The sequence below is a fragment of the Amblyomma maculatum genome, chromosome 11, assembly GCF_055883805.1.
Source record: "Amblyomma maculatum isolate TAMU_Amacu chromosome 11, ASM5588380v1, whole genome shotgun sequence".
Classification (NCBI taxonomy): Eukaryota; Metazoa; Arthropoda; class Arachnida; order Ixodida; family Ixodidae; genus Amblyomma; species Amblyomma maculatum.
In genome coordinates, this window is record NC_139354.1 from 35,824,308 (window position 1) to 35,895,498 (window position 71,191).

Below are 71,191 nucleotides of genomic sequence, written 5' to 3' on the forward strand. Positions count from 1 at the left end.
TCGCGTTTTTTCCCCTCTCGTTCCCACCGATTCTCTCTGGTTCATTGACGCACATGGCTTGCAAACGTCACGTCACGTGCTGATGCGCGGGAAACGATAACCGCTGATGCGCGCGCCCTTGGGGAATGGGCGCGGCGCTGCCCTAGACCAGCCGTCGCCGAACTGTCCCCTCTCATTCCTTCCGCGCGTGGCTTGAAAACGTCACGTGGCAAACGGCCGAGGGTGATGCGATCGTCTTTGGGGAAGGCACACTTTCCTGTGCTTGGTGCGGAGTTCGATATATCGAACGACCGGTGAAACTGAGTTCGATATATGACGCGGCTTTCCTATACTTCTACATGGGATTTTCAAGGGGATATTCCGTGAGTTCGATATAACCAAAATTCGATATATCCGGGTTCGACTTATAAGTTTTTTAAACGAAGAAGTACTAATTTTCAAGAGATCTGGAGCATGAAGAAATAAGACGTTTTATTGCGAAAGCAATACTACGTCAGATCTAACCGCTCGTCGCTGTGTGCCGTGTCTGAGACCTCGAGCCGGCATTGCGCCTAACAGAAGAAAGCTCAGTCACCACCGCAGCTTTCGCAACATATTCATTACAGCAGCGTTAAACCCTTCTAATTTTTTTTCTTTTACTTATGAAACAAGGACTTACACCAGAGACGCTCAGGACGCTCTGTAAAGAAACGTCAGGTGATCATGTAATGCAGTGGCAAAAGCGCCAAATTCGAACTGCCTACTCTACTGTGAAGTCTCATGAACTTTATTGCGCTCCGTCGCTCTTAAAAACGACCATGCAGCTGGCTTGGACCAAGTTGCGAGCCAAAAGAAAAAAAAAATACATGGCGTGGCACAATACCGCTTGCAGTTCCCACTGAGCGCCGTTGCCACTGCCCACGTCATCACCGGACGTCGCTTCAGCCCCGACCTTCCTGCACATCTGTAGCAGTCAGTTTCGGTTTCGTACACAAAAAGAAGCGTCCGATTTCCTCTAAAGAATTTTTTTTTCGTTTCAAAAAGTGATATGGGATTATCTTGTTAATCGTTTCGAACTTCCCGTTGGGACTAATCACAAGTGAGTGAATCAACTTTATTGTCCGACAGAAAAGGCTTTCTACTCCAGGTCCTCCCCTCTAGAGGAATGAATTGCTATAATTAGTTAATTGGTGTGTCTGTTAATTAGCTAAATAACAACAGATGAGCTTTCTAGCAATGTGTTCGCTGCGGCAGAGAGCTTGTGAATTCTTGCAAATATTCTCCGTTCTCTGCGACAGCATTAGGCCCCACTCACCAAAAATCCGGCGTCGGCGCTGCACTGGCAGACGGTAGTTGCAGCTTACAGGCCACGCAATGACTGGACGTAAAGCTTCCTACGTTTAGCAGGAGTTGCCAACTCGGACCTCTCCGTTTATGTGGGAGGGTGATATAAGAATCATTCTACCAGGACCCATGCATTTACGTTACCCATAGGCCACGCAGGCACGTTTATACGGCTTGGTTAGCCCACGATATCACACCCTTAAAGGCGGAGCTGAAGTTTAAGTGTCACCATAATTTTTAGAGCACACGCTCTATATCTCCGGGCTGCAACTACAGAGTTCGCCGTATGTAGGCGAATGACCTTGAGATCTTCACGGAGTCCCACCTCGTATTCTTCTCCTTCCTCTGGGGATAACGATAATTTCTTCACGAGACTCCACCTCGGCTTAATGATATCCAAGGCCCAACTCGCGAAGTCAAACAGGCTTAGTCGCTTTGGTGGTGATTTAGCCAGTTCGCATGTAGTGCCTTCGCATTATAAGGTACATCCGCGGAGCTGATTCGAACTGGTGGGTTCGAGCATGGATAGCAGCCGAGCGTCCTTACTAAGCCACCCTGGTGGGTGCTTTCGATCGCTTGTTATAACCAGGTTTAAGCCTCTGCTATTTTTTAATTAATCTTCCTTGAAACACACATGTATGTTGGCCACGTGTATTCTGCTCCAGATAGCTAATTGATCAGCTTTATAGCACGCAATCGCAGGCAAAAATCTTGCATTTTTTATGCAGACTAGAGTGCTAGGGCCTTTTACCTGAATAGTACAAAACGTTCCTCCAATGATTAAAATGCATATGTAAGTAAACCCATCTGCGGCGTTTTTGAAAATAATTGTTTTCAAAGTTTCATGAGAAAACAAAGTTCTGTAGGGCAGTATATGCACTGACTCACAGCCACGCAGAGGCGCTGCAGACGAGGTTACATTTGCGGTGCACTCACAAGACGAACTTTTCCTTGCAAGCGTATTTTCCTCGTGTATCGCAAACAGATTTCCGCTTGGAATGTGCGAACATTAAACATTCGGCCGGTAGCCACCACGCGCGACAGCTGAAAAAATCTTCGTCCTAAATAAACGCCACTTTGGATGGATGCTGCTCGAGCTGAGGTCGAGAAGCGGACCCATTTTAACTTGTTGTGGTCTGGAATCCTTTCTGTTCTGGTATCGAAGCTCGGATAGTGGCCAGTGTCGTCACGAAACGCAAGTGGCAGAGTTCGCTGCCACATTTAATAAAGCGCTGCTCACAACCGCGCGCTCACAGTCACGCACGCACTCGTGACTACTCACTCCTAATTTCATTCACTCACTCACACTCATACCGAGTCACTCTCATGCATTCATATCCGCTTACAGTAAGTGCACTTATGAGTGAGTGCATGCCGACTTATATGATGCCATTAGGAGTGAAAGAAAAAGTAGAATCGTACAGGGAACAAATGAGTGTTGATATCCTAGCAGAAACAAAGAGATGTGTTCGGACAGTGCATATAGTCCTACAAAAAGATTATCGATGGTCGTTAATGGCAATGGGTTGGACTCTGGCAAAAAAGAGGCAAGCGTAGAAGGCAACAGGAGCAAGTGGGTGGACAAAATTAGGAATGGGAGAAATTACTCATTGGCATGCACCTGAGGCCAGCCACACAGCTACAAAGGATCTCAGAAATTCGTAGCTTGAGAAACATTCATCCTGGTAAGGAGCTAGTGCCTTGGACCATCACCTAGCTGTCTGGGCAGCCGCTCTAACTCAGCTAATAGTAGACCGGACCTGCTTCGAAGTGGGAAAAATGCTAGCCCAAATATTTTATGGGAATCTCCCAAGGTGGAGACTTGATCAAGAAGTAATTACTCATTAGCAACTGCACTAATCACTTCGAGTTGTGGATGATTCTTCTGCCCACGAGGCCCTTCGTCCTGGCCGCGCAGGAGAGGGAAGCAATAACAGAGAGTGTGAAAAATGGCGCGAAATTTGGTTACCTTTGATATGGGCCCCACATCAACCCCCGCCCCCCCCCCCCTTCCCCCCCCACTTAATGTCCATCCCAGGATCCATAAAAGCCGGGTCAGTGTCCGAGGCCGGGTCGGCATCTAATGGTACTTGTACGCTCTGCGGAAAGACCGGTTCTCCCTATCCGCGCGGAAGAGAGAGGGAAAAGGTAGCAGGGGGCCACGATGGGAAGCTTGGGAAAAGGCGCGGAATTTGAATACCCTTGAAGACGACTCCACCTGATCAATCCATTCTCGCCCTACCATATGATTAGTGGCCGCCCTGGTTAGCTCAAATGGTAGAGTGACTCCATGGATAGGCGATCGTCCCAGGTCCGAAACCGGACCAAGATGAATTTTTATTTAACTACAAAGTTCCTCAGAAAGCTGCATATATATATATATATATATATATATATATATATATATATATATATATATATATATATATACTGATGTGCTTTGAGCATGTGAAACTGTTATCGCAGGTCCCGAGTGGGAAACGGAGTATTTTTATTTTTTTGTAGCCACATAGCAGCATTCATGTGGCATAAATATTCCCTTATACCAAATCTATTCTATCTTGTGGTATTTCCCTAAATCACTTGGATGAAATCAGTAGCTTTCTTGGGATATGGCGGCCACAGTTGACACAGGTAAGGGTTAACTGAAAGGTTATGGCAAATGCATTTATCTTTCAGTGTGCATAGCCAGACAGGCAATGACGACTTTATACGAGGCAGTATTTCTTTCAGCACGTTCCCATCTTCTTGAGAATCGGCATAAGTCGCTGTCTGGAGGTAAGTAAGTGCACCTTTTTTGCCAACGCGCACACATGACATTGACGGGCCTTGTTAAGCACCCCAGAATTCCTCCCACATTGTTGAAAATAAATGGCCAGCAGTTCCTGTTCTTTCTTTAGTTTTTCTTTCATACACATATACTCTGTAATCGACGAACAACCCCTTCCATTAAAGGTGAATGTGCGAGCTCCTACTCCCCTGTCACTCATTGATGTCCTGCAGGTTAACCTCCCTACATTGCTTCCACGTGCGTTTCCTTGCTCTAAGCATTGTTTCAATGGGCGACTTAGACTCAGATCTTGAGTTCTTGTTCATCCACTACAGCCTGGTTCGTAGGCTCGCAAACCGTCTTGCTCCTTTGCAGATTCGGTGAACGCTTCGGATCAGTGACTCGAATTCACCATAAGATAGACAGTCTTCCTTGGTCATGCTTCTGATGTAGTGTGGTCACTGCAAAGGGGGCTGAAGCTGTAGGCCATGTACCCTGCTCTCATGCCGCCTCAGGTGGCCACTCCCCAGGAACCCCTTGCCGCAGCGAGAACAGGTGTAGGGCTTCTCACCAGTGTGGCTGGGCAAGTGGTTGTCAAGGTTACTCCGCAGGGAGAACACTTTGCCGCAGTGAGGACATGGGTGCGAGTCCTCATATGCGACAGTGTAAACCGTCCTGCTGGGTTGCATCACATTTGCGGCACTGTTGAAGTAAGTACCACTGTCAGCGCCCTCTCCAGTGTGTGTCCTCTCATGCCTGCAGACGTTGGACCTTGGTGGGCAGGGAGAAAAGAGAGAGAGGGCACATTAGAGGAGGGGATAAAGAGTGGAGAGGCTGTTGCACTAACCCTATGCACCGCCATCACGGCACCATCAAGACCAATTGAGGAAAGGAAATGTGAAATTAACGACTCAATGCCTCAACAAAACCTGCACTTTGTTTACAAATAGAACGTTTCTGTACTTTAGCAAGCTCTGATAATAAAGGAACACTGAACTGAAAAATAAAACTAAGCAAAGTGAAGTTTATTCCCAGGAACATTATCAGCGTTTTTACTGCACAGAAAGATGGCTGTATTACTGAGAAAATCACACATGAATGCCCAGAAAATCTTCAACATTGAAGACACCCAATAAAAATTAACTGCGGTGATGTCATATGCATATCAACCAATAAGAAAAGCCATTTCCAAAGAACAGCATAGCGGATTGAAAAAAAACCTAGTTTGCCAGTCACATAAATGACGGAGCCAGCTGCTACATCAACAGGATGTGGCTTCTGTTTCCTCGCTATGCTATGTTCTCTGCTGCCGTCGCATTTTAACCAAGAGCAAGGTTAAAATATGTTCTTGTTAGAAAAGGGAAAATAAATGCATTAAAAATCTACAGTATGCTTAGAAAGTCCCCTTCTCATTAAAAACAAAAAACATGTGTTCAGTCTGCAATTCTGTCTCTTTCTCCTAAAAGTAAGCTAGAGTCCACTGGAATGGGATGGTGCGATTGTAAAAAAAAAAGTGAAATGCTTTCTTCGCAGTGTCTCGAGTTTTGGACATGAAATTAGGAGGTGGTTGACTGTGAGCCCCTCTCTGCGTTCTTCACACATAGGTTTATCATAGGTTTATCATGGGTTTGTATTTCATTAGCAAAAGGTTGTGTGTGAGATGTGTGTGCCCAATGCGGAGACGGCACACTGTCACTTCCATGATGCGTTCTAGATAAGTGCTTGTTTTACATTCTCCTATTATGGACTTTACGAGGTGCAATTTATTACTTGCTTGGTTTTCCTACATAAACTGCCATTTGCCTTTTTGTTTGTGTTGAATTAACTTTATGCAGCCTTTATATGGCAAGTTTACTTTCTCAATTTTGTTTCTGCAAGCTTGAGCAGCACACATGTCCGCTCTTTCATAGCCGTCAACGCCTACGTGACTTGGAACTGATCCATGTTATATTGTGTATTATGTTACGAAGTAATGGCATGGCAGTACTTTTGGAGTTTACAGCTGTGAGTACACTTAGCGAATCTATGTAAACAACACTGTTCTCAGAGCTCTTGTGCATAATTTTTTCTACAGCTACCAACAGAGCATAACAGTCAGCTGTAAAAAATGATGCACGTTCATGAAGTCTAATTATTTTTCAGAGCTCCCCTCCACTTCTGTGCAACCGACATAAGAGGCAGTTTTCGAACCGTTCGTGTAAAACTCTGTACATTTGTTGTATTTCTCTTTTAGGATGCGATATTCTTGTAAAGTACTTTCAGTGTGTTTATTTATTTATTTATTTATTTATTTATTTATTTATTTATTTATTTATTTATTTATTTATGATTACCCTCAAGGCCAGGGGCATTGAGGGTAATCATAAATAAATAAATAAATAAATTTGGTGTTAAAAGATTTGGAGGCTTTCTCTTTTAGTATGTTTATGTGCGGAAGAAATGCGAGTTTTGTCAAAAATGCTTAGGCATTTGCGTTCATTTTTTACCAGTAATTCTGCTCTATTTAAGGGCAGGACAGGGTTGTTCTGAATACCTCATATGAATGAAAACATAACAATCTTCTGTAGGGAAAAACTGAAATCAATTTTTGTCAGCCCATGTCACTAGTTTATTAATCTAGAGTAGAACGAGAGAAAGAAGATGGCTGCACAGTATGAAGAGAGCACTGAACAAGGGTTGAGGGAGAGCCTCAGTTCGCAAGCCAAATTTATCAATTGTTATTTGTATCTTCTCTGACATGTTGGCATATTGGAGAATGTGCAGGCTTTCTGAGGATCATCTACATAGAGCGAATACATAATGGGATTTGAGATTTTGTTTGTAATGGAATCGACTTTTACAAAAAAAATCTTTATGCTTAGAATGCACCCCTGAGGTACTCCATTCTCCTGAACAAAGCTTCTTGACAAGATGGTACCAAGACGCACTTGGAATGAACAATTTGAAAGAAAGTCATCCAAAACACTGAGCATTCAGCCGCGGATGCCTAAAGCTGCTAGGTCACGTAGGATCCCAAACCTCCAAGTTGTATCACATGGCCTTCCTAGATAGAAGAAAACAGCGAGACAATGCAGCAGTTTACCTAGTCCCAAAATTTTGTTAAAAAATTTCAGAAGCGCCTCTACAGCGGCTCCAGATAGATGGGCAACCTCTCATAATGAATTTCATTGGGACCCGGTGCAGCTTTTTACTGGCAGTGAGGTAATTTTTTATATCTTGCAGTGTAATTAAACTATTGCATGTGCTGCCGCTCATAGGAAGCCTTTTTTTCAGCCGTGTTCTTGTATTTTAAGAATGTTTCTGTTTAGTGTGAAGAACTTTAAACTTTGTGGAAATGTTCCTAGTATGCCAGCCTGTTCTTCCAAGCCTGTTTGTGTACCAGGGGCTGTGAGAATTGAAACTGTGAAAGGGGAGAAGCTGTCATTCAGTTTGTGGACTCATGAACTTGTTCCCACGTTTCTGTTATATTGTTATAGACATTAGACGTTGGATGTTAGGCATCAAATAATTATGCTACGATTGTTTTTTGGCGTTATGACGAATATGTCGAGCTTTAGCTCTCGCTTTTTTTAAAAACTGTCCATTGATTTCATTGATTTCGTCTATGCCACGGCTATTTAAGACTATTTCCTTTAAACTGGCTTCCTATCTACACAGAGACCAGTCAGCTAAATGCAGCTTCCACCAACAGTCACCACCATTGTTTCATTGGATGACTGATGGTTAGGATGATAGGCTGATCATGACAGGGTGATGGTAGCTTCTATCTGGATTATTTGAAGCTTCCCATTTCAAATCGGTAAAGATAGATGAACTTAAAGACAAATCTAAACAGGTCACTTTGCCTGTTGTTGAGTAGTAGTAAGTTGGCTTGCCTGAGTTCAACAGACACACGCTGCTGCATAAAATAAAATGTTCTAAAAGCTGACCACAAGTATTTGTTTTCTAATTAACACAAAGACATGAATGAGCATTAAAATCAGCAACTACCAGTTACGGCTTGGGAAGCTGCTGTAAAAGGTCTTCTAAGTCGTCGAGGGTTATATGAGATGTGGTTGGAGGTCGAGATGTGGTGAACATACTATGAGAGTTTTATGTTAGTAATGTGGCTGCTACAGCTTCAATCAGTTTCAGTTCCTGAGCAGCGACGCCAGTTTTCCCAGTGACGGCTACACCACCTGGGAGTCTGCAAACCAGCTCCCAGTCCCAGTGGAAGATCTTATAATTCTCACTGTAGTTTGTGTTCTCAGGACCGAAATTGGTTTCTTGGAGACATAAAGCAAATACAGAGAATGTGGCCAGAATGTCTTTTATGTCACTATAATTATCTAGTACTCCTCTACAATTCCAATGTGTTATGTATGTCATCCTATTTTATGAAAATGTGAAAACTAAGTGTTCTGCAGTTAGCACACTGCAATACGATTTCGGTGCAGTCATTAGTAGGGTGTTCTTTTGAGGCACATTTCGCACACATTCGGCGGCCACAACAACTGTATGAGCCATGGCCGAATTTCTGACAGAGCGTCTAGGACTAGGTATGTAATGCTTAACACTTCAGGTAGCCTACTTCAATGGAGTCGGAGGGAGTACTAGAGGCAAATGTAAAGAAAATATACTTCGTCAAGACTTCTTTGTTTTCTTTTCTTATCTTAATCGTCTGGACATTTACAATATTTTGATCGGTAAGTCCTTCTAACATTTCTTTTCCAGTAAAATGCATGAAATCATTTTCTGAAATCACACATCGGACAGTGTTCAGATATCGGTGTGCAGTGATCGAGACAGGTATGTCCCCGATAGACACAATATTGAACAGTTTTGAATATTGTGCACAATCTTTCAGTTCTAGAAACGGATCTCCACTTGCCACTTGTGTCACCTTGTAATCTGCACCCAATGCACTTGTCAGAGATTTCTCGAACATGAATAAGGAGATGACTCTCGCGGATTCTTGTTCTTCTCCATTATATATCGCATAATATTTCAGGAAACATTCTTTGTTCGTTTGGAAAAAAAACTCGGGTTATATCGGTCCACCCCCTTTCGGGAAGGCGATCAGTTCCAGAAAGAGAATCAACCATAAATTGTGATGTTTTTTGGCCAGGGTGACAGCCACTATGCACCAGGGAGCCCAAAAAGGGGATGGGACAGGAGCTTGGAAAACAAGTCCAGGCCACCCCAGTCGTACATCCCGACTATAAACAAGCATGGCGTAACGCAGCGCAGTTAGCCACACAAGGTTAACCCTAGCCGCCAGAAAAAATGGGGAAACAGGAAAGGAGGAGAAAGGAAAGTTGCAAGAAAGAAGATACAAAACAAAAGAGGGAGGGGAGGAGAGCAAAAGGCGACTGCCGATTTCCCCTGGGTGGGTCAGGCCAGAGGTACTGTCTGTGGGATGCTGGGGCAAAAGTGGTGTGCTGCCTCCAAAGAGGGGCCTTAAAGGTCCAAATACTCGTCATCGGTCCAATCAATCCCCTTTTCCCCAGACACGGAGATGCCATGCACGGCTAAGCACGGGTGCTCGATGTCCGTCGTATCAAACAGTACACGCAAACATCTGCTTTAACAGATGGCCCCTGTGGGGGCAACATGTGTGCGCGGTAGAAATACGCTCCATGGGTGCGAAAGAAACTATGTGAAGTTGTAGGTGCTGCCACCATATTATAGGGGAGGCAACTTTGACCAGGGAGCGCTCCGTGCACCAGCTTCTTTTGTGCAGCGGTGTCATTTGAGTATCTTGTTTACGTGCATGCGGTTGTTCTCGCCTAGTTCTCACTGCTGTCACATTCTAAGAAAAGAAAACTGCAATGATTAAATTCTGGTGCACTTTCTCCTGCCAAGTGTGGCGGGAAATGACAAAATTTGACCGGCGGTTGTCGGCCCTTGGTGTTATAGCGGCTTTTATAGCGACACACACCAGCTGATTCAATATTTCTAGCGGAAAATCCTGCCTTCAGTGCCAGGCGCCTCACGTATTACACGCCGATGACCTGCGCCGGGAAATCTGCTCTTTCAGAAACTCAACAAAAAGGTAAATGCAACATGAACGTAGTACTCGTCAGATAATTTTTCAGCATATCTCAAAACATATTCACTTTCCACTGTAGAAAAACATAAAAAAGGCCCCGCACTCGCATTGCGCTTCCCATGTTGACGAGGTGCATGCATGGAGAAAAATGAAACGAGAACTTCGCAATTTCATAATGCCTGCAGCTTGCACGAAATAGCTGTTTGAAAGACTGAAGTGACAACGAAACTGCCTTCCAAACGCAACAGACCGCTGAGAGCTTGCGGTTCTGAACTTTTTGCCCGCACCCGTCATACAGAGAATTATCTCTGTCTGTTCAGAGCTGTTTTAAATATGACACTTTGCATTCTTGACTATGCTCGATGCTGTGCTGTCTTCGCATTTCGAGTTGACATGGCGAAATAGCATTCCTTGCGAACTGTCACACATTTATGTCACTCGAGGCAGCTATGGCATTGGCTACTTCGTTTTTACGCAACTTTCTGGGCTATAAAAGCATTTGTTGTCTGTAAAAATAATGTAATAACATACTTCCTACCAGCCGACGCTAACCGCATAGTCTAACCTGACCTACCGTTTTCCTTCAGAGCCCATTCGAAAATGCTGCAGAAATAGCGGCTGTGAGCCAGAGTTTAATGGCACTGGTGTAAATGATACGAAAAATTCAAACGGAAAGTGTTCCTCGAAGGAGGCCCTCCAACTACATGACAGGGATCCAGTGCCATGACATCGCAGTGAACCAGCCTTGTAGACAATAATATTCAGATCATCCAATGAGCGTCCAAACAAGTTTTATTGCCAATTAGGTTTAGCTGTAGCATACCATCGCAAATGGCTGACAATTGCAAGGAATTTCACAGTTACGTCGTGGTAGTAGGTCAATGCTATCCTCTCGAGACCAACCTTTGAAGGGCAATTTCTGCTTCACTCCTGCGCTGAATCTGACTACAGCTGAATCCCGATAGTATATCGAACGTGGAGAAAATTTTTTAGCAAGGTAGTTTGACATATAGCTATATATCAGTGGTTCTCAGCCATGGAGTGTCATGAACTACTGAGAATGGCGGAGGATTCATGAAAAGCAGGGAGCGAATCTTGTGCGGCTTTTTGCTAACTGTTCTCCTCATGCAGTTCCAGGAGCAGATAAAGAACTGGAATTGGTTCAAGACTACACTGGAGCCTAAAAAATATGCACTTAAGCCAGCGTGCCGCACTTTGCAGAAGACTAAGGAAGAGGTGACGCGTCGGGAACAATATGCATACCGCTAGAAGAGATTTGACTCCTCTCAACATCGCCCGCTCGCTCGTTGGACAGCTTATATGGTTTGTATTGCAGCCCCATTCAGCAGTGCAGCCAGAGCTCGAGTTTCACTGAAGCTGGCATCAATAAACGTCGTAGACGCTCTCTGTCTCTCCCTCTCTCTCGCACACGCTTTCGGTTCCTGCACACTTCTTTCTTTTGCTTTGATAAACTAAAGTCGGCTTTGAACTTCCACGCTTTTAACCCTGCAAAACCGTGTCTACTATCGCACAAACTTTCTTTTTTTGTGCGTGGGTGCAGGATTCGCAGACGACACCCATTTGAGAAACATATTTATAATAACTCAATACGCAAAAGACTGCCAGTAGCTGCACCTATTCTAGTGCGCTTTGACATCACACTTCTCATAGGTGTTACTACATGAACCTGTAGCTAAAGAAGGGTCAATAGGGGCGCCCCTACAGACACCAGGCAATGCAAAGTCGCCTGACGCAAAAGAAGATACTGATCAGTGCCTGGAGAGGGGATCCTTTGTATAGTGAACAAGCAAACGGACTTCGCCTTTGAAGCTACCGGAAGCTATTACCGCGATGCCTCTCGAAAGTGCGAAGATTCAGCTACGTGACACACGGCCGTCTTCGCTTGGGTGGGGTCTCTTCGCCCGTAACATCAAAACTTTGCCCCTTCCCATCCCATTCTGGAATCACACTTTTTGAAGAAAGGCGATGCTAAAAGTTTGAAGAAAACAAGCTTTGGCTTACTTGTTAGTATCCCTGGAGTCTGGACAGTAGGTAGGGCTTCCGGACGGCCTCTGGGGGTGTCTACTCTGCTGGTGCTCCTCGAAGAGGCCTCGCGTGAAGAATAGCTCACCACAAATTTCACAGGTGAAGACTGCGTTTAGGACGAGCACAGTGTTCCCTGCCTCTAGTAGAGGGAGGGGGGTAGGGCAAACAAAATATAGGATAACAAGGAACAATTATTTAGAATAGCCTGCGATCACAGTCCTCACAATATTTGACAACAAGCAATAGTTTTCATCATAGGCTTGTAATTTTTGCGCTCTGTGCTACTCATTGGAAGCAAGGTCACTGTGACATGTTTGTAAGCGAAACCTGCTTATTGGTAATCCTAATTTTCTCCAAACTGAGGTTTCATTCCTACGAATATTCATGTATTAAACAGCACTCTTTAATTTTTGCTCCACATAATTATTACGCAATTTAAACCCCTCAGAGTTTGAACCATCAAGACTCACAAAGCTACAGTCAAGGTTCCATTGCAACATTGACTACCATATCATTAGTCTCATGGAATGACTTTAATGAAGCCCACAAAGAGGAAATAAAATAAGCATTCATCCAAATCTTGAAGACTAACTGTCCATACCAGGTGTACTGGTTCTGCCCCAACCCAGTAGTTGCACGCCAGTAATCTGTTTGGAAGCAGTGCGAAATTGTGCCACTCACATTATTTTATAACTAAAATTTATAATTATAAAATATAAATTTTATAACGACCTCCGAAAATGCTCAAAGAACCAGCCTTAGGAAAGTTTTGAACTGTTAGTTGGAGCCTTAAATAACAGCGCGCAACAAAATATCATATATCTGTACAGGACACAAAAACGGCACAGAACCAAAACAGCACAAAGCAAAAAAGCACAGCGATAAAACAGTGTAGCACAGCTTAGACCAGCGCTGCTGGTGAGCTAAATTATCATAACCATAAAGGAAAAAAGGTAAAGCACAACTTGCAAAACAGCAGTTTTGTTAGGTTAAATGAGGTTACATCAGTTCAGGTTAGGTTAGTTCGGGTTGTAGGGCACAGTGCTTGAGAAAACATGATTTCTGTCCATTATATACTCGTTTTTCCTAGTTGCCTATTTCTCTAGAACAGGGGTTCTAAATCTTTCTAGCCTCACAGAACCCTTATAGCTCTCAAAAAGTGTGCGAAAAAGCTATTAATATGCGCCATTCTATTGCTTGTCTAGTTCACTTTTTGTAAGTATTTCTTTGTTTTCTTGGTTTTGACAATCAGCTTATCAAATGCTCAACTCTTCTTGATATAAGAATGCAGAAAATATGGTCACAAGCCCAACATTCCATCTCATTTATGCGCTTGAGAGGCAGCCCTGTGGGATCAAGCAGAACACCTGAGTTTCATGGAACCAAGTATGAGAACCCTTACTATAGATTTAGTATGACTGTACAACCTCCCAATAAGGTAATGTGAACTTCATAATATCTACAAATACTGCAAGATAATCAAATGAGGAATCGCACAGCTGTCTCGATGAAAATCAGCTCACCAAAATTAACCTGGAGAGGTTGTTCTGCCAGTGGAAGAAAAAGCGAAAAAAAAAAAAAAAAGCATGGGTGCTTGGCTTAAAAGCATTTCTCAGTTTCCAGATTCTATTTCTGAAAGGCAAAAAAGAAAAATGTGACCATTAAAGCTGAGCAAGCAAGGACTGTTTACGGAGACCCTTGTTTGGCCGTGTTCACTTTTCAAGCAACGCTTTCCTTGTGGTATTTTGTTGCCGTGCCATTTTTCATGTGTTGTTTTGTTGCATCGCTTTTTGTTGTGCGCTCTTTTTTCATGATGCCCCGTTGGTTACAACTTAAATGCTCAGCAAAAATTTCTCCCAAATGCTACATAAATGTCCGAGGCAAGATATAAGCGCAGAAAGTCTGTGGGGCCTCAGGTCAACATTTTATCGATTAACCAACACCTTGCACAACGCACAGCAGGATCCCAATGTACAGAGACAACATAAAAATGGGAATACAGGTTTTTTTCAAAATGACAACGGACTGCTAAAAGGTTTATGCTGCAGGATATTAAGCAGTTTTATCTGCCACAACTGTATATTATTTAATGTGCCCAAATTTAATTATTGTTTTATCATCATCATCAGCCTGACTATACCCACTGCAGGGCGAAGGCCTCTCCCATATTTCTCCACTTGACCCGGTTCTGTGCTAGCTGCATCCATTTGACCCCTGCCAACTTCTTAACCTCATCCACCCCCACCTGAACTTTCTGCTGCCCTCTGCTAGCTTTCCTTCCCTCGCAATCCAGTTTGCTACCCTAAGCGATCGTCGGTTTTTCTCTTTTCGCACGACATGCCCTGCTCATGCCCATTTCTTGATTTCCTCTAGAATGTCAGTACCTTGAGTTATTTCTCTGACCCACTCTGCACGCTTCGTATCTCTTAATGTTACTCCTACCATTTTACAAGAACAAATGAGTCAAATTTTGCATTTCAAACACTAGCACAAATTTTCCTCCGTTAAAGTTGCGAAGAAGGTTGAGAAATGCTTGGTTATGCGCTTTCTTCTTTTACATTTCATTTTGGCCTAGATTTAAAAATCGGCTGTGACTGTGCCCTTGTGTTGTGATCGCTCTCAAATGAACTTGGATGCAGTTCCCTCATACTTGGCTGCTCACTTTTGAAGTGTTAAAATTAAAAACATAGACTATCACTGGCCAAACAAAACTTAGCAAGTTGCAAACATAGCCTCTACTTGCATCAACATTAGATCGGGCATCGAATATAAGCTTGCAGCATAACAGAAGTATCCCAGTCACAATTACAGGATGCTCCCTGACAAGCCAACAAACTGAAATAGTTGTTTCTGTTACTCGTCTTGAAAACTTCCTAACTGCTGCAGCATAATCAGTCTCGTAAACACCTCTCACGAGGACGCTTTTCTTGCAGCTAAGGTTCTAACAATCTGGATGTTTCCACTTTCAACTATTAATTCAGTGGCGTGAAACTCTTGTCTAGTGCAAGAACTTTCCCGTACTGAAATGAATATAAACCGCAAATTGTGCACAGTCACTGATTACAGCACAAACCCCTGCAGGAAGTTCAAGAGGACTTGCACATGGGTCACTTGGTTAGGAACTGCTACAAAGCACGTAGGTAAAAAAAAAAAATCGAAAGAAAACTTCCAAGAATGTTCCACAATAATAAAGCGAACTTTGCTTCAGCCAACAATGGTTTGAACTTGCATTCGAGGCATTACACTGAGACACACAATCCTAGATACAGAGCATCACATTAGTTAAGCGCAAGATGAGGTAGCTATAAAACTCATTTTCTCATTTCAGGTAACTCGTTTTTCTCAGCCACAGCAGCCCCTTACACTAGGAGATGGCTCCACTGAAGAGTTTTTAATTTACCCTGCATAATGTTTAGCCTGGACGTGCACTGGCACCTTAGTACAAGGAGATTCTTGCATTTTAACTCCCATGAATGAATTAACAAAAACAAACTGTATTCTAATCAGGAGAACAAGGCAAATGCTGTATGTCGTTATGCCCGCACCAAGTGTTCTACAGCACTTTTACAATAAACAAAGAGCAGGTGGGTAAAGAAACAAGCTATGACAAAAAGTTCAGCAGCCCTGAGCTTTTTGGATACAGACTTTGACAACTTGTAAACAAAAATTTCAAACAAAAAACTGTCAATACAAGGAAACTCCAGCAAAAGCAACCTCTGCACAGAACAGCCAACTATGTTGCTCAGTGCTAGAATTCCAATGCTGTGTTCATAATATGATGCAATGATGCGAGAACTTCACAAAATCATGCATTTTCCAGGAGGGCGTCCCTGCTTTACATGGCATTTCAAACGCCTTGTGGCATGGATGGCACTGGAACTGGTTAACATCCCAGTGGTTAAGCACGCTCATCCTGGTTTCTGTGTAATGACCATGGCACAACAGTGGCAATCCAACAGCTTTTGACATTGCGGGCGCTCACTTGTTTCACCAGACCACTGTGTTGCGCAAAGCTGCTCACGCAACTGTTCACAAAGATGTGAACAGTTAGCTGCGTGAGTGAGCAAAAAGGTGCTCGGCCCATTCCAGTTTCACAATGTTGCGTTTGCAATGGGCCTCTTCTGGCCTCTGTGTCCGCTCTCGTGACGTTTCACACTGTTAGGAGAAGCAGTTATCGCAGGCTGGTGCAGAGGACACTTTTCGCCTTTCAGACACTGACGAAGGAGTCACGTCACAGCTGTGATGTGTAGCCACAGAGCCTGCATAGTGAAAGCGAGAGCATGTTTAGTAAAGCATTCATCAAAGATCACTTGGCACTGTGGTTGCAAGAGAGTGAATGAGGAATGCAATCTTAAGCTGTCATACAACACCTGTGACGTCTCACTCAATCAGCTTTCAAAGAAACAATAACAAAGTCGTCTTCCACATCCCTCCCATTAAGCCTGTCCTGTTGAAGCTGTGGCCGTTTTATCCCCGTGAACTTTCTAATCTCTGATGCCCTTTACAGCAATTGCCTTACCTTTCAATCCAATCCATTAAACTAAGCAACTATCCGTCATCAGCAGTCTGCATTATTTGCACTTACGGTTCCCACTCACTCTCTTAATCTCAGCTTGGATAATGATTGAAATTTGCTCTTCCAGCCTTCTAAAATTACTCTTATCGCACCCCTTTTCAAAGCTGACAGCACTGTCTTCAATCTCAAGCCTTTTTGGTAGCCATGACGTTTCTGCCCTACAAGTAGCAGTAGGGTAAAACTACAGTTGTAAGTTTTTCTCTTGATACTAGTAATCTGCTATTCACAGTGTGAGAGTATCTCCCAGATGCACTTCACTTCTGTTTCGTGCATAGTTCAGACCGGTCATAGCTTGCAAATAATTACGATTACCAGCTATGAGAATTAAATAGAAATGACATGTCAAGCTATAAGTTATCCTCACCTTGACCAAAGCAGCGGCACCATAACTAGGTTAATCCATAACAATGACACTGTGCACTTACTGAGAAGAAGAAAATTTCTTAATATGAGCTCCAAGCTGCAGTCTCGCACTCAGGCTGCTTCTAACAAACTACTTGTGCTCAGGCTCATCTGTCCGTTACCACACGCACTGAAAGAAAGCCTTCAGTGAATAACTGCTGGAACAGATATGGTAAAAAACTTATTCCCTTGCCACCCAACTCATAGTAGAATCTGCACTATGTTGCCTCCAAGATAAGAATTGAGCAAGCGTATAGCTTACAGTTCTGCCCATTGCAGTGTCCAAAGCAGAATTTGTTAGGGCAGTAGACTAGGGACTGCCACGGCCAAAGATGGGCCAGAGCAGAAAAGTAGAGTATAGCCAGATACAGGTCAAGAAAAAAGCAGCATCCAGCTATCAAAGGACCCGCCTCCAACCAATAGCTGCCGAGCTATACCACGACGTCACGGCCGACCGCCTTGCACCTACGAGTAGCACTTGAAATGTGGTTTCTTTGAGTGAGTCTGTGCTGGCAAATAGTTCGTAAATGCCTCGTGAGTTCCAGCAAAAATGCATACCTTTACTCGTTTTTCTGTTTTTTTCTTTTCCCGTCTGTGCCGCGACGTCACATATTCGGAGCGATGCACTGGCTGGAGGGGGGTCCTTTGAGGGCTGTTTGCCGCTTTTTTTTTTCTCGACCTGTATCCGACTATAGTTGGTTTTTCACTGTATTACAAAAAGTCCAGCACTTCAGAGGGGCACTGCATATCTTGTCTTCTTTTGTTTCTTTGTCCACATCTGAAGTGGCAGTCTTTATATAACACGATCAAAGGTGACTGCATCCACAGAGCGAACAGGTTCAAACTGGCAGGCCAATGAGAAATAGTCTTCATTCATAGACACGTAGTTTCCTTAATTTTTTTTGTTGATGCTTTTTTTATGCACGGCAATAGTTCCTTTAGTCTTGCACTGTGCTTTTAAATAATGCATGCTCTGTCAACATCAATGCCATTTTCTTTTTAACACAACCAGTTTTCCACCTTCCAATCGTTACGCTCAGCCTCTCCTATTTGGACCACATTTGGTCTGCAGTACTAATTTAATGATAAGAATACAAAAATCTATGACAAAAATTGGCTCAAAATGCTGCCATATATTGAATTGCAAGGATTATACCATAACTAACCTACACAGGAACTTTCAATATTGTTATGCAAATGGAAGATAAGAACTAAATGCAAATATGACACTGTTATGCTCTCTTGATAAGTATGTAGGCAAGCTATGTTAATACTGAAACAGGTCCTGTTTAGGCAGCATTAATTGTTCTACAGAGATGATTAAGCACAAGCAATGGGCTAATGTGGCAAACCCTGGCTTAGAAAACATGGAATACTGTCTATCAGCCAATAGATAAAATGCACATAAACTAGGAGCATCGGTTGAGAGCGGTTTAACTCATATAGCTCAAAATTTGCAGTTGAATGTCTGATTGCAGTGTATAAAAAAAAAAAAGCACGGCAACAGATTTTCATAACAGATTTCATAAGTAAGCTCTGCACGAGCAAGAATAAAAACTAAACTAACAAAGAAAAACATTGAAACTATTCAATAACAGAGCAGTATGTGCACAATTAACGAGCAAAGCAAGACATTTTGACCATTTGTGCCATTACTCTCCAGCAGAAAAACAAATTGCGAAGCCATTCGATACTTACTTACCTCAGAGCGTATCTCCTTTCTAAGGCGACATACACTTTCAGTTAAAATACTAAAAATTGCAAACAAAAAAATGGCTCATGGACTGGTTTTGCCGAATGCTCACAAAAAAACAGTTTCCCTACGCACCCAGCACACTGTCATACATGGAATTCACTGTAATGCTGCTCATTCGCATTCCAGTGACCTGACCGCTTTGAAGTGATGAGACTGGATCACACAATGTTACAATCTGTACGAAGGTGTGAGGGGTAACAGCATCTCAGGGCACAGACACCAGATATATGGATGAACAAGTTGGTGGCTCTTGTTCTGAAAATTTCTTTCCCTGATTTGCCAACATCTGCTCCAATACTGAGAAAAGGGATAAAAAAAAAAAAAAAGAAGTTAGTACTTGGGAACAACTGCAACGACCTTGTATCTGTAGAAAAATTCTGTTCAGCAAGTGAGAGGTAGGCATCAATATACAGGCAATGTGCATCAAAAGCGAAAATTTAAAATCGACCTGTGCAATAAAATTCCACATGGCCGCCATTCTTCAGTCAGGATCAAGGATTAGAGCTAAGCCTAGAGTAAACAATCCGTTACAGTGTGGGAAACCACTGGTGTTAGGCTGAAAAAGAGCAAAAAAAAAGAAAGAAAAAACTGCCCTGTCTCTCCCTATTCCGATCGTAACGCTGTCTCCTAGGCCTGACATGATCACAGACACATTACCGAGATCATCCTCACTCAATTCCACTCCCATCTCTCTTAGGTCGGACCCACAAAGTCAACGCCCATTTGCTTAATTTTCATAACTTTTCATAAGCTGTAATTAGCCACCAAGATCAGTTACATTTGAAGTGAAGTAATTGCAGTTGTCGTCAGTTTCCTTTTTGTGTGTAACTAGTACATAGTAATAACTCATCAGCAGTGTGTTACGATGGCCATAGTTATGATTTGGCCTGGTTTTGTATAGTCTAAGTCTCCCTAATTTGCTCCAACAAGATCACTGAATTCACAAGCAATAAATAATTTTCCAGGTCTGACAAAGTGGCGGCGTCACACTATCCAAGCAAGCATGCTCGCCATCGTTACACCATTTAATGGAATTCGACGCTCATTCACAGGAAAGGGCAGCGGCCAGTGCAGAGCACAGCTGCATTGCTTAAGCCTGTCGTCCCCATTGACACAACCGCTCATTGTTATGACAGCACAGTCTACAAGGTTATCATTCTTTTAAGAACTTCCACGCAACCACCCCAAAAGTGAGCTTTGGCATAAGATAGCAAAGAAAAAACAAAAGGTAAAGGTATGCTGCAATTATTAGCAGATATTCTGCCACCTTTGGAGTTGTGGGAAGTGATTTCATGGGCACCCCATTATGGAGGACAAGAGGTCTACCCTGTCTTACAAAACAAATGCAATGCCTTTGCTAAATTAAAGTACATCACGGTGGTTACTGTTTTGTTGCATGTTTAAAGAAAACGAACTTTCTTGCAAAGACGAATAACTTCTGAATGTTCTCTTCAACGGCATTGCTATCGCTTCGTGTACTCGACTTGACATACCATGGACCGCTGTCACCACTGCTACTTTGGTCTCAGTGCCTTCAAATAAAGTCCCATCTTGCATATGCAATAAACACCTTTAGGGCCATCCTGCACTAAGCATTATGCTTTCAACACAAACTTCACTGATGTCAACAAGGTCAATATTTTTTTAGCTTCTAGAATGAATTCATGAGGATGCACAGAAGCGATACACAAAATAACAGTAAAACCATACTGAGCCGTTGAAAGTAAGTCATTCGCTTACAACCAAAGCCTTTTCCTATGGAGAAAGAACTACAATCTTTGTTCGTTTTTTCCCTTGCCTTTTACAACAATAACGCTGCAAGCATTTTACTTTTAGTTAGAAAAATGAATGCACTGTCATTATTAACCTGCCGCAAGCAGTCTCCTCTCTTTCCGTTACCCTATAAGAGGGGTGCCAAGTTTGCCCTCATACCTTCACTCTGTCAGACCTGTGCCGTCGTTAGGAAAAGTGCATGGTGATGGCCATGCGGATTTTTTTACTAGGTATACTGGGAACCGAGGTGTCGTGCTGTTGTGTTCTAAGGCACCTTTTGCTCCGGAAAGCCGGGGAATCAATTAAGGAACCGTTGTGAGAAGCGAGTCGTCTGGTAATTTCTAATTCTGCATCCACGGCAAAGCTTTTGTCTATTAAGCGCAGAATATTTTGTATGCGTTGCTATTCCATCCCATCAAACTAAGTGTTTTATTGCCATTTCTCATCTTCACGCTGTGTTTTGGCTGTAGGGGCCTTAGAAAGGTTGAAGGGGAGGCTGCGGTGAAACTTTGCTCCCCCTAACGCAGAACCGTGCGCACGCCTATGGGCTCAAGTGATCACTGTTGAAGAGTAAATCAGAACACATGAATGGTTCGAGCCAGTAATACATCCGATTTGGACATGTGATTGTTCCCTTTGTAACGGGTGCCTTTACGAAATTCCTCCTAAGTGTCCAAGACTAGTATGTACGGAACTCTGTAGTCAATAAAATGATTACCACTTCTGCACGTCGGTATGTTCGCATACGGAAATAAACCTGAAGTTGTCAGTCCCTCATGCAAGGCTTTCACTGAAAACGGTGACACAAGCACGCGGTCTTAACGCGCGAACTATGGGCACACAGCGAGCACAGTATTCAGGCAATTTCAAGAGTAAAAGATTGAACAGCACAACTGAATGACGGATATTTTGTTCTGATAAACAGCTTTCGCTTTACACCGATCGCTGTTGCATGCCATACAACAGAACAGCACGGTCTGCACCTTTATGAAAAGACCACACTTTCGAGAACGACGTGAAGAATGTGTCTTTTGAAGCAACACAGTTTTCGCCCAAAACACACCATCCTACTTACTGCCAAATTAGTCGGCGTCGTTATGTTGCCGTGCGACACGGACATCGTGTCTTCCCGCCGCTTTTTGCGCAAAATCGACAAGCTAGCCACTATTTCCAAGCGTTGAGTGCATTGAACATATGACGGAGGATACGCCAATAATGATGGCATATGCAATGCAAAAAAAAATGTTACATATTAAATGAGAGGTGCGAAAATAAGACGCACGAAGCGTAAGAGAAATGCGAAGAGCACTGAGAGCACGCGCTGAAGTATGCATTGCCACAGGATGGCTTCGGCCGTTTCGAGTTTCGATTTAGACAGGTCGGCCTCCGTCTGACTTGCTAAGCATTGGAAGATCGAAGCCAAGCCAGAGCTATCCGTTAGACGCAGGTGGCCGTTTTCGAATCGAACGGTCGCGACGCTCCGGCAACACAATGAACAACTACGTCAAGGTGGAGAAAATTGGCGAAGGTACGTACGGGGTTGTCTACAAGGGAAAAGACAAGCGTAATGGCAAAATAGTTGCACTGAAGAAGGTCCGTCTCGAGAGCGAAGATGAAGGCGTGCCGTCAACCGCCATTCGGGAGATCTCATTGTTGAAGGAACTTAGGCACAAGTACATCGTTAGCCTCGAAGATGTGCTGATGGAGGGGTCCGACAAAATTTACCTGGTGTTTGAGTACCTCTCTATGGATCTCAAAAAGTACCTCGACGGATTCGACAAAAACAAGCAGCTGGACGGAAAGCTCGTCAAGAGCTACATGAGGCAGATTCTCGAGGCCATTTTGTTCTGCCATCAGCGGCGGGTGCTTCACCGAGACCTGAAGCCTCAGAATCTGCTCGTTGACAACAACGGCACCATTAAGGTGGCCGACTTTGGCTTGGCGCGGGCCTTTGGCATCCCAATCCGTGTCTACACCCACGAGGTGGTCACCCTGTGGTACAGGGCGCCGGAAGTGCTCCTTGGCGCACAGCGCTACTCTACACCCATTGATATCTGGAGCATTGGCTGCATCTTCGTCGAGATGGTAACCCGTAAGCCTCTGTTTCGCGGGGACTCTGAGATTGACCAGCTTTTTCGCATTTTCCGGACCCTGGGCACTCCAACGGAACAGTCTTGGCCAGATTTGAAGAAGCTCCCAGACTACAAGCCGAGCTTCCCCAGCTGGAAGGAAAACATTCTGGCTAGCCTGCTGCCAGATATGGACGCTGATGCTTTGGACCTCCTGAACAAGATGCTCATCTACAACCCCGCCGACAGGATCTCCGCCCGAGCAGCCCTCGTGCACAAGTACTTTGACTGAAGTCCCTGCTCATCGGACATTTTGTGTGCCCAAGCCTATCGAGTGTGTGTTCTTTTTCTTTCTTTTTTTCGTAAGGGCTATTAAATGAGGCACGTTTCTTGCTTTTATTTCATGGTTCCAAATTAATCATGGCTTCTCATAAAAAAAAAAAACTCTGCATTCTCAGTGTATTGAACAAGGTGTTATTACAGTAGCTCAAGATGTCATGAAGTTTTAGATCTGCCTTTGCTGCTCTAACTGGTGCAACTGACATGGCCATTCAGGTGAACCTTAACAGGAGAATAGATAGCAACGTAGTGCCTCTTAACAGCACAGTTATGCCTTTCATTCATTACACATGGAATGTGATCTAAGTTACCATTTTAAAAACCTAATTCATGTTTGTGGTTTTGCCTTATTGCGTAATTGGCATTAAAAGGGTTGTAAACTCAAACCTGTCACCTTTGCAGGTAAGTTACTTGCAAAGGCTTTTAAATATGAATATTGCACCAAGAGTACTTCTGTTAGAGAAAATAGCGTAAGTGTAAATTGCCTACGACAGCTTTCCATACGCTTTTCACTGCCACAAGTGATCATGTTTCAAGTAGCAAATTGGTTGTTTTTTAGTCACTTAACAGCCACTTTTTTCTACTGCTTAATCAGTAATGACACTTGAAACATGACAGTATATGTTATGGTGCACATCTGGCCCAATGTGTCCCGCAAAAATCATAGTGGCCTCATTTTGCCCTTCGGAAGTTCCTGTTACAACTATTGATTGGTGCAATGATTGGTGGTATGATTGGGTGCAATAGTTTGTTGTGATGTACAAAGCTGCCAAGATTGTGTGTGAGAGGTAACATTTTTCATCAGCAGCAAAGGGATTAGTATATAGCATAAAGTTGTTTCAGGTAAGGAGAAGCAAGATAGTTTCAACAGCCCACATCAGACACTGCCTGTTCACAAGTCATTTTTTTTACTGTACCCGAGTAATTCGTAATGCAGGTCTATCGCATAAAACAGTTTAACAATTCTTTTAATTGCACGTATGCTTTTAACCAATGTCACCTTAGGGTGTTAAGCCCCATGTGCCATACCATACATGTTGTGGAACATTCTGCATTGTGTTTGTGCAGACCTTTGAAAAAAAATTTTTCTGCCATGTGATGCAGCCAAGGTATACTTCAATGCGTGCTAAATTCTTATGTGGTACACTACTGGTATGTTTTCGTGTAGAAAAAAATGCACGGTTTTGGTATGTTGTTTAATCCTTTTGTTGTCTTAAAATGCACTGGAAAGCAAACTGTGCATGACCTTGTATATGACCTTTGTCCAAGTGACCATTTCATGTTGCCTTGATGTGTTCACACTTGCTGCAGAGAACGTTCAATATTTGCAGACCAGGCGTATGCAATGCTGTATTAAAGACCTACTTCTTTAATTATATGTAGCTGTGTAAAATTCCTTTCTCTTTGGGCAATTTCTGCTAAAGAACTCTTCTTTCTTTTCACTCCTAATACTCTCAACTATTTTTGTTGTAGTTTGTGGCTAATGGTCTAGCGCATCTGTCTGCAGGTTGCTGTCATTCAAGCCCTTGCTTGACAGGTCCTCATGTATACTGTGTACAGGTCCTCATGTATACTCATGTATTGACATAAAAAATCTTACTTCATTATCAAAGCCTGTCCGTACGCAGATTTTAGTCTACACCACAGTGCTTAGCTCTTCCCTGAGAATGACTAATATGTGGGCCCTTTTTGTTTGAATGATTAATGGAATAAACGTAGAAAGGCTTTAGAAACATTTCCAACACTCCATTCATGACATGCAGCAAAACTGTCCCTTTTATTTTGCACAAGAAATAAAAACAGTGATTGATTGGATTGATTGAGACTGATTTCAGTAAAAGTGCAGGCAGAAAGAAGGGATGGGATAGAGCGCTGACATAATCCAAGATTGATGTTTGTTAGACTAGTTGGTAAAAATGACTTCAGTAACAGCACAGGTAGAAAGAAGGAACGGGATAAAGCACGAAATACAAACAGTGATTAACTGATTGATTGAACTGTTATCTACTTTGCTTCAGAAAAAGCCTGAGCAGCAGACAAATCACTGGCAATTATATTAAACTTCAACTCTTGTAACTACATTTCCACCCAGTAGCATAAAAATGTGTATTTACCAAACTTGTCTCTAGTTCTAGAAACAAGTGAGTAATGACTGAGCTGTGAACATTCTACCGTTGTCAAGCACTATGTATTGTTCTTGAGATGGGATTTTTGATGACCATTTGATCTTTAAGCAAGGTTTGAGTAAGATGTGAACTTTGCATTGCTTATCAAACACTTCCCTTTAATACCTTAAAGGCCCCCAAGATTGGGAATGTTATCTAAGGGGTGGGTAACACATAGAAAAAAAAAAAAACATTTAATTACCTAAGCAGAAAATGTAAAACTTATCGCTGCTATGATAGCCTTTACACTTTGCTGCATATATTTGGGGCTGTAACAAGCGAACAGATAGTGAAGCAAGTAATAAAAAGTAAGATATGGTATGAAGATAAAATCTGTGCCAAGCATTACTGCTTTGATGATGCACATCACGTGTTATTTTTTACGCAATAATGTTAAAGCTCCCATTGCTCAAAAAATACGGTGTCGGCATTGTCAGTGCTGTTAGCAAAAAATTGCGGGTATGATGATGGCACGTGGTAGCTGGCATGGTTGGCCACTGGTTCTCCAATGGCTTGTGCAACTTGAGACCACATGATACCACAAATTTGGGAGAAGCTGCCAACTTGGGTTTTGTAGTCCTCTACTGCCCTTTAGAGCACTAAAGTCTCTTATTACGTTCATGCCCAGATTACCTCAACTCTCGACCGATAGGAGGACCGTTTGTATTGGCATCAATGGCAACAGGGGATGAAAACTTCTGTAGGTTTTCGGAGGTTTTTTTCATATGAAGCGTTATGTGCCGTTTGCTTACAGCTGGCACGACTGAAGCTGTATCTTATCTTTGTGACACCCTCAGCACTACTTGAGACCATGGCTACGCAGAATTGAAATAGTAATAAATTCTGTGTGCAGAAGCCAATGCACTGGACAAAGTGTCAAATCTGTTCAAGCACTACAGGATCATATATCCAAAGATGTAAGTAGCCAGGCTCTCGAAACTATAACCACAAGAAAGGCTGTCCCAGAGACAGTTTTTCCAAGGACAACGGATGATGCAGCAGCTGAAGTTTGCTTTGGTTTATGGGGTTTAACGTTTCGAAGTGACCCAGGCCATGAAAAACTCTGTAACGAAAAGCTCAGAAATTTTGATCACCTGGAGTTCTTTAACTTGTACTAGCATCACACAGCACATAGGTTCCCTGCTTTTTCCCTCCATCAAAAAGTGGCCGCTGTGACCGAGATCTGATCCCGCACCCTTGGGCACAGCAACTGAAGTTTGTCGAGACTCTCTCGCTCTCAGTTGGAGGAAGTGCATAACAGCATGTTGCTTCACTTCTAGGAAGCGAATGTTCCATTTCTTGATCTGCATTCATGTTGGGACACTGATACTCAATGCCAACTTTGCTAATATTCATAAAAAACATACTCGGAGTGGGGTGGGGGGAATATATATTCCGTTACTATGTCCTTTGTGGCCCTACGACCACGCAACAGAAATGTTTCAAACTGCTTCAGTGGCTTAACTACCTGGCACATGTACTAAGTTGCTTGTACTGTTCTTCACTATTAGAGCCTTTCTTGCCGTATCTGGTATGCAACTTTGTTTAGCCTGCAAGAAATGAGAAGTGAACATCTCGTAACTGGTTACAATTTTAGCAAATATTTATGAAATTCAGAAAATATGAGTCTTTAAATGCTGCTCTGATCAATATACTCCTCCCTTTTAGTTTTACTGCAGTGCATATCCTATAAATTGTTTGTTGGACTGTCACAAGGGCTTATGGTTCTTTAGTATTTTAAATTGATTTTCTTGTATACTTTCTTTCTCAGATGCAAAGTTAGAACGGATGCGAGTGCTTTTTTTGTTTTATTTTTTTCCACTGGTAATGACCAATACTACATCGCTGTCTGTATCACTAAGAAAACTCTGCGGTGTCATTGCAACAGTAGAGATTCCTTTAATGGACATCCTGGAGAATAATGTGCATGAATTATCATTAGTTGACCTGTGCTTCATTCTTGATTAAGTTAATGATACATATACGAAGCCCTGGAAGGAAATTACGGTAGTAATCCTGGGAAGTTATGGGCATGAATTTATCATTAGTTGAGTCTGTGGTTCATCGATTAAGTTAATAGCATATATACGAAGCCCTGGAAGAAAATTACAGAAGGAAATTCAGTGAAACAAAAGTAAGCTGTTCTGTGGCAAGAGGCAGGTTCCTATAAAGAAGCAGATTTATTTGTGATTACTTGGTTGTAACTGGGTAACTGCAAGCAAATGGGAATACTAAACTACTGCCCTGCTTTCAATTGGCTCATTAAGGTAAACTGCCATACTATCAACTCATATTCAAGTTACGAAGTGTTTACACGAACACACAGTTTCCAGCCTGAGGTCTGCTGAGGCTGGTTAAGCAATGGAAGCAGCAAACTTAATTGAAATCCAAACACTTGGTTGAAAGTTTGCTTGGTCTACATTTTGCAACCTTGGGCAAAAATCATAGTTTTACAGCAGAAACTACAGGTGAAGTCACCGTTTGTTAAGACAACTACGCTGCCTACGCTTCTTGTTAGTACTTCAGATATATGTGATGAGGATACTGAGCATCACAGCACAGCGCAGTAGAAAATAAAAAGCCCTGTCTATGGTCACGTGCTGTCAGTTTACGGGCAATTAAAACTGCGCACTCCTGAAAGTGTGCTTTCCTCGGAATCTCTTCGTTCTTTTTTTTTTTTTCCTTGGAGGTGGACATGAACACAAGTCCTACATGCAAGATCAAAAAAAAAAAAAAAAGGAAATTGAACATCACTGCAGCTGCAACAACATGGAGACGCATTGAAAAAGTGACGACAGAGTTAATTACTATACTTTGTAACTAAATAAGTTGTGCATTGCCGTGCAGGCAGCTAGAGTTATTACACCCTTTCTTCAGCTGTCATGGTAGACCAACGAAATGTCAGCAGCTTTTCCTTACTTCATACACTTGTTTCAAGCACTTGATGCACGCCCCATGCGCGGCATATGGTACAGCTAGGTTGACAATATTTTCGTCCTGTGACACCAAGTGCTGCTTACCAAAAGTGACTCCACAGGAAACGCGTCAAGGTATTTATGCTGTACATTGCACTTACTTTCTCTGCTTCCCTTGGAATCCAATTTGTCACCTTTAGCGACCATCAGTTATCCTCTCTTTGCACTACATGTCCTGCCTATGCCCGTTGCTTCTTCTTGATTTCCGATAGAATGTCATTAACTCGAGAGTTATTTCTCCGGGTCACTCTGCACGCTTCCCATCTTTTAACCTTACACCTACCCTTCTCCTTCTATAGCTCTCTGCGTTGTCCACAACTTAACTAGAACCCTATTTGTTAGCCTCCGTGTTTCAGCCCCATAGGCGAGTACAGGTAAGACGCAACTGTTGTATACTTTCCTCTAGAGCGATACCCATAAGCTGCTAGTCATAATCAGCGAGTACTTTCCAAATGCACTCCATTCCTATTTTATTCTCCTAGTTATTTCCCTTCCGTGGTCTAGATCTGCGGCTACCCACCTGTCCTAAACAGATATATCCGCTTACCCTTTCCAGTGCTTCGCTACCTATTGGCGTTGAAATTACTATAGGCAGTGCAAAAGACACTATCTGCCAAAATTTCAATAGCAACAAAAACGCAGGAGAAATGTATGTGCATATGCTCGACTTAGAGAAGAGAGCTCAGGTGAGCGGTACAGGGGTATGCATTGATTGTGCCAGCTCTGCCAAGGCTTGTTTGGTGGTTCTGAGAGGGACTATGAAAAAAAAATAAAAAGCTGGCAAAACAGCTTTGTGACCCATAGGGCCTTGTAATGCTGTAGATGACTGGAGAAAGTGCAATACACATAATATAGTGCCTTGCAATGGCCTCCACCGATCAGATAGAATGGATGGGTGGACTATAAGAGCGTCCCCTTTGAAATGGGGTGGTGGCAGTTTCCACCATGCTCGGCTTCTTTTTTTTTTTTCCCCACCTCTTGGACACTGTTGTAAACCGCTAAACTATTTCGTCGATTTAGTTATTCAATTTTTATTCACTTTGTAATCTTTCTGCTTTTCAGCCACCAATCTTCTAATCGCTTTTTGCTAACTTTCACCGCAGATTCATTCACACGACCACTGGTATCTCTAAACCATAAGGCCTCAGGAAGAATGACTGCGCCTTCTTCAAGATCCGAATGAACACCGCCGCATTCGAATGAAAGATGTTCAGCTGTTTCTACGGGGTTACCACACATGCACAAGTGTCATCTTCTTGGTTAAATTTCTTTTTGTAGCTGCACGTTCTAAGACACCCAGATTTAGCATTAAAAAAAAGGGCACTGCCTAATGAATCATCGAAGAAAGATTCCTTCCTGATCTGCCTTTTCTAGTCTTGACATAATCATACTCTTTTTTTCCACAGAATTTATCCAATTTTTACCTTCTGTGCTTTTCACCTGTTGCTTAACGCTCTTTATTTCTTCGTCCTTGTGACCAGCATACTTACTGGTTAGTTTCCTTGTTCTTTTCCTGAATTTTAAGTCAACGCTTTATAGGTACAGGTATTTAAATACTATAGTTGCTCATCTGTTACTGTTCCTTTTCCTCAGATGTTTTTCATATAATATTTTACTCTGGGCTTCTCGTGCTTCGAAAGATGCCCAGCCCATATCTCCCTGTACTGCCTCGTTCGTGGTTTTGCCATCGTCCAACAACTCTCTGATTTATATCGAATCTTGACTGTACCTCTGCCTTTAGGCCCAAAACCCCATTCCCGAAAGTAAGCCTTGGCCCCAAAATTCCTTTCCAAATACCCCTCAGCACCTCCTACCTGTTGTATCCCCACAATTCCCTATGTTTCATTATCCCGGCATCTCTTTTCCCTTTTGTGATAACATAATGTTTGTGCTTTTCCATGTATATCAGTCTATCGTTTACCCATACCACGAGGTATTTATACTTTGCCACTTTAGGTATTACATGCACCTGATCGGTTGAACCATTGAAAATCATCAGACCTGACTTAACTGCACTAAAACTGAAGTTTACAGTGTCCCCTTCGTCTCCACAAGAATTTAAGTCTTCCTAGCTATCTGTTAACAATACAATATTGTCCGCATACATTAAACTAGGGATGCGTTGCTATACAATTTTTCTGCCTAATCTAAACGACAGAATAAAACCCAGATTACTTTCTCATAGCCTTTTTTCCGTATTTACCACATAAATCATGAACAGCAGTGTAAGAGGATAACCTTGTCTTAATCCTCTGCATATCTCGACACTTTCCCAACCCCTTCCCATGAAATTTCTACTTCATTATCCCGGTATATTTACTGTAGGAAATCTGTTACCTCATGACCTATATCTTCATATTTTAGTATATTCTACAAGAGTTCCCTGTTTACGTTGCAGTATGCCTCGTTTATGTCTAGGAAGACTAGATACAAAGGTTCAGCCCTAGCTATTTCGATAAGTTGAGTAAGCACGAACAGGCTATCATCTAATCGCTTACCATTTCTAAACCAGTTCGAAGTTATCCGAGTATCTTATTACTTTCTACCCATGACTGCATTTTTAATTTCCCCGCTAGCATTGCCTGCAGGATTTATATTTACAACCTGCCTCCTTTCCCTTTATAAAGTGGTTATTGTAGTGCCGCATCCCATTCAGTGACACCCACCAAAGCCACCCGAGGTTACACTCGTTAAGCTCTGCTGGGGTCAGCTTGAGCCCGCTTCCGATCAGGCTAGCCTTGGGCTTCTGCCAGCAGCCACCGATGTCCTGAGTGTGGGCTTGTGATGGGGTTCACGAAGAACTGCGATTGACGATGCTGTGCGTGAAGTTCATGTTTACACCATTACTGCCGTGCAGCCCCGCCACACACTGATCGCTCACGATCGTGGTTCCCAGTCGAAAGCGGCGGTAATGACACTGCTAGCGAGGCGGCGAATCGACACACACTTTGTCTCGGAAGCATTCAGTTTTCGCCCACGAAACTATCGCATGTCATGATAATATTTTGTCGTACTCTTGGCTGTTATCGTAGCAACGCCTGCGGGGCACTAGCTGAAACACAGACGTAACTGGTGCGCAATCACTACCACATCGCCCGGGTCAATGAATTCTTTCTCCATGCAAATAAACATCGCTGCGGAGCTGTTGTTTCAACTAATGAATAAGTTTTATCTTTAAAACTTACTATAATTTAAAATTTTGAATAAATTGAAAATTTTTCATTTAACATTTTAAATTATTTTATACTTGGCTTTTTTTTAATGTTTGGTGAGTGCGAGGCTGCTTCTCGAGACCGCTCCAAACCAAGATGCTGAAAACTGTCCAAACTGCGATCGTCTGTAGTCATTTGAAAGTTTTTAAGTTTTAAGTTGTGTGACACCGACCGATCTTCATTGTGTTTGAAGGCGTTACCACACTTCTACCAGAAAACGTCATCATCAGTATTGTTGATACTTTGCTTGTGCGGGCTGCCTGCCTGCTGCAGTGCTACAGTGCCACTCGCGAGTGTTTCCTTTCCTGTCGCTCTGGGTGTCGTAACATGTGCGCTAACGTTTTAACGGTACCCTTTACCAGCTCGGACAGCGACAGTGTTTGTTGAGATTGCTGTCACAGTTCGTATCCGTGGTGACAAGCGCCTGCACTGAGCACAAGAAAAAGCGGCCTGGTTACCGAACCATTGGCTACAACATCAATGTCTCGGAACAAATTTTCGCGAGCCCTACTCACCGCGGTGACTGCATTTCGATTATGAAGGCAGAACGAAAAAGTCGCCTGTGTGCTGCGCGATATCAGTGTCTATTAAAGCGGAGAGTCTCCCTCTTTTTTTCGACTGGTGATGGTGCAGCGCCTGGGGCCATATTACGAAAATCTTCCAGCTGATGGACGTTCAGTCAATTCTTCCTCGACAACGAGCCTGTAATAGCAGCAGTGCATGGGCTGATGCGAAACATTTAGGGGATGATATTCTGAGTCCGTGCACTGGGACTGAAGTGTCCTCTCAACTAGTCATTTGTAGCTGCACTAGCACTTGGGCATTTTGGTTTTAGGTTTTTCTGCAACTGTGGCTCTCAGCTTTAACTGCTACAAATCATGAAAAGGCAGTTGCCAGCAAACAGGTGGGCTCGCTTACATCGGGGTAATTTTCTTTTACATACGTGCAGCTGTTCTGACATCTTATTTGATCTTTATTTATTCTCTCGGCTTGTGCCAGATAGAATAGCGTATGTTTGTGACCTGCAAAAGCATTGTTCTGCAGATCCCATTGCATGTTTTTTTTTTTTTTTTTTTTCCAGCTGTAATTGTGTGGAGCTTTAGCAATGAACGATAACCTTATTGGAGGCAGAATGTGAAAGACAGCCATGTGCAGTGCGATATTGGTATGTATATGTTAAACAATCCCAGTTATCGGATTAGGTTAAGCCCTCTGCTAAAACATTTCTTTCTCCTTTCCCTCCCTCTTTGCACAGCTATGCTTTGAGGGAAGGGTTCCGGAGGCTCCAGTTTTGAACTTTAGACCGGGACAGATTTTTCTACAACTAAAACATTTTTAAGAAAGCTCTACAGCTTTCCTTTGAGGTCATGTGGCTGTTCTTGAGTGAATGTAATGAGTAACTGCACCCCTATTACAAATCTACTCCACTTTGGGCGATTCCTTTAGACATTAAACTGGTCTAAGCATTTAAAACTGTTAACGTGTGTCGAAGGTAGAGAGATATCACTAATAGCTAACAGAAAAATATAAGTATAGTAAGGGTTCGTTCAATCTCAAGTCGGTGTTCCGGTCGAAGCGCGTCAGTCTCTTGTGCCTTCTTCTTTGTAGCACGTGCCTTTCGACATACGCTCGTCGTCTTTGTCATCGTCGACAGTCACCGAGCATTAGTGTGACACTGCAGTATTTATATGCCTGTTGCAGTATCAGACTCCTGATAAATATTTTGCATCTTCTGACTGCAGAGTTGAAAATGGCATGAAATTGAAGGTCTAATTGTGATTGTGCCCTCTATACTTCTTGCTGTCTTCTTTATACAGTTGCCTTTTCATGACTTATTGTAAAGTTGTTTATTGTGCTCATACTTCTATTACCTCGAACAACAGCTAACTAGCCAATTACTGGTAACGTGTGGCTGATTCCTTCAGCTTATTTCCTTCATTTCTTGGTCTTTGAGGCGAGCCCTAGCAAGGTTAGAGGATATGTACTTTAGTGCTCAGTGATTCAGTTCCGGGTGATTACTTTGTTCGTAAACATTTTTTGCAGTCAAAGCAAACTTATTTCAGATTGTATGTGGCATATGTTCATTGTGATTTGCCCTAATTGCAGATGTACTTGTGATATTTCAGAAAAGCACATCAACCTTAATGCAACAACTTCAACAAGACTCCATTGATGCCGTGGCCTCTCGTGCAGATTACCTGCTGTGGTGTTTGACTTGTGTAACCCTTATCATTTCTATGTTGTTCTTATTTGTGTCGATTTGTTTTGCGTTATTCTCCAGTTTTGTTAAATGTGCTGCAGCAGATCGTATAACAAAGGATAATCCAGCTCGGTTAATATTTTTATGGGATTCAGTAGTGACAAGCACCTGCCTCGGGCAACAACCTTAAGCCACCTTATGAGGTCCATAAGCTTCGAGCAAAAAAAGGAGTACTTTCTTCTCTCAAGAACAACAGGATACTCGGTAGTCGTCGAAAAAGCGCGTGCATATAAATATAATGGGCTGTTTTCTTGTATTGAAGGATAATTTTTACACAGCATTCCTAAAGTGCCGTCATATGCTATGGATGTGTCTGTGGCCTTCACAATTTTGTTCAGGATGGCATGTTTCATGTCGCTGTTTTTGTGCACCGAAAGCAACCGAGGGTTGCTTATTGTTGGATATCTAGTTTGTGTGATGTAAAAGAGCTTACATTAACTATACATGGACATTTTATTAGAGCAGACTGGGTCGTACGATGACGCTTAATTACTTGACATTGTATAACCACAGATTGTACTTGCTCGCCGATAAAAAAGTCCTCAGTTATGTGTTAAATACACGTGTCCTTTGACTTCTCTGTTACTGCAGAGCTGTGGAGTTAACCGTCATATCACAGAATACCAGCGTAATGCACTTTGCAGCCAGAACTTAGTGAAGGATAACATTGTCATCATCACAGTTTTGTTTTTGTTTTTTTTACTTGAGTTGTTGCGCTGTTTCCGAAATGGAAGACGTAACTCTTTCTTTGAGATGCGTGCACCTCGGATGTGCTGGATGTAGCTGGCAATGAAGTGTGGTGAACGTGATTCAGTTTATGTGAGGCTGAATTGTCACTAATTACTGTAATAAAAAGGAGGTGTTTATATAGTTGTTTTCCTAGCTGTAACAACAACAAAAAAATGTCTTAATTTTGCATTCACTGGCAAATTATTCATATGCTGTTTTTATAGCTTCCGATTTTTTGAGATGCCTTAGCATGAGCGTTTACAGCAATGAACTTAAGCGTGCTGAAATACGGGCATGGCATGCAGTATAGATTTGCACTGAAAAGCCGTTTTACATGGCATTGTATCAATACATGAAAAAAATGTGTCCTGTGTTGCTTCGGTAGCTTCATTACTTTGTGTACACACTTGCTGCCGGTAATCCTCGTGCCTTTGCTCACATGCCGTGAGCTTTAGATTGGGCAAACTGAAAAGTGAAGTGATCACAATTGGTTAGCTGTTTCAATAGGCAGTTGTGAAATCCAGAGAGCAGTGTAGGGCTTTGAAGTGTTGCTTTGACCCCATATTTTTTTTGTGGCAGGTTATGCAATGTCGTGAAATTTGACTTTATGCTCATCCATACTGCCTATGCTTTTTCTATGCACTATCCATGTTGACTCTGTTTCTTCTACCTGTCTTTGTTCTTGAACACTAGCTTAAAAGAATAACCGTTTCAAAGAAAATGTGGAAGATCTTTGTCCTGTGTTGAGTATATGGGAAGAAAATCAGTTACACATCAGGCACACATGGAATAGATTAAAAAGTCATGAATGTTGCTAAACACAAAGTTAATGCACGTGTAATACACAACTATGAAAACTTGTTTATTAAGCGCATACTTTTTACCTTTAAAGCCACTACATTTTAAATTTTTCATTGTAGTTATGAGAAAATATCAGTGGACGGCATATTTTTTCATCGAAAAGTCAACTCTCATATTTGCACATATTTTAGTTATTAATGCGCACCCATAGGGCTGAACCTACACTTAGCACCATCTAAAGTGAACAAGCTTCCTAAGGAGGATTTTATGACGAATGTGTCATTAATGATCATCAGTTATGACAGTACTATGTCATTAATTGATAATAGTTGTTAAAGAAAGATGGAAATGAGTTTGTCATAGTTATTGCCATTTTCTTGTTTGTTTGGTTTTGTGTCTTTTGTTTTTGTTTTTTTTAATGGTGTGATGTGTTTAATCAGTACAAACCTCTGGATGTGAATTATGCTTGCAGCTTTTGCAACGAAGACAGAACTGAGTTGTTTTAATTCAAGCAATAAATTCCGGAACCGTCTAGAATCTTCTCTGCTGTATAGGTTTAAGTGGATGAGATGTGATTGACAGCGCTTTTCATCTGCAAAGATGTATTGACATAGAACTGTGCAGGCTTAATACTGATGATAGGTATTTGAACGGGGGAATACAAATGAGATGCCATTAATCAGCTTGCGAACTCAGTGAAAGTCTGTAATTAAACTCAAATTGGGTCAATGAAAGCTTCTCTCGTCTTTGGAAATTATGCTTTAAAGATAGAGAGATCATGTAATTTATAGTAAGAGCGTGCAGTTGGAATGTAACTTTTTTTTATTAGTACAGATATTTTGTGTGCATAATTCACATGAACAAGAGCAAATGCTGGAAAGAAAGAGAAGAGTGTAGGGATAGAAAAATGGTAAATGTGTTGTGTGACTGCTCACTAAATCGCTCTCTTTTGTTGCTTCCTCAGAAACCATTCATTGTCCGTTCCCTGTTCCCGCCGATGTGAAGAGCAGTGTTGCCCTCCCACCCTTCTCGTGCGAGACGTGCGAAGATGTCTTCTCCACACTAGACCTCCTAGAGGTACACCGTCAATGCCAGCACCCCTACGGGCCACCTGGAAAGTACATGTGTACCTACTGCCCATACTCCAGCTATAGCAAGTGAGCCAGTGTTTGACTGTTTACTGCAGTTTCACATTGCTAGGACATGAACACACCTCCTTCCCAAAGCATGGGTTTTCCAGTTTTTTTAGTCTATAGTGGACTGTGACTTTCTCACCTCCTATCCTCTTCTACCCTCATCCTTTAATCCTCCATTCCCCTTCCCCAGTGCAGGGTAGCCAACCGGAATTCATTCCTTCTGGTTAACATCCCTGCCTTCCGCCCTCCTTTTCTCCTCCTCCTCCTTAGTCTATAGAGGAGGCAAGGTAGGGATCACAAGGGACAACCGTGTCATTGGAACGCGGTGGAAGGGTGGTTCAGCAAAGTTTGCATTTGCCTTCCTTTTGTGTGGTTAAAAAACGATCTCGATAGTTGCGTGGAACTGTGTCATGCAAAGTTTCATGGAATGCTCTCTCATCAGGTAACATTGTAGAATGAACCTTGGTTGCTGACTATAACATAAATGTCAGCCAGCGTTTTCGACATGATCAGTAACTGGAAATTTATTCTGCAGCAGTGGTACTTAAATGACATTGAGACCCTAAGTGACATGTTCCAGTATTCCTCGGATAACAGCCTTTGCTTATTAGTCATAGGAAGTGCGCAGAATTTTTCTTGCTGTTTGTCTGTTACCTACAATTCGGCCAGTCTCTGTATGTTCGTTTCCGCACCTCATCAGTGGTATTTTAATTTTTATATGTGTGTCACTGCATTCATGGTTTGAAATAACTGGCAGTCAGCCAATCAGCAACAATTGGTGCTGCTCTAGTGTAAAGAAGATATGAGGATACTATGGCACCCATTTCGAATAAAGTTTTAAAAAGTTCGTTTGGTATACTATCATCTTGACCAGCTGATTTTTTGTATCATCGTGTAGCAGTTGAGAAAATATGTGTAGCAGTAAAGGAAAGGCTGAGAAATCTCTGTTTTCTTCCTTTTGTACGCTGGGCGACTGAGCATTATTGGCACCGCCAAAAGTGCCGCTAAAGATCGATCACACTGCACGTATGTTGAGGATGATCATTCACAAATGAGGATGAAGTTCACGTGAAACGAAGAGGAATGATGAATAACCGCGGATGTGGATGCAGTTCACGAAAAGTCCTTGAGACGGTTTACTTTCTCGGAATATTTCATTATCACTTGATGTACATCAGGTATTGGTGGATGGAGGCTTTGTCAAGTGTCTCTCTTGCACATCTCTTTTTTGTTTGTAGTTTGTTTGTGTTCTGTGCATTGTCCTTGGTGCCACCGCTTCCTTAGTACGCTGACTGGCCTCCTCCCCGTCCCCCTCTTGTCCCCGCAACCAGGAACCACGTTGCCGTGCACGAGAGGACGCACACCGGAGAGCGCCCCTTCATGTGTCATGTCTGCCAGAAAGGCTTCAAGCAGTTGTGCGACCTTAGGCGTCACCGAACGGTCCACGACGGGGACAGGCCACACAAGTGTGCCGGGTGCGGCCGGCGCTTCGCCGACACGTCCGAATTGGCACATCACCGCAACATGGTGCACATGAGCAAGGATACAGTTCGGCCGCACGCCTGTTCACAGTGCTGTATGAGGTTCGAAGAAAGTAAACACCTCCGGCACCACGAGCGGGTGGCGCACGGCCGACGGCACTTGCCGAAGTGCCCACAGTGTGGCAAAATCACCAGCAGGCTGACCAATCTGAAAAGACACATGCGCTTGGTACATGGTTCTGTCGACAAAGACATCACTTGGGAGGTCCTTGAGTGATGGAGGTAGTGCGTGCATCTGGCGAATGGAGCGATGTCAGTGGCACCACTATGGTCACCAGCACCCAGTGCTGTGATGCAGCTCACCCCCCCCTCCACCCACCCACCCACTAGCTCCTGGTGTATCAATAACTCCTTTTCCATACAATGAAGCCTAGCTCCAGCCTGTTTGTGATTGCATTCCATTTTCTCTATCATGCTTTCCATTGTTAAGCCCCTCTTGGCTTTTTTTGTTTATGAACTCCTCCCCGCTGCAGCATGACAGAAGAACATGGCTCAGACAGTACATTCAAAATCTGAACTTGACACGTCATAGCAGACATGCCAACAGAATAAAAATAAAAACCTGCGGCAGACAGCAGAACAACCCTTGAACCCGTAACCACGCGCCGCACGATCGCATAGTGCGAGAGAGTAGCGTGGCCAAAGCGACCGCGCACCCCAGCAAAGAAGGTGGCGGGGGTGGGCGTGGTTTTCAGTATATGCATACCAACACAGCGTGGGGCGAAAATACGAACTTGTAAAAAGATTTGACAGATGGTGCAGCCAGTCCAGGCACACCAGCTTCGCGCTCAGGCACAAAGTTTTGAACGCACAATAAAGAATGTGCCAGTATGTTGGTGATACTGTGTATGCGAGTAGAAGGGGTGGGGGGGTGGGGGCACAAAATATTCCGGTATGTTTGTAACAGCAAAAGGGTTAAATCAGTACCAAGTATAGCCCTTCACCGGCCACAAACAGTGACAGACATACACGGGTAAAATCGTTTTCTTTGCAGTTCCTATATTTCACTGTCGATATTTCGTTCCACCAACATGGTGCAAGCTATGTCCCGCATCCAGATCAAACAGTTGCTAACGCGTACTGATGCCGTACCAAAAGAATGTGTGCTGCTAAACGGCCATTTTTGAAGCTGAGTGACGCCACGCTGCGTCGTCGGGCTCAATTTTACGTCGAACTGAGTCGTGTTTCTCGTTCTAATTATAACCACTTCTTTTTGAGAGATAAAAAGTCGAGACCCACATATTGCAGGACATGATTCGTCTTGCGTATATTTCTCTTCACTACTCTTCTTAAAGTATACCTCAACTTTGGTAAGACTCCCCGCCCACTCATTTCTCTTTGCGTTCTCCGTTTTTCTGTAGTCTGCCCGTAGTAATCATTGACTTGCTACTTTTCGTCTTAAACGACAAGCATCTCGTGCATTTTTATGTTTGCACAGAGCAACTGGTTGGCAGTTGCTGTGCCAACTGCCCCCCCCCCCCCCCCTGCCTCACCACCACCGCCACTCCTAGCAGCCCCTAGTGACACCACTGGGCGATACGTCGAGTAAGCAGCTGTTGCATAGGAGAGGAAACGATATTCATATATGTGTTCCTTACTTGTGTCCCATCATCTTTTGCACAAACTTTATTTGGATATGTTTTGACTTGAGACACGAGATGAAGCTTGGTGATTGTCCAGTGTTTTTAGGAAAATCCCCCAGCGCGAAAGAGACTTGTAATGGGAAAGCAATTTCCCGTTAGTGTCCACCCGAGTGCATGTACTGTGGGGCTTCAAATGAAAGCTATACGTCCTCACAAAACCTTTGTAACTGAACAAAAATTTGCTCTTGTCCAGGATTCCAAACCAGAGACTATCATCTTATCTGGGGCAGTCACTCTATCATATAAGCTACAAAGGAAGGCTAGCAGATAAGGTGGTAGAGCAAGAGCAAAATGATCAACAAGCCTAAGTGGGAATGGTGTTGGCCCAACATTTCTAGGACGCAAGAAGACATGTCCGTCTTCAGTGAAACAGTTATTTTCTTGTTTGTCACCAAAGCGAAAATATGTCTGTAAAGCTCGTTGTAAGCAAGGAGCACCAAAAGAGCAAATAAAGCTGCTTATATTTAACAGTGCAACCTGCGTTGTCAGTTTTTGAAGGGAAAATTTGATAGTTTGCTTTTATTTTTAAGCATCATTTACCTGCCAAATATATGTGTATTGCATCATAGGGCCTTGCATTCTCCTAGGTCACAGTAGAAGACTACAGACCTCTCCGTAGTTCGAATGAGAACTTTGAAAAAAACATCCTCAAACCTTGGAAGTCTTAGTTTTAAATAAGACGCGTACAGAGCTAATGCTATGTATTTAGTGGATGAGAACCATCTAGTTCAGAGTGTACATTAAAAGTATAAAGGGCTTCGTTAACGCTTTCTATTTTGTTTTTTTTATGACTGCATAACAAATCCTAGCCAAATCACTCGCAGTCTACTTTAAACTTTAAAGGCCAATACCTCTCAGTCATAGGTAAGTGTAGATTTATGTACATTTTTCTCTAAAGAATTAGTGCAGGTTGAAATGAAACAGCCTGTACGCTTAAGTGATCTGAAAAATTAGCTGTGGTTTAGCTTGTGGTTAAACCTGGAGTTACGCGAGAACAATCTGCATGGCTACCCTTAGGTTCGGCTTCAAAGTAAAGACATGGCTTTTGCACATAGTAGTTTACGCTATGGTTTCAGGTTTGTTTATGTCATAGGAGAATCACTTCATGTATGAGCACCCCTTGCCTCTCATCGTTGACCATTCTCGTTCGGGTGTGGAAGACTTCTAGTGGTATGACATCGTCTCTACGTTGAACTCCGGGGCACACCTCTGTCACAATGTTCGAACGAACTTTCTGTCCTTGCATCTTGCTGTTGTCATTTGCCTCTACCAACTACTGAGTTATCTGCCTTCTTCTTCTTATCCTCCTTCTTTTTCTTCTCTTCTTCTTTTACTTCTTCTTTTTCTCATCTATTTATAGCTCATCCTTTTCTTTGTGCAGTTGCAAGGAACTGGAATAGTGTAAGTGTATGATTCCCTCACTCGTACTTTCTCTTAGTGGAATTTCGTTCCAGTTCCTCAATGAGCATTCGTGCTTTTGCTGTCTAACAGATACACTGTGCACGGTTGTCACTGACTTACGTGCTCTATAAAAAACGCTGCAGTAACAAGGATAACTGCTTCGTTTATGCTTTTAAATGGTGGAAAACATGGTATGAAATTGGGCAAGAAGGACCACTGGCGTAGAATTGAACACCAATTCCTGCCAGCACTTATTTCGTCACAAGCTTCACTACAGTGATCGCAGGTAGTTCAAAAAGTCCACTGTGCACCCATAGATTTCCCTGTCGTTTAAACATCTGTGACTGATAGCGCCGGCCATTCTACCACCTTGCTGCCGGTGCATGTATAGCCTCGGTGGTAATAGAACGGCAAAATGTCGTCGGGGTGCGGGTATGGTCATGCATGATCTAGAGCTCCGCACCGAAGGTGAAAGTACAGGTCTGCATTAAGCTCTTAGAATTATGTCGCAGTTCCTGTCAATTTCCTGAGAGACTCCCTTCATTATGTTCGACTATTATGTATAGGTGATTTATAGAATGCATCAACACACTTCCAGCAAAGCAAACATTCACTGAAACTTTGCTGTCATGCCCGTGTGTATCATGAATAAGCTCAAGACATAAGTGCCTCTGTAGCAGCCATTCATTTTAGATCAATACTTTGCAGTGAATATTTGCCAATTTTTATATCGCAAATTATTCATTTTCTGCCAAATATGCATTATTGACAGGATTTTTATTCGGAAGCTCATGAAATGCGTCCACTTGGGTATGACTAGCATACCCTGGAAAAAAGTATGGTCTGGTTTTAACATGCTTAAACCGAATAGGCGAGCGAAAGCATATTAGCAATTGGCGTTGTATAAAGCAAGGCGTTGCTTAAAGTAGTAGATTTTACAGATTTATTTCGTGTCGAAATCTGTATCAACTATGGTCATATCATTGAGGTTCTAATGAGCATTTATTTTTCTTGCTACTTTGCTCTTTTGTACATTTCTTGCTTTGTGATGACTAATATTTAGGTCAGGTCATTTCTTCTGTTCATGTCTTGGATGTAGCAAGCACCAACTACTTAGCAAATTAATTTTTAATGGTTACGGCACATTTCTTAGACCTATTTCCTTTAGATCTTGGTCACTAAGGTGAACCTTAACAAAGTTTCAATAGCCATATGTACTTTAGCACTTGTTATCTTCGAATGATCATGGTCATGTTAAAAGGTTTCTCTAGTAGTAGCAAACATTTTTTTTTTTTAAAGACTATGCAGCATTTGCTGTTTATAAGTGATCTAACTACAGTTGTACTTAATTTATATTTCAGAGAACTACATTGACCTTGTAGCAACAATTTCACCAGCTCTGCATTGAGACCACAAGTTCTTGTACAGGATGCCTGCTGGACTCCACTCTGTCGAACCCTTTATTGCTTGCGTCTATCGTTTTATTTGTGTTGGCACGCTTTCCTGAACATTTTAAAGTGGAAACGGCTAGGTTCTCAGAACCATAACTAGATTCAACATTTGTTGGCTAGCTAGTTTTCGAAGGATGGCCGATTCTGCAGCTCGTGTAGCTTGTTTCAGCTTTGTCTAGCATTTGGAGGACGATAGTGCAACATTTCTTCCACATTAAGCGACCATTCTGTAATTGCAACTCTGTGAATGTTGTCGCAAAGTGGGTACTTGCATTCTTGTGTCCAGTGCCCACACTCCCATAGAACAGTGTTGATGTCAATGAGTACCTCATTACTCCCTTATTACTTTCATAGAAAATGCCTCATGGGAAACCCAAGCCAATTTCTGTCATGCTGAATCTTCTCCAATTACTGTAGTCAACAAAAGGTGTTCATATTTTTTGCTTTATTAGTGGCAACACCAGAAAAGTCAATCACGCTTTCACTTTCTAATTATTGCCTTTTTCTTAGAAATATTTTCTCTGCAAAATGTTGCTTGTGATGAAGAAACTGGGCTTGTTGAGACTTTTAGCAGGGGTGTACTAAAGCCCTCTATGTGGCCTTGTTGACAGCATGCTAAGTGTGACCGATGTTGCTTGGGTAGCTTCGTATATTTGGTGCACTGACTTTAACTGCTTGCACTGGATGTTGACTGTTAAAAATCTCTGTCCTTTCTCACGTGTCGTCATATTTAGTTTGGCATAGATGAGAAATGGAGTCATCACAGTTGAATACTGTTTCAATGAACATTTATGAAACTTAGAAAACAGTGTATGGTGTTCAAGTGATGCTTTGGACACCAAACTTTTGTAGGTTTTACTGATTTCAGTGTCGTGTCTGTCCCACAAGAAACATTTCTTTAGGCGCTTGGTAGATGCGCTATTTTGAAGAATTTTAGCTATTTTTGTCTTTCTTGATTTTCCACATGCCAAGATTGAACTGCAGAATGCAAGTGTATCGATTTCCTGTTTTGTATTGTTATGGACTATTACATATTACGTTGTTTTATTTCTATCGCTCTATCCAGTTATGCTTTTGATGGTATTTTTGTATTTTTATTGCAGGTTATGCCCTATTGCATTGTGGTGAGAGTTTATATTGTGTATTTTATCCTTGTCTAATTATTTCATACGTACAGCATCGAATCCATGTGCCTGCCCATATTGCCTGTGTGTATTGTATACATTGTCCATGTTGGCCCTAATCTTTACACTTGTACAACTTATAAAGTACCTTGTACACAGGCACATTTTCAGGGTTACAGCTGTTTACTTCTTTTTTAAACGTGCCAGGCCTTATTGAAAATGCCGGGAAACAGCGTGTTATTTAATGAGGGGCCTACTCACATGTTTACACATTGTTTGGTCATTGATGAGTACATGTAAGGCCAAGTCAACACTGTGGAAACTTCCAAGGTGAAACTTAATTCTGAGGAGGATTTCACAACCAAATGTGATTTTACTTGAATGGGTGGCAATTGCCAGAAACATTTAGAACCTACATTGCTACATAGTTTTGAATCAGGCATGATGGATGATGTTTTGCCCCACTTTATCATAGTATTATTAAGGTATAAGTACAGCAGATGGTACTAGTGGTGAATATTCAAGCATTACAATATAGATGAGTTGTGAATGGAGCAAAAGTTTGTATAATTGGGCTTCCATGAAACCTTGTTTGGTCCCCTCCCAGAAAATTGTATGTTAAGGAGAGCAGAGCCCTGCCGATGCGCAGTGGTAAGACGCCCAACTACTGTGCCGGAGTACCCGGGTTCGATGGAGGCGAAATGATGTCGCGTCCGTGTGCTGTGGGATGGGTAAAGATCCCCAGGTGGTCGAAATTACTCTGGAGCCCTCCACTACGGCACTCCTTTCTCTCTTTCCACTTTCACTCCCACCTCTCCTCCCTTCCATTATGATGGGGTGCAGGTGTCCACAGAACAAGTGGGACAGATACCGTGCCTTTCCTTTCCTGTGAACCAATTATTATTATTATTATTATTACGGGGAGCAGAGGTATGGTAATCATAATCAAGAGCACATAGCTGGTGCTCATTGCTTTTATTATCACAAATATTTGGTGCGGATACATTATGCAGGCGAGCACAGAACGTTAAGAGAGAAATGCAAAAGAAATGCAAAGAAACGGAAGCTTGCACCTTATCTGTTGCGCGCTTGTATCGATTTCCATGAAAGCTTTGGCAATTATTAATTGCTCAGAAAGTCCACATTATTCTCTCTCATTTCCCCTCAGGGATGTACAGCTATGTGCCCGCCACACTGTTTTCCTGCAAGTCCTGTGACGGCATGTTTTCTACGCTGAACGACCTGGACAAGCACCGGCAAGATGAGCATGCCCTGGAGCCATTCGGAAAGTATTCCTGCGCTTACTGCCCGTACTCCTGTGAGAGCAAGTAAGTAAAAGTTTGTCTGCTTCCCGTGTTTCACGTTTCTAAACATTACTACTTTTTGCATCCTGCAAAATAGGGCTTTCTGAATTTTGACCTTATGCTCGGATGTTCGAGGGCTGTGACAACGAAACAGGGTGGCAGTTCTCCCTTTCTGTTTTTTGTGGTAGTGGTAGTTGTGCGAAACTTTGCTAACGAAATTTAGTCATTGAGAGGCGTGTGTACAAGTAGCACCCTTCTCCACAAATGGAGGACTCCGTTCACGGAGAGCTCACGGAATTCCAATGGTTCTTAGTAATTACCCACTGGACCTCTTGTTTTGGGCACTTGCCTTGTATCACACCTCACTGATAATACATTATGGCTGTGGATAAACCTGTGTCACATGTTCCCAGGTAATTCTTGGGGCAAAAACTCTACTTCACGAGAAGCTATAATCCCAAACTTAGGTTTGTCCATTGCTTGTCATTGAAAAGACCAACTTGCCATGTGGTTGCCCCACCTTCGATAATGTCTTCTGAGACAATACTGCTTTCACCTGGTACTTCAGAGTCACGTCCACATTTCTCTATCATCCTCGCGGACATGGGTCTCAATTGCCGGGGTCCACGTTACTGCATGCATGCTTTTTATGCCATCAATTGCTGACATGCTTTCACTTAGTAATGTGGTTTAAGCATGTAAAGCCATATAAAGTTGCCATAAGTGTCTTGAATGCGCTCCTCGTTAGTATGCAAGCAGAATCGGAAAGCAGTGTGCTTCAGCATTTCCTCTGCCGTCAGTCCTATCTATCATCTCTTAACATTTTTGTTGTCACCATTTGTGAGAGTGCTGAGGTGTGCATATTTCGCTACCCTCCTCCTCTTCCTCTTCTTTTGTCCCTGCATCCAGGGGTCATCTTACCATGCACGAGAGGACGCACACTGACGAGCGACCCTACGTGTGCGAGTTCTGCAAGAAGGAATTCATGCTGTTGTCCAAGCTTAAACGCCACCTGCCCGTTCACACGGGGGACAGGCCGTACGAGTGCACCACCTGTGGCCGGCGCTTCACGGATGTATCCAACATGATGCGTCACCGCAAATTAGTACACTCAGACGATGGAGGACTTCACACGTACCCCCATTTGTATAAAGGGGTTCTTCCGGCAGACTAACCTCAGCAGTCACTTGCAGAGTTATGCAGGTGTGCAGCCTCCCACACACCCGCTATGCATCACTACAGCATGAAGTTCTAAAAAATCGGCCAACTCAGCTGCCGTGAAATAATATGCACGTGCTGAAATGACCACATTGTGGAAAAAGCACGACCAAGCTGGCCAGTCTGAGAAGACGCGTGCACACAGTGCGTGGTTCTGTGGAAGAGGATGTATAGGGCGTCACTGAGTGATGAAAACACATACAGTACGGTTGACTGTTAAGCGGAACATGAGATCGCACTGCCTAAAAACTTTGCAAAGTGCTGCCACTGACCACCTGCAAGGATGGACGGTACGAAGTATATGCTGTGGAAGAGCAGTTGGTTGTACTTACTGTGCACGCACCTTGTGCGATCGGTTGTTGCTGGCTCTCTCGGGAGTGCTATGTAAACCGTGGCAGCAACGCGGCCTCATGTTCCCTTTAGCAGTGGACTGTTGTGCACAAGGAAGAGGAACTGCATACCTGTTAAGTGCTTCATATTGCAGGATCATTACATATGAAACAACGGGACCAGGAAGCAAAGTCTGTATTTACTTTTAGCATTTGCAGAACTTCCTCTGTGGCACAGCAGTGGGAACCCGAAACACAAGAGGCACAATTATGGATGATGAAGCGTGGTGGTTTTGCGAGGATGTTAAGAGAAATGTGACCATCTTGAATCGCAGTCCTGCGCCTAACCCGCGCAAGCTGGAGTGATGCCATTTTGCACATCATGCCTAAAAGTTTATTTGGATGTTTTCTACTGGAGTAAAATTATGTGTGTGATGAAGGTTGTGAGCATAACTTAAGTACATACCAAAGGAGCGAATAAAACTGCTGACATTTTACCGGTGCGACCTGTCTTGAGTGAGTGTGATTTCCAGGGTAAAGTATTGGAAATTCTGGTGCCGTCTGGCTGGAAATTCTCATTTGCGACTCGGCTTACATTAAGCATAATTTGCCTGTCAGGTATGCCATGTACACTTGTGCCACAAGCCCATTTTATTTTTTTCCCCTCTCCATCCCGTAAGGTAAAATATAGAGCGTTAACATTCAGTATACATTGCTTTACAGTATGGTACATATATAGTACTTGTTTCCGTGCTCAAGAACATACCTGCTAAAATTCATTATCCTCTTCAGCAAACTGTGTGCGACAAAAATAGGGGCATTTCTTGCACATGAAAAAAATATTGTATCTCTCAGCCAAAGTAGTGGGTGCATTCATTACATAAGTAAATGCAGTATGTCACCTGCTCCATTAGCATTGATCTATGCCAGTTCACTATTGATAATCACAGACCAAAGATTACCCTTGGAGCATAGAAACAGTGTTGTCCTTTGAGATTAAAAAGAATATGTACAGAGATGTTATACATGGTGAATGAAATTCCAGTTCAGAATGCTTTGGATGAGCATAAATATATATATACCATAAACTGTGTATCAAAGGTTGCTGTTCTAACTTTCAAATATAATTTATTTTAGTAGATTCACCTGCAGTCAGCTTTATGCTTCAATACTGATATTTTTGTGACCTGTCGTGGTGGCTCAGAGATCAAGACAGCTGGAGTGCTGAGCTCATCAGTCACATTTGATGAAGATATCTGTGCTCTTTGTGAAGAAATCTAGGAGGTTAAAGTAATCCAGAGCCCTTCACTGCAGCATCTCTCATAACCTCCGAGTCACTTTGGGATGGTGAGCCCCATACCTGTACTGAGCACCTGTACGTGCTACTGTCAATGACTGTGTGCATGTATAAACAACAGCACGCACTTCTGCATCTAAAGTACTCCAATATGAGTCATTCCCGTATCAAAATCCAATATGTCCGGCAAAAAAAATAACATATGGCCACAGCCCCTGGAAAAAATTTTATACTGAACTAATAGTCTAATTCACTTATCATCAACTAGTGGACAATTAGTAGCTAATAATATAATAAGAATGCAGTAGAAATTTGGCGATTCCTGTATATAGATAGACTGTTTGATTGGTTTTTATAACCACTATGAAGAGTAGCCGTGTAGCATGGCTTGTTGGCCAGCGAAGGAGTCGAAGTACGACTAATTATTCGTCATTGTCATCTTGGAAATAGAATGATTTTTCTTCACTAGTCTGCAGACTGAAGACCACTATATTTGCTGACGCGTTGGAAATACGCCGAAGTGAATCACAATAACCAAAGATTTATAACTCTATCCAGGTCCAAAAGACAATTCCGAGTATCGTGTGTTACTGCTACCTCATTCAGAAAGGTATGCCTTATGATGCCTTGATGCGCGCTTGAAAGGACCGGTGCACCCATCCAATTCGGAGCGTCACTTGGGTTTCGAAAATCGTATTTCGCACAAGCAACATTTTTACATTTTTTTTTAGGGCGGAGGGGGGTGGAGCTAGGGTAATTTTTAGGTATTTTACAATCGGTACATGTAAATATATGAAAATTTGCTTGGGGAAACCGAGAAACCTCTGAAATTGTGGACAAAGCAACCGTAAAGTTTTGCGGCATGTCGTCATCCAATCTGAGAAGACAGATGCGCAGGGTGCTTGGTTCTGTGGGAGAAGACGGATGTGAGTGATGGAGAGTGATGAGACATTGAGTGATGGAGACACCAGGCAGAGGCACTGCACATTTATTAGGTATTTCATGTTGCAGGACCATTGCATATGAAAGAAGAAAACTAAACCAAAGGCCGCATATTATTATTTTTTTTTTCATCAGCTACAAAGCTTCTTCTGTAGCATAGCAGTGAGAACCCGAAACACAACAAGATGCACAATTATGAGCGATGAAGCGTAGTGGTTTTGCGAGGATGTTAAGAGAAATGTGACCATCTTTTGTGAAAAGTTAATTTGGATGTTTTCTACTGAAGCAAGATTTATACATACCAAAGGAGCAAATAAAGCTGTTTACATTTACTGGCGTAACCTGTGTTGGGTGAGTGTAATTTAGTGTGGTTTGCAAGGAAAAGTATTGCAAAATCTAGTGCTATTTCACTGCAAATTCTCATTTTCCACGTTACATACTTTAAGCATAGTTTGCTGTCAGATTTGAGCTGCATTCTTGTTCACTGATCGCACTCATTTTTTCAGAAAATCCTTGAAAACTTGAAAGTTCTACTGATTACATGAGACGGAAGATTCCCAAAATAATTCATGCTATACGGGACGAAAAGTAGCCTGACAAAATAAATAATTCGTTATAAAAAAAAAAACCTACTTTTACTGATCTTTTCGTGCCCAGAGGTGTAGACAACTTCCACCTCAAACCCACATATGTATATGAAGCCCTTAATGATTTCCAAAGGGACTAAATTGGCTCATTCTAGCATAACTTGCTGCATTCAGTGCAATGTCTAACTGCGGTAATAATATGGCAGACAGGAGATAGAAACCCTTTATGACCACGTGCGGTTTCTGTCGGCTCTTGATATAATTGTACTTCCCATAGCATATGGTAAATAGTAGCCTCGGCATTCAACACACATTGCTTTACAGCTACTGCATACTTATTCTGGCGTTCAAAGATCTAAATGTTAGAATGTGCTATCTTCAGAAAACTTTGCACTATCGAAAATTACACTAGAATAAACATTGTACTTTATCTTGGTCAAAGCACTTGGTGCATTCATTACGCGAGTAAATACGGTATGTGACCTGTATCACTAGGTCTAGATTTATGCCAATTCATCATTGATAATCAGAGACCATATTTAGACCTTACAGGACAGGGTTCCCAAAGAATACTCTTGGAGCATATAGAAGCAGCGTTGTCCTTTCAAATTAAAAAGAATATGAACAGGAATGTTAGGCATAGTGAAGGAAATTTCAGTTCAGTATACTTTGGGTGAGCATACAGGTGCTTATGTACTATGAATTGCGTATCAAAGGTTGCTGTTTTAACTTTCAAATAATATAATTTATTATAGTTAATCTACCTACAGTCACACTTTCAAGACCGATTTATTTGTGATCTGTCGTGGTGGCTGTGTGGCTAAGACAACTGGGTTTCTCAGGTCATCGGTCATGTTATGAGAGGTGAAATGCAAGGTACCCACTTGGTGTTCAGTGCATGTGCTCATCTTTGTAAAGAAGTCCAGGAGAGCAAAGTTAATTCAGAGTCCTTCACTGCAGCTTCACTCGTAGCCCGTGAGTTACTTTGCGATGGTATCAGAAAGTTTAGAGAAGTGGCATGAAGCAATGACCTTTGTAAATTGGTATGTCAAAAAACATTGTTCTGTGTACAGGGAGCTGTGCAACTATTGCTACTCTGATACACGCAACACCATGCAAGTTTGCATTTTCGCCATCTTTCTTCATCTGTCTCCTCGGCACGGCGCCGGCGTTTGCGCGCAGCACGTCGCTCCAGCGACGCCTTGTACAACTCCTCTGACATGACCATGGTGTAAGATAGGGACATGACTAAGCGGAGAGCGCCTGCGGCGCCCCGTTTATCAATATATGTCTTGAAAATAGGATTATTTTTCAGCAAATTCTGAAGATCGTAACATTTGCCAGCACGTAGAGAATACGCCGAAGCTACTGTCAATAAGCAACAAAGTATGACTCTCGGCCCAAAAAACTTATTCAGTGCAGTTCAGAAAGGCGTACCCTACGGTGCTTTGATGCACGTGTGGAGGGGCCAATAAGTACTTTCTTCTGGGCGAGTTGGTTCATATTAGCAAAAGGTAAAAGACTTGCGCAAAAAGTAGATGAAGAAAGAGACGTGACAACAAAACTCGCGCTCTTTGCGCTCTGTCTTGTTGTCACGTCTCTTTCTTCATCTACTTTTTGCGTGTCTTTTACCTTTTGCTAATAGGAGGGGCGTACCTATTTAATTTCTTTCGCTATGACTGAGATACCCCGCCACAGTGTTACTAGGGCTGCTTAAGAGTGTAAAGTGTTCTTTCCTTCCTCCATGGTGTAGAGCCTTGGCCTTAGCAAGCATGCCTCTGCAAAGACGCCCTCCAAAAATCGTATTTCGCGCGCAACTTGCAAGGCAATTGAATCAACTTTTTTCTTTTGCCAAGTTATATTTTAGGTACATAGCAAGAAAATCACGGAGTTAAATTTTCTTGGGGAAACCGTGAGACCTAAGCTAAGTTAAAGACAAAGCAACCGGAAATTTTTGTGCCCTGTCGTTGCCATGGTTTCCACGTGCGCGCGGTTAGTTTCTGGCGTTTCCGCGCGCTGTCAAACCGCGTACAGCGTGTTGTTGCTGTTGGTTGCTGTCACGCTCGCGCTCAGTATTAAACGAAAACGTGTCTTGTTTTTTTACTTGCTGTAATCGTGACCAGCCAGCCTAGCAACAACATTCGCTTTCCGGTGAAGATCGAAAGTGCATGAAACGGTGTTCTCGGAACAGTACCCGCCGCGGTGACCGCGTTTTGAAGACGACGAAGTGAAGAAGACACCCTCGCGACGACCTGTTAGTGCACGCTGAAAAGCATCCTGATGGTCGAAAATCCCGGAGCCATCCTCAATGGTGCGTCTTTCAATCTCTTTCATACCCCCCCCCCCCCCCCCCCCCTCACAACGAACGCGATGCAATGTGCACGCTGAAAAACATCCTGATGGTCGAAAATCCCGGAGCCATCCTCAATGGTGCGTCTTTCAATCTCTTTCATACCCCCTCCCCCCCTTTCACAGCGAACGCGATGCATGGTTGATCGAGATGTCTACCGAGATGTCTACCCTATCTGAAGCTCACAGCCTCAAAAAATCATGAACATGCATTTGGCAGGTGATAGTTGATAGGTGTCAAGGCCGGGCTGTGATTCATCGGCAGGTTGTGTGCTTGACTGTGTCATGTGACATGATCGAGTTGGAACGAGCTGCTAGCTAAGGTTGAGATGGGAATCAAACAGCGTCGAAGTCAGTGTGCGTTCCCTTGATTGGCTAAGTTGTGCCGTGACGTCAACCACATGGCTAAGACTGGTGTAGCTCAGCCTGACTTACCATGACCTTTGGCTTTGGCTTGTGGTGTAGCTCAGCCTGACTTACCATGACCTTTGGCTTTGGCTTGACCTTTAATTTAACATTTGACCTTGACCTAACCCATGAACCAAACCAATATTAGCATAACTTGGTTCAGCCCCCCCCCTCAGTTTTTTTCAACATGTATGCAGCTGTTCAGCGATATGCATTCTTGATGTCATAATGATTGGTTTTTGCCAAATAGGCTCTTGCCACTTTGGACGTCATGCTTGTCACTACAGCTGCGTGCTAATTTTGCAGAAAATTAAAAAATACTTCCTTTTATAGACAGCAAAAAAAAAAAGAAAGTGAGTTTATGGCGTTGTTTGTCCAGAAGTGGCCTGGATTGCACAAAATTCGGCATTTTACACCATTGTTCATATTGAAAAATTCCCAATCTTGCTTGAACTGATGGTAGTTAATATGAGGCCGTCCACTAAGGCCGTTGCCTTCTTTCCACATTCATTCCTTCTCTCGTACCTTTCCCTCATGGCGTGGTTGAGAAGTATAGAGAGTAAGACACTGTATCTTGAAGGGTAGAGGTAAGTTAGACTTTAAAACAAAAATGCTTTGTTATTTCATGATATGGCAATTTAGGTTATAAACAAAATTTAGTATTTTTTTGCGTGTAAACAGTTTTTGCAGCCTGAAAAATTACTCTTGGAAATGTAGGTGATGACCGACCCATGCCCCATTTTACACCTTTTACACTTGTGTGCATTGTGTAGGTCTTCTGCGTTGAAAAAAAAAAGTAAAATAGGCTCACTGATTATTCCAGACTAGGAGGGATTAGTATTGTTTAATTATTAGAACCTCAAGGGTTTCCAGGTGGAACATTACATGAGGAGTGGGTGCCTGAGCACATCTAGCAACAACAATTGACCATTAGGCTGTTGCATTCTAGCATCGTCACCCACCATAAGGCATGGCGTTGATATGGTGGCTAGCACATACCGTAAATTTTTATTCAAAACTCTTAGTGTTAGACACACACACAGACAAGCCAAAGGAGGTTTAGTTACTGCGTCTATAGACACTTGTTGAGGCGAGGAAAAAAAATGTCTTCAAAGGGAGGGGAAAAAAAAAACATATTGGTCTTCACCAATTTTTGTTCTGGAGTGTATTGCATAGGCAGTGCATTGTTATTTATGTACTAAGAATATCTGATACGAATGCTGTGGTTAATTCTGACATGACTGGGTCGCCCTGGTGGAAATTTTTATGCTGGTTGGTGTTTCACCGGGATTATTTACATGGTGCAATTGCTTTTTTAGGCTGATCAGCGATAACTAGTTTGGTGAAATGGGTACGCTGCTCATCACTAGAGAAGCCCGGAAAGCAAGGGAGCAAATAATTGAGAAAAGTAATAAATGCGGAGATAACTACCTGGCTAATGGCTGTTGAAAACATATATAGTACATTTTATTTTTAACATACTTTTGCAATGAAGCTCGGTTTTTTTTTCACACTAAATCCATTTACCACAAAACATTAATTTATGCAATATGCCACCCTTTTTCTCGGAGACTAGAAGAGCCGGAATCATTTTTTACCAATACAGTGTAAGGAAGAGTCTGCTAAAGCAGAATTATTAAAATTATTGCAGAATATATTTCATTTTATAGGACCTTTATTGGTCATTTCAGCTCAGAAAAATGGTGGTTTCATGATAAATAGTTAACCTATTTGTAACACAGTAATTCTGGTTCAGTGAAGGTAACAAGGATGAGTTTGTTTCAATGATACTAGTGTGAATAGTCTAGGGTTATAGACCGTCAAAATTGAAAAACAACATCAAGGGGTACTAATGGCTATGTAAATATTTATGGAGACCAGACCTTCATGTAGGGTTCTGAAATGCTGTCTTGACCGCTGAGATCATTTCCTTTGTTTTCATTGTGACTTGTACATTGTACATTTCATAAGGATTCGTTTCTGCATTAGGATTGCTAGTAGTTGGAGTAACCAGATGGTGGTTGTCATGGGGACCATCTAGAGGGTTTCTACCTTTGGAAGAGGGTTACCTTACAGTGGGTTAGGTATGGCAAGAGTGGAGGAACGCACAGTAAGAGGGTAATACTAGAAAAGCGTATCACATCTACACCACAACTGTTGAGCGCCTGTTCCTTGGTTTCATGTCAGTGTGGTAGTACTTGTAGCGGTTATTGTTTGTAGTAGTTGAAAGCTGAAAAATGTGTACTATACGTACATGCAGGTCACTCTCTAATTCCTTACCTTAATATACTGTGAAATGAAAATACTTCTTCAGCTCTAGCTGAATCTTGTTAGACAGGGGTAACCATCCTGTTAGCTTTTATTCTGTTGTCTGTCAGGATAGGCATTCTTTTAATTTTTATTTTCCATTTTGTGCTCACTGTTATTATTTCACGTGCAAATCTTGAAATTCTGAGCACATATTTTTGCGGAAGCCTCAGTTCTCTCTAGCAGGCAATCAAGAAGATAACTAGAATAGCTGCATAAAGAAGGTATGGAACAATGTAGGTCTAGTTTTGACATTAATGATAAACTGTCACACATCAGCAGAGATGAAGTTAGTAGATTAAATTGCAGCTGTTCTAAAACACTTAATGGAAATTCCCGTAACACAACTCAAAAGGCACCTTCTAAAGATGTATGTTTTTAAGCTCTAATCAATTTTTCTTTTTTTGCAAAACTATACAGAAAATGTCTGTAGACTTAGCAAATTTTTATTCAAATGTGTACTTGCACACTTTTGCATAGTTCTCAAATATTTGTTTCCTCGTAATTTTTTCTAATAAACTTGTTAACATGTTTCGATGCAGCTGAAACGCAAGCATCCATGTACTGCATGACTTCAGTGCATGTTAAGGAACCCCAGGTAGTTGAAATTACCCAGAGCACTCCACTGCGGCGTCCTTCTTAGCCTGAGTCATTTTGGGACATTACACCCCATGAACCGGACCAGACCAAATTAATAGCAAATTAATTGTCTGGAATTCTGTTTTTGATGCAAAAGCAGCACTTTTTCTTATCATGAGAAAAGCTAGCGGCATTGTTTTTGCTCGGGAAACGGTCATAAAAATCCCAGAGATTGTAAGAAAAATAGGGTGACGTCGTCAAGCACCTGCACGATGCATGCAGTCAGACTGATTTGAAAAGAAGGCCACCTCCACTTCAGACAGTCCTATACATGTCATTTGTCTATATATACCCACCACTGGCCGATCGATCCTCATGTAGAGCAGCTTCCCGCCCTCGTGTCAAAATGTCATCCAGCGGCTTCTTGTTCAGCATTCTGGGTGATATGATACAATTTCTTTGTTTAACATCTTGGTTAAAATTACGTGTTCTGCACACTAAAGATGAAGTTAGTGCACATACATGGATGAAGACAAGACGCAGATTTCAGTGAATAGACTCCCAGGCACCATATGAAGCACGGCAGCCTATGTGGAATACACAAACACACACACCAAATACAATAGCAGCCGACAGAACTTTAAAATACATTTCAAAAACCTTGCTCAAGAATAATTCACTTACAGGGCTGTAGAACTTTTGCATTCATGCTTGTAAGCAGTCTTGAGTGTGTCTGCCAAGCGTTTTTTCCCTTGCTTTCAGCATTGAAAGTTCGCAGTTGTGTTGGAAGTATGTTTTGGATAATGGAAAAAAGAAAATTGTAGAGTGCAATACGATTACCTAGGTGCCGTGTGGTTGCTAGCACAGATATATGGAGCAGATGCATCATGCAGGAAAATGCGCAGTGTGGAAACAAAACTAAGTCAAGGATGCAGCAGAGGTCGCCAGGCAAGCCTGGGCAACCACGACAGCGTCTGGCTGATGCAAATGTCCAAGAGGATTCTGGAGCACTCGTGCTGGCACTGCCTCTTTCTCTTCAACGTCGCTACAGTGGAAACTTGCGCAGCATCGGTTGTTTGCTTGTGGTGAATGATGATCTAGAGTGTACACTCTGCTGATTAGTAATTGCTCACGCACTATTCTCTTCCCTGTTTCTTCTCAGAGGACAACAGTGTGCTCACTGCACTCTTCTCCTGTGAGACATGCGAGGAACTGTTCTCCACGCAAACCTTTCTGGAGGTACACCAGCAGCAAGAGCACCCCAAGGGTCCCAGCGGAAAGTACTGCTGTACCTACTGCCCTTACTCCAGCAATATAAAGTGAGCCTAAGTTTGAATACTTGCCATATTTTAATCATTCTAATTTTATGTGTATCGATAGTAAGGCTGGCTTTTTTAAGACTGAATCTACGTTGGGTTGGGGTATAAGGAAAGTGCAAATTTGGGTACTCCAAAAAGCAAACAGTTGTTTGCAGCAATCGAAATGTAAGAGCAGCACAGAAATGATGTATGCATTTCTTCACATCTTTATATATTAGATCCTCAGTTTCAAAAATGTTTGATAAGGTTTATATTTCCTTTCCTCTTACTGTGGCCGTATTCGTCCAAGAGCCCTATTTCGTCATATGAGTATAAAACAGATTAAATGCTAATAAAAAATAAATACAGCGACTGCTCGCAAGGCATACTGAAGTGACATAAGCTTATGAATTTATGTACCGGCACTCGTCTTGGGCTAGAAACGGGGAGGCTAACTAAAAGGGTTCAACTTAAATCGAGGGCCATGCAAAGGGTTATGGAAAGGAAAATAGTCGGTGTAATGTTAAGAAGCAGAAAGTGAGCCGAATGGGGTCAGGGAACAAATGTGAGTTAATGCCATTCTGGTAAAAATCCAGAATAAGAAATGGGCATGTAGTGTGTAGGCAGGGCAATCGATGGTCCATAATGGTGATAGAATGTATTCCATAGGAAGGCAAGTGTAGCAGGGGTCGGTAGAAAGTTAGGTGGGTGGATGAGAGTAAAAAGTTTACGGGGGTCAGATGGATGCAGCTAGCACAGGAGAGGGTTGATTGGAAGGATACGAGAAACGCCTTCGCACTGCAGTAGGTATTGTCAAGCTGGTAATGATGAATTTATATTCACGAATTGTGTGTGTGTGTGTGTGTGTGTGTGTGTGTGTGTGTGTGTGTGTGTGTGTGTGTGTGTGTGTGTGTGTGTGTGTGTGTGTGTGTGTGTGTGTGTGTGTGTGTGTGTGTGTGTGCGCGTGCGTGCGTGCGTGCGTGCGCAGTAGCTGTATGCAAGAATGTCGTACAGCGAGAACATGGAAAGTACTGTGATCTTTTCAGGTTGTCTGTGTAGAAGTCATGAATGTCCATATTGCTGTATGGCATCTTGCAGGTTCTTAAAAGCTGTAAATTTGGTATGCAGCTTGTGTGCTTCATGGAGAAGAATGCATGCTTACATATCTGATATCACTTGAGCCGTGGGTGGCCTGCATCAGGGATTAAGACAAGCAGAAGTGCCTACTCGGGTGCCCTGTATATAACATGTTCTATTCGTGCCATAACGACATGACGCTCTTAATGCTTCTCTCTGCGCTCCCCATCTGTCACTTCCATGCCTTACTGCTAACTTCCCTTTTACCAACCTTCTCGAATATAATACTGATTGTGTATTGGATAGCCTCTTCATGACAGGTGGACTTCTAGGTGGGATGTCCTAGCCAAACTATAAAAACAATCAAGCTGGTTCACCACCTGTTGACATTGCTGCAAAATGAGATACACCAGCAAGCATGGGCCAGGGATGCATAAGTGTTTTGCATAAGGCCTCTGACTGTAATATGGCACTGTCTCTCAGGCATGCTATGAGGCTGCGTCCCATAATGCACTAGTGGCAAGCTCTTGTAAGTAGAGTTGACTCTTCTGTGCGTTTTGTTCCTTATTCTGTACTCTAACCCTAATGAATGTAAAAAGGGGTCTACTTCAGACACATTAATCTAGATGTTTCAAATTTTGTTTTGTCGCAGTTTCGTCCACTGCACCCTAATTGGAGTTACCACTCCAGCACAATACTTACTTTTTTTTTTTCATGCCTTCGCCCAGGGCCCGTGTCGATGTGCACCTGAGGACGCACACCGGTGAGCAGCCTTTTGTGTGCAGTGTCTGCAAGAAGGGCTTCAAGCAGTCCAGTGGACTTAGGAACCACTGGCCGGTCCACACAGGGGAGAAGTCATACAAGTGCGCCAAGTGTGGCCTATGCTTCGGCACTGCGTCGAACATGACACGTCACCTAAGAAAAGTGCACTTCGGTGAAGGTAGAGCCTCATACAAGTGTCCCCACTGCAAAAAAGGGTTTTCCCAACAGAGCAACCTCAAGAGACACCTGAGGACGCACTCGGGAGCGCGGCCGCACGTTTGCTCTCTGTGCAGCATGAGGTTCGACAAAGAAGGCCACCTCATACGCCACAAGAACAAGGTTCACAGCCACCAGTACTCGCTGAAATGTCCACAGTGTGGTAAAAGCTTTTGCAAGTTGTTCAACCTGAGGAGGCACTTGCGTTTGGTGCATCGTAAGACTCACCACGGGACACAGATGAGTGACAGAGGTGCATTTCAGCAGCAGGGAGATGCGTCAGTTGCAGGGCCAACATGTACGGATGAAAAGTGACCAAGAAAAAATGATGCCAGCCGATATTATGAACAGCAGTGGAACTTTGTCAAACAGTGACCTGGTGATAGCTCAACACTCTAGATCTGCGATGAACCTTGGTAGCGTTGAGAGGTTGGCAGGAGAGGATGTGACCTGCTTTGGTGGAGAGGTTATTTAGATGTTCGCAAGCAAGGCTTTGCACCAGAAGTGCAAATAAAACTACGTATATTTAGAGGTGCAGACTTGTGTTGAGTCAGTGTGGCTTTGAAGGAAAGGTGTTATAAAAGATTGCACCAGTTTGTTCTGCTGTGAATTTTCTGTTGCTGCCTGATGTATACTTTCAGTATGCTTTGCTTGTCATGTATATGTTAGCTGTATCATGAAGTTTCGCATTATGAAGTCCGTGAGGTCCATTTAGAGTATGGTTTCCGAGCTTCATGCTAAGAGCATGAAACAATGTTTTGGATTCACAGAAAATGTTTACAGATATAATTTTGGGTTGAGTGATTAAAAAAATTTTAGATCATTATACGCCGGGAGAGCGTATACAGGTTCATGTGGTCAGCAATCACATCACTGGTTTAGCTTGCTGATATATTAAATGTTGATCAGTTCCTCTATAATTGGCCTTATGCTTTGAAGATCAATATATCTAATTATTAAGTTTAAATTTTTGTGTAGTTTTCTCTAGATTAATATTGCTGATGTACAGAGAAACAACTGCACGTAACAGTTCAAAGACTGCCAACCCAACCATACCTCATTAGAGCTTTTTCTTGTGAAAGCATACGTGACAATGTCTTGTGTTTTGCTGTACAGTAGATGTGCATACTATCGTCGCAGACCTGCCCTCTTGAGCTTGACAGGGCTGCCACGGTAGTGACTGTGGCTCTTTTTCTATTGATGTATTGACGCTGGTTCTATTGATGAGTTCATAGCATACATGGGCATCAGTGACATCGGAGAATGGTCGGTAATTTGTTTGAACCTGACACGTCACAAACACGTCTAAAGTGACCTGACTAGGTATGAAAAGGTTGCTAGAAATGAAGCCAGTAAGTGCCCTTAGCTGTCACTGTAACCGATAGAGTGGGTCTTTGAAGATTTTGCAAGTAACTGGTTTGGTATCCATCTGAAAAAGCTCTTTTTTGCTGGTGTGAATAGTCTGAATGGTACCTGCTTGTTTTTGTTTTTTGGATGTGTATGCTGCTAGTTGTAGAAGTGACAATTAAACGCCTGCAGGGGCGAATGGTGAGATTGCGCGTGACCTAGAGTCTTTCACAGGAGTCGCAAGTTAGTGCTTGTATGCTTGAATATTTTGTGTAATTGAGACTTGTCAGCTTTTCTTATGTGGTCGTTGACGGAAAGCAATGTGTCATTCCCAAATTCCCACTCAAAACGAACACAAGGTGCTGTTAGACTTGCACTGTTCACTAAAAAGCACGTAAACGACCGTTCCTCCGAAATTTATTATTTACAGGAATAAGGCCACTTTTTGCATGATGAGAGATGTACTTACTGCCAAATGATAATTGTTACCTTAAAGAAAAACAAACAAACAAGAGCCATGTAACAAATGGACTTTGATTAGTGTGACTTGTTTCCCCACCTTGTTTAATTCATTTGTTTTTTGGTCACTAAAGGAAGCCCCCAGCTATGCTTTAGTGGGCATATATGCTTCAGTACTCCATAATTCACTATCGAGTAACTATGTCTTTGCCAAGTTATTTATGTAGTTTGAGAAAACACTTGTAACATGTGCTCTTTGTAACTTGCCTAACTGCAACTGTTTTTGTGACTTTTCAGATAACTATTTAAAGATCATTGAGATGACTTCAGCAGGACTTTGCCCTGACCATGGCTACAAGTGCAGGCTACCTTATATATAGAGTTTCCGGCCCCGCCTTCATTTTTGCTTGTGTCTGTCATTTTTTTTTTTTTTTTTTCGGGTCAGAACGTTTCTTAGGAATCTCTAGCTTCTCTCAGTGAGCTACAGCTCTTTGTGTTATACTATAATATAGTTCATATTTCTCGCCCATTTATTGCGGCAAATCTCATCGCATTGCTTTAGTTTCTCGCATGCAAAGCTTGAACCGCGGATGCAAGTACATCATTTTTACTGCTGTGGATTGTTAAGAACGGTATTACGTGATTTCATTTTTATTACTATGGTCAAGCTCTATTTTTTATTGGTGTTATTCAATACATGTGGCAAGTTATGTATTGTTGTGTTTCTGCAACAGCCTATATTGCTATAGATTTTGGCTTTTCCCTGTTTGTCTGCTTTGGTGCGGAATCCCTGTACCCGTACACATTGCCTGTGCATATTCTGTGCAGTTTTCATGTTGACTCCATCCCCTCTACTTTTCTGTTTTCACAACCGTAGCCTTGAAGCCTACAAGGTCCATGAAGTTTTTGAAGATTCTCAGCCTGTGTTTAGCATTATTGGGATAAAAAAAGACCTACTTCAGTCTGTATGAAATAGATTATGTGATTGAAGTTGTTCTTAACCATAAATTGATCGTGCTTATAATACTATCCTCAGAGCACCTTTTAGAGATGCTTGTCTTCACACTTAAAGCCTTATTGCTTTCTTTTGCAAGAGCGGTTTCGAGAATGTGTTTAACCAAAGGAAAAACGGCGCTAAATGTTAGACAGAACACACAGAAAGACAAACGGGACAGCGCCTGTCCCGTCGTCTTTCTGTGTGTTCTGTTGAACATTTAGCGCTGTTTTTTTTCCTTTGGTTAAACACAATGTCACACCAACTAGCCCAGCAAGAGATATGGTTCTGAGAAAATGTCTGGAAACACAACCTGTAGTTTAGGCATATATTTCAAGTAATCTACACTTTGGAGACTTTCTAGGTGAACATTCTTATGTGGGTATTACTACATTATGTATGAATAATAATTAGTGGAAAAAGTGAAGATCACTGTTCACTGGCCTTGCCATTTTTCTTGCGGTTAATTAAAAAATGATATGAAGGGTTTATTGTTAGTGCAAAGCTCTGAATGTTAGTTTTTGTTCTAAATTGTATGCAGCTGACTTATTTTAGTATTCAAGTAACCTGCTGTGGTGGCTCAAGGTTTCTTTCGATTGGCTACTGGTCTCAAGGTCGCAAGTCCGATCCCGGCCATTGCGCCCATGTTTCGATGGAAGCTGTATGCAAAAAGTGCCGGTGTTCTGTGTGATGTCAGCGCACATCAGAGAATCTCGGGCAGTCTAAATGAATTGAGAGCAGTACACAACTGTGTCCATCGAAAGCCATATGTTGCTTCGGGACATTAACCCCCATATTTGCAATGTACTTTCTTTTTACTCTGAGTAGTTACTACGAAAAAATTTCAGAATCTACATTTCTGTAAAAAGAATTACAGTCACTGACCAAGTCAACATGAAAAAAGACATTTCAGACAGTTCGTGTTGACTTGGTCACTTCTTCTTGCCCTATTACCATGCCTGACCAGACGAACTTTCGTCGAACCCTTGATTCCAAGTAAATGCCAATATTTTGACCCATTCTTGTATGGGTGTATTAAGGGATTCGATACTGATGACGTATTTCAGTAGTGTAATATGGATGTAATTAATGCATGTATTTATAAGCACAGCAGAAGTCCCTACAGTTGAGCTCAAAATGACGTGAGAAGAGAATATTTTGTCCTTGAGACCTCTTGGAAATTGTTCTGTGAGGAAAGCAGAGATGGTGTAGTTAGTAGTAAACATGCATAAGTGGCACTGAAGCTCTTCTTGAATATAAAGGATGTGTTTAATTAGCACAGGCAAAAACAATGTTGAAAAAAAAAAACAGGACAGTGATCCATAACTTGTGCCACATCTATTATGTGACTGCATTCATTGGTGTGGACAATGTGCTGTAAGTTCTATATATTCCTTTCTCAGATGCCATTCGTTGTCTATTGTGTATGCCCACAGATGCTGGTGATCACATCAGCAGCAATGCGCCCGTCCAGCCTTTCGTGTACGAGACTTGTCACCAGAAGTTCCCCGCACCAGACCTGTACCGGATACACCAACAGCGTGAGCATCCCCGTGGGCCGGGCCATTAGGAAAATACTGCTGTACCTACTGCCCATACTCTAGCGATATCAAGTAAGCCTGGCCTTGACTGCTTGTCATGTTTTTTTCGTGTTGCTAATCCAGTGTAGAACGATAGAAAAATGGCTACACTGTATGAAAGAGCACTGAACAAGGATTGAGGGGAAGCCTCAGTTCACAAGCTGAGCGAGCGTTTCGACAAGGGGACTTGTTCTTTGATGAAGACAAGTCCCCTTGTCGAAACGTTCGCCCGGCTTGCGAACTTAGACTTCTTTTTAACCCTTGTTCAGTGCTTCTTCAAATTCATATTGCCAAGACAAACACCACTACAAGCCTAGTAGAGCCTGGCGGTGTCGATGACATGAGCGGAAAATCAGGATTGGCCGAAAAGGTTTTACGTCACCTACAATTGGAGCAATGGAAACAAAAAAAAATATACGGAGAAAAAGATGGAAATCGAATCAGGGGATCTGGAGGATCCCCAGTCAGACAGGTTGCCCGTAGGCCGTAGCCATATTAGTGTAGATTGGTTGAAGCAGGACTTTGTATCTATGTCGAGTGGTCTTTCACATCATGTGATATGTTACAGGTATATGCTAATGAGCGTACGTGAGATAAGATAGCTACTAATTGAGGGACTAAGCATCATTTCACAACCACACAGAAAATAGCTAAAATGCGAGGGATCAGAACCAACAGCTTAAGTTACTACTGTGCTTGGAAACATCATCTCCCAATCAGGCAGCAAAACGTGAAATGGCGGGAGATTTGGACTAACAGCTTAAATTATCACTAGTATGCGCAGGAAAGCACACCACAAGTGAAAGCCTGAGGTAGCGGCTGCTGACATCAGCAATTCACAGTCACATCATACCCTTAGAGGTGGAACTGAAGTGACCCCCAATTTTAAGGATTTTCATTTTACAGTGAAGTGGGGGGTGTTGTTAAAATGCTGTTTCGACATAACGGGGACATCGGTGCGTCTTTATTTTTACACTGTTTACAGTAGCACTTGGCAAATCTAAGTTTATACAGGATCAAGAGGTTTCTGCCTTTCGTATATTTGAACGGCCTCCGTCATTGCATCTGTGGAGAATAACCAAGGCCTGCTGCATGCTTTTCTTTCTGGCATTTTTGAAAAATTAACCAAGCTGGTTCTGAATCATTGGGATTCCATTGTCAACTCTTTATTGATGCTCGAGTCTCCTCTGTTACAAATTTCACCAGACGGACTTCCATCAAAGATGTTCACGTTCAAACTATGCATTAAATTTAGTCGATCCGCCTCCTCTTGACAGAGCTGCAAAATAAAATAGAGCGACGAGCCATGGGCAAGGAGGCACGAGTGTTCTACCTTTGAGTATGTTATCACAACATCTATTGGGTGAATTATAAGGGTCTGCTCAATGCAGCCCTGTAGCGGCACTCTTATGTGCAGAGTTGACTCTCCGTTCTATTTTGCTTTGTGGCGTGTACACTTGCACCAACATGCATGGTATCAATAATGCAGGGGTTCTCAAACATTTTGTCTCAAGGAACCCCATATGCCAAAGAACCGCCCATTCAGGACGTGCTGCTTGATCATGTACCCATCCTGGTTTTTCTTTTGTTGACTTGCTTTTGTAAGCACTTGTTCATTTTGTTGCTGTTGGCAATCACTTCATTTTGTTGCTGTTGGCAATCAGCTTTTTATCACATTCCCACCTCTCACTAATGCTCAGACCTCCAAATGGAGAACTAGAAACAGAAAACTAATCGCAAGATCAATGCTGAGCTGTACACAAAATCACGCAACTGGTCAATTGCGCGCAGCACTTTGGCACGATGCCAAAATCTGTGCTGCTTACAGACTATGTCATCGCAAACAACGTAATTTAACTGAGATGAGCTAATGCCCTAAAACAGGTTTCAGCGAACCAGATACTCTGTCCCACTTATTACTGTGCTAAGAAGTGGTAGATGGGAAGAAAGGAGCGGATGAGAGAGTAAGCAGTCCAGTGGGAGCTCACAGAACCCACAAGAGCAGCCTGTGGAACCCAGTTTGAGAACCCCTGCATCAGTGGATGCAAGTGGATATATGTCGGATGTCTATTTATAGAATATTATTTTTTTTTGCTGTTCTCTGCGCCGTCACTGGTGCTCTCTGATAAATGGACCCACTGTCTTTCCCCTCTTGCCTCCACATCCAGGGCCCGTGTCGTGATTCATGAGAGGACACACAATGGAAAAGAAGCCTTTGCACGCAAGATCTGCAAGAAGACTTTCAAGGAGCTATGTAACCGTACCGGCCACCTGGCAGCGCATGAAGGAGACAAGTTCAAATGCGCTGACTGTGGCCAGCACTTCGTCAGCATGATCACCATGACATGTCACCGCGCTGCCATGCACGCGGGCAGCTGGTGAGGCCTCACGTGTGCTCCGAGTGTAGAATGATGTTCAAAGAAGGCAGCCACCTCAAGCAACATGAGAGAGTGATGCATGGTCGCAGGTACTTGCCAAAGTGCCCACTCTGTGGCTTAGTTGCGAACGAGGTAGGTATTCTGAAGGCACATGGTCTCATTGCATGGTTCTTTTGGCAAGGACATCACTTGGAACATCGTTGAGTGACAGAAGTGCTGGCAAGGACATCTCTTGGGACATCATTGAGTGACAGAAGTGCTGGCAAGGACATCTCTTGAGACATTGTTGAGTGGCAGAAGTGCTGGCAAGGACATCACTTGTGACATTGTTGAATGACAGAACTGCATGGATGCCAGAAGTGGGGCGGTGCATGGAAAAGAACAGTAACCAGAAGCTGTACTTGTGTCCAGCAACTGTCAATGCAGTTGCGGCAGAATCTTGACAATCAAGATAGTATGATGAAGCTCAGTGGTGTGTAGACATTAACAACGGCATATATTCCTCTCCACTGAAGCAGTTATTTTGTGAGAGAGAGAGAAAATTTTATTAAGAATCTTTGTCATGGTTTGGCCCTAAAGGGCACCATAGTGCATTGCTGTAGCCTGGGCCGTTGTCTGCCTGTGTGTCTGGATGGTGGGGTTCAAGCTGAGTAACATGGCCTTCCTCTGCTTGAGTTAAGCCGTAGACACTGAACTGTCTTGGCAGACCCAAATAAGTGATGTGGAGTAGTGTTCTTCCCACATGTGTTGCAAGTAGCTGTGTGGAGTGTTGGGTATGAGAAAATATTGCAGTTTGCAGTTGCCAGCTACTTTGTTCTTTGTAGTCTGTAGGGTTGTGCTGATAGTTCTCTTTATGTGATAGTTTTCATGTTTATCATTTGAAGTGTTTTCACTGTGGCAAAAGTAAGCCTGCAAGAAATGTTGCTAGCAAGAAGCTTTGAAAGAGCTAATAGGAGTGCTTACATTTACTGACACAACCTGTGTTGAGTCCGTGCAATGTCAAAAGGAGGACACTGCAAAATCTGATGGAGTTTGCTTCACTGTAAGCTCTCACAATATTTTCCGACATACATAGTTTAATGGTCAGTGACCATTAAATTTTCAACTATGATTCCTGACCAGACGGTGTGCCGTCAAATCATCAACTAATCCCTGTTGGATATTTGTGACTTGCATCATTGGGCGAGTTAATCGAGACTGCAGTGTACAACTATGGATCATACCCAGACTACCAAGAATAGGGCTTCCAAAAACATCGTCAGAGCATGAAAATGTGGACTTCTTTTTGAGGTAAAAGAAATGTATACAGAGCTAATGCTGGACACCCTAGTGGCCAGGGAAAATCTTGTTCATTGTATACATAGGAATTACAAAGAGTGCTTAAATCTATGCAAGACCATGCTATTTTTGACATGGAAACACGTACCTGATGAATATAGCACTTCCACCAGTCTGGTTTAAAGCCTCGAAACTAATATCTGTTAGTGGCATATACATTTTCACTTGTTTTCTCTAAATGGCTTGTGTAGACCGCAAAGAAAACTTGTGGAAACAATTTAAAGGCAGGCTAGAGCCATTCATTGGTGTGCAGAAACTGCACTGACAACAGCTTCGAGGCACCACGGGTGTCAAATTGCATAATCTTAGGCATTTGAAACAGTCAGGTTCTTGGAACCTTTACTATAGAAACAGCTGTCTGAAAATACGCTTTTGCGAGATTGGTGAGGTGCAGCACTTACAGCTTGCTTTGCTATTCTTATCTGGTACGTGAAGGACACATGCAAGAGTTGTACTACTTAGCTCAGTGCTCGGTAAATGCAGCTGCGATGTGCGACACGAAATGCTAGGATCCGGGGTTCATTTCTCTCTAACTGGAGGAAAGCAATCATATTTGCTAGTCATTTGTAGCTTCTCTTGGTGTTGAACATATTGGCTTTAGTTTTTGAGCCATTGTAGCTCACATTGGCAGCTAAGCACAATTAGTAACCATCGCCTCTATCAGTTGATTTCTAGTCAAGAAAGTACTTGTAAATACAAAGGCACTTTTTTAAAGCGATACCTTCACCAGGCCCTATTGATCTAAAGACCTTTCCGCCATGTTCACTTTCACGGTACCTTTGATGAGGAAGAGCAGAAGCATATGGAAAGAGAGATTTGGCCCTTTAACCATATGTGCAAGGGCATGTCTAGTATCGGGTGTTCGACAAGCGAACAGCGAGTAGCTGGGAGTCAAATTAGAGCTAGGCCATGGCGCTTCTTTTGAGCGTGTGTCTTCCCGTAGGGCCAGGAACTGCCACCCCTCCCCAGGTGATCGAAATTACTCCGTAGCCGTCCGCTGCGCGGCACCTCCGCCTCTGCTTTCATTCCCATTTTCTTCCTTTCCCTTATTGCACTGTTCAAGAGTAAAAAGAAAAAAAGAAATTACAGATACTGTGCATTTCCTTTCCTGTAAACCTATTATTATTTAAACATATGGATATCCAGCCACAGTGGTTGACAGCATACTGTACTGGAGTGCTCGAGTTCGAACCCGACCGCCGGTGGCTGCGTTTCCATGGAGGCGAAACGGAGAGGAGTCCATGTGATGTGCGATGTTAGTGCATGTTAAAGATCCCCAGGTGGTCGAAATTACTCTGAAGCCCTCCACTAAGGCACCCCTTTCTCTTTCCATTTTCACTCTCACATTCCTTTCCTTACAGCGTGGGTCAAGTGTCCACAGAATGTGACAGATACTGCGCCTTTCCTGTAAGCCTATTAAAAATTATGGGGTTTAAGCATGGCTTAATTAAATCCAGCTATAGAGCAATCCCCTTCATGGATCACTGCCTCGTCGTGGCGGAGGGGCTTGCGAAACTCAATGAAGTGGAGAGCTCTGCTGTGTTGGGCCACCCAAGATAGGTCACGGCAGAGAGTTCTGACAAAATGTGATTCACTGGAGAAGGTAATGGTAACCCACTCCAGTATTTCCTGCCAAGAAAACCCTATGGCCAGTCACAATAGCAATAATGATATGACGCCGGAAGATGAGCCTCCCAGGTTGGAAGGCGTCCCGCATGTTACTGGGGATGAACAAAGGGCGATTCCTAGTAGCTCCAGGACAAATGAAGAGGCTGGGCTAAAGCCAAAAGGACGCTCAGTTGTGGATGTGTCGGGAAGCGACCGAAAAGTCCGATGTTGCAAGGAGATATATCACATAACATGGAATGTAAGATCTATCACGCAAGGTAAACTGAATGTCGTCAAGCGAGAAATGGACAGATTGAACATTGATATCTTGGGTATCAGCAAGCTCAAGTGGACCGGAATGGGAGAATTTAATTCCGGCGACCATTATGTCTTTTATTGTGGGCACGAATCCAAGAGAAGGATTGGGGTCGCTCTCATAGTAAACAGAAGAATGGGCAAAGCAGTGCTAGGGTACAACCCCAAAAATGACCGAATGATTTCACTTCGGATCCAAGGTCACCCTTTCAACATAACAGTCATCCAAGTCTATGCACCAACCACTACTGCTGAAGAAGCTGACGTTGAGAAATTTTATGCGGACCTGCAATGCCTTTTAGACCGCATTCCATCATCAGACGTCCTTTTTCTCATAGGAGACTGGAATGCTAAGGTGGGAAGTGAAGAAATATCCGGAATTACAGGCAAGTTCGGTCTTGGTGAGCCAAATAAAGCTGGGCAGAGGCTAGTAGAGTTTTGTCAAGAAAATAACCTGACCATAGCAAATACTCATTTTCAACCGCACAAGAGGCGCCTGTACACATGGACTGCCAGACGGTCTGTACAGGAATCAGATTGATTATATTCTTTGCCGGCAGAGATGGAGAAGCACTATACAAGGCCTGGGGCCGATTGTGGCACCGATCATCAGCTTCTTGTTGCCAAATTTAAGCTTCGATTGAGGAAAACACAGAAAACTAGAAGGCCTTTCAGGTATGATCTGGATAAAATTCCATCAGAATAAGCTGTGGAAGTGAGGAATCGATTTCAAGAATTAGATCTAGAAGACAGAGCCTGAAGAGATGTGGACTGATGTTCGTGATATAATACAAGAAGTTGCTACTTAGGTAGCTCCAAAGCAAAAGAAATGCAAGAAAGCAAACTGGTTATCTGAAGAGGCTTTGCAAATAGCTGAGGAAAGGAGGATGGCAAAAGTTATGGGGGAAAGAGAAAGATACAAGGTTCTCAATGCGGGTTTTCAGGAAATAGCAAGGAGAGATATGAATGGCTTCCTGAACATACAGTGCCAAGCAGTTGAGAACAACAGCCAATTGAGGAACACAAGAGCTCTGTAGAAGACAAAGATGTCAAAGGAAGCTTCTGTGCTATGCTGGGCGTGATAAAGGACAAACAAGGCAGGGACCTCATTGAAGCCTCAGAGATAAAGAAGAGGTGGCAGGAATACACAGAAGAACTGTACAAGAAGGACCCAGATGTGCAAACCCAACACAAGATGGTTGTGATTACTGATCTTGAGCCGGGCATCCTGAAGAGTGAAGTTGAATGGGCCTTAGCCAGCCTTGCTAAGAACAAAGCTAGCGGAATTGATGGCATTCCAGCTGAGTTGCTTCAAAACCTCGACCATGACGCTATTAACATCCTGCATACATTATGTCAGAAGATTTGGACAACCCTGCAGTGGCCACAGGATTGGAGGAGGTCAGTTTACATCCCCATTCCAAAGAAAGGCAGTGCCAAAGATTGTTCCAACTACCGCACGATCGTGCTTATTTCGCATGCTAGCAAGGTGATGTTGAAAATCCTCCAAGGCTGCAGCAGTATGTGGATCAGGAGCTTCCGGACGTGCAAGCTGGGTTCCGCAAGGGCAGAGGAACTAGAGACCAGATTGCCAACTTTCACTGGATCATGGAAAAAGCAGAGTTCCAGAAACCCATCTACTTCTGCTTTATTGATTATGCAAAAGCGTTTGACTGCATAGATAACAGCAGATTGTGGCAAGCTCTCCAAGAGATGGGAGTTCCAATTCACCTCATCTCTCTCCTCAGGAAGCTGTATGAAGGGCAAGAGGCCACAGTCAGAACTGGGCATGGTCTTACTGATTGGTTTCCGATTGAGAAAGGAGTGAGACAAGGCTGCATACTATCGCCCTGCCTATTTAACCTATATGCAGAGTGCATCATGAGGAAGGCCGGTCTGGACGAGTCTTCAGCTGGAGTGAAGATTGCTGGAAAACGTATCAACAACCTTAGATATGCAGATGATACCACTAATGGCAGAAAGTGAAGTGGAACTCAAGAGACTTCTGATGCGCATACAAGAAGAGAGTGAGAAGTTTGGGTTTAAACTAAACATTAAAAAGACAAAGATCATGCCGTCTTGCCCTATCAAGTCCTGGAGCATCAAGGGACGAGAAGTGGAAGCTGTGACAGATTTTCTCTTCTTGGGCTCCAAGATTACCCCAAAAGGAGACTACAGCCATGAAATTAAGAGATGCCTGCTTTTGGGAAAGAGAGCCATGGTTAGTCTTGACCGCCTAGTAAAGAGCAGAGACATTAGTCTGCCAACCAAGATCCGTATAACTCGTGCTATGGTCTTTCCAGTTGTTATGTATGGATGCGAGAGTTGGACTGTGAAGAAGGCTGACCACCGAAGAATTGACGCATTTGAATTGTGGTGCTGGCGGAGACTCTTGGGAGTTCCTCGGACGGCCAGAAGGTCAAATCAGTCGATATTGTCGACCATAAACCCTGACTGCTCATTGGAGGGTCAAATTCTAAAGTTAAAGCTCAGCTCCTTTGATCATCTGATGAGAAGAGGGGAGTTGTTGGAGAAAGATTTGATGTGGGGAAAGGTTGAGAGTCGCCGGAGAAGGGGTAGGCAGTGAACGCAATGGTTAGATGGCATCCTTGAGGCGCTGCAGATGAAGTTATGTGATGTTAGGAAGATAGTGAGACAACAGAAAGCGTGGCGTGACATGGTCTATAGGGTCACGAAGAGTCAGACACAACTGAACTGATAGAGCAAAAGCTGTTGTTGCGACTGAAGGAAAAAGTGCACAGTCCTACTACTGACTCTGTAGCTGATGCACCTCCGCTGCCTATAATTGATTCACAGGAAAGGAAAGGTGTGTATCTGTCACACTTATCTCTGTGGACACCTGAGCCCGTATATTCCAAGTTTGCGTGGTTCCCCTACCTCGAATCACCTGATTGGTGGAAACGCTGGAAAATGATGTTGTCCCCTCTTCCGGTTCCGCAGTGGCAACGCCCAGTT

The 71,191-nt window shown here is 42.8% G+C and overlaps 4 protein-coding genes and 1 long non-coding RNA gene across 16 annotated transcripts; 4 read left to right on the top strand and 1 right to left on the bottom strand.

Moving 5' to 3' along the window:
- Positions 1-3,739: 3,739 nt before the first annotated feature.
- LOC146173475 (uncharacterized) lies at positions 3,740-22,011 on the bottom strand. Of its 4 annotated transcripts, none has more exons than XR_014702223.1 (5): positions 21,753-22,011; positions 15,885-16,429; positions 13,694-13,802; positions 12,147-12,309; positions 3,740-4,864 (listed from the first exon to the last, which is right to left on the bottom strand). It is a non-coding gene; the product is annotated as an uncharacterized LOC146173475 (long non-coding RNA). The 4 variants fall into 4 exon arrangements; XR_014702225.1 differs by having other exon boundaries at positions 3,741-4,864; positions 16,153-16,429; XR_014702224.1 differs by lacking the exon at positions 13,694-13,802.
- Positions 22,012-22,086: 75 nt separating this feature from the next.
- On the top strand, positions 22,087-24,697 carry Cdk1 (Cyclin-dependent kinase 1). The gene has a single exon (XM_084584756.1). The coding sequence runs from the start codon at positions 22,169-22,171 to the stop codon at positions 23,036-23,038; it is 870 nt and encodes a 289-aa protein (XP_084440882.1). The 5' UTR covers positions 22,087-22,168; the 3' UTR covers positions 23,039-24,697.
- A 6,805-nt stretch (positions 24,698-31,502) lies between these two features.
- Positions 31,503-40,017, top strand: LOC146173477 (uncharacterized). 8 transcript variants are annotated; one of them, XM_084584763.1, is made up of 5 exons: positions 31,509-32,361; positions 32,519-32,602; positions 33,564-33,656; positions 36,192-36,384; positions 37,695-40,017. In XM_084584763.1, exons 4-5 carry the CDS (start codon positions 36,350-36,352, stop codon positions 38,119-38,121), a joined length of 462 nt encoding a protein of 153 aa, XP_084440889.1. In that variant the 5' UTR covers positions 31,509-32,361; positions 32,519-32,602; positions 33,564-33,656; positions 36,192-36,349; the 3' UTR covers positions 38,122-40,017. The 8 variants fall into 8 exon arrangements, with proteins under 8 accessions (XP_084440893.1, XP_084440889.1, XP_084440887.1 ...); XM_084584767.1 differs by having other exon boundaries at positions 31,503-31,560; positions 33,564-36,384; XM_084584761.1 differs by having other exon boundaries at positions 32,519-33,656.
- Positions 40,018-42,802: 2,785 nt separating this feature from the next.
- Positions 42,803-46,891, top strand: LOC146173478 (uncharacterized). Its single transcript, XM_084584768.1, has 2 exons — positions 42,803-44,851; positions 45,737-46,891. The coding sequence occupies exons 1-2, from the start codon at positions 44,694-44,696 to the stop codon at positions 45,999-46,001; spliced, it is 423 nt and encodes a 140-aa protein (XP_084440894.1). The 5' UTR covers positions 42,803-44,693; the 3' UTR covers positions 46,002-46,891.
- A 4,307-nt stretch (positions 46,892-51,198) lies between these two features.
- Positions 51,199-60,439, top strand: LOC146173479 (zinc finger Y-chromosomal protein-like). Of its 2 annotated transcripts, none has more exons than XM_084584757.1 (3): positions 51,199-51,511; positions 56,006-56,162; positions 57,947-60,439. In XM_084584757.1, exons 1-3 carry the CDS (start codon positions 51,481-51,483, stop codon positions 58,509-58,511), a joined length of 753 nt encoding a protein of 250 aa, XP_084440883.1. In that variant the 5' UTR covers positions 51,199-51,480; the 3' UTR covers positions 58,512-60,439. The 2 variants fall into 2 exon arrangements, with proteins under 2 accessions (XP_084440883.1, XP_084440884.1); XM_084584758.1 differs by lacking the exon at positions 51,199-51,511 and adding an exon at positions 51,584-51,630.
- Positions 60,440-71,191: the final 10,752 nt, after the last annotated feature.

Excerpts from the sequence above, each read along its gene's own strand:
- LOC146173477 (XM_084584767.1), top strand. The coding sequence starts at position 36,350 with ATGTGTACCTACTGCCCATACTCCAGCTATAGCAA. Across the intron at positions 36,385-37,694 it reads CCATACTCCAGCTATAGCAA|GAACCACGTTGCCGTGCACG; the intron begins GTGAGCCAGTGT and ends CCCCGCAACCAG.
- LOC146173479 (XM_084584757.1), top strand. The coding sequence starts at position 51,481 with ATGGTCGAAAATCCCGGAGCCATCCTCAATG. Across the intron at positions 51,512-56,005 it reads TCCCGGAGCCATCCTCAATG|AGGACAACAGTGTGCTCACT; the intron begins GTGCGTCTTTCA and ends GTTTCTTCTCAG. Across the intron at positions 56,163-57,946 it reads CCTTACTCCAGCAATATAAA|GGCCCGTGTCGATGTGCACC; the intron begins GTGAGCCTAAGT and ends GCCTTCGCCCAG.
- Cdk1 (XM_084584756.1), top strand. The coding sequence starts at position 22,169 with ATGAACAACTACGTCAAGGTGGAGAAAATTGGCGAAGGTACGTACGGG.
- LOC146173478 (XM_084584768.1), top strand. The coding sequence starts at position 44,694 with ATGTACAGCTATGTGCCCGCCACACTGTTTTCCTGCAAGTCCTGTGAC. Across the intron at positions 44,852-45,736 it reads CCGTACTCCTGTGAGAGCAA|GGGTCATCTTACCATGCACG; the intron begins GTAAGTAAAAGT and ends CCCTGCATCCAG.